Source organism: Talpa europaea, assembly GCF_964194135.1.
Source record: "Talpa europaea genome assembly, chromosome: 12".
NCBI classification, from domain to species: Eukaryota; Metazoa; Chordata; class Mammalia; order Eulipotyphla; family Talpidae; genus Talpa; species Talpa europaea.
In genome coordinates, this window is record NC_140079.1 from 86,500,768 (window position 1) to 86,570,385 (window position 69,618).

The following is a 69,618-nucleotide window of genomic DNA, read 5'->3' on the forward strand; positions in this document are numbered from 1 at the left end:
TGGGCTTATAAGGGCAGTGTCACGGGGATGCCAGCGGAAGAGCAGAACCATGAGAGCAGCAGAGAACAAGTCCACCAGAGAACAAGGCCACCAGAGAATGCTGGAGAGCCCAGGTAGAGTGAAGACTTGCTAGGGGCTGGGAGGCCTGCCTGCCCTGTACCTGGTAAATCTCAATAAAAGCCTGAAAAGCCATGGAGGGCTCCAGGACTCTCTCCTCCTTTACCCGTCTGCTCGGATCATAGAAATCCTGCTCTGTCTCTTCCTGCCACTACAGGATATTTCTCCTCTAACTTCCACCTGTCAGAATTTCATTGACTCCGCAGTGGCCCTCTCCTGAGCGAGGACTTTATACTCCACAGTTTCCCCTCCTCAACAGATTGGAAGCTCGCAATAACCTCATCAGCGAAATAGAGTCATCATTCCCATTTCATAGATACAGGAACTGAGTCTCAAAAGGAAAACGATGTGCTAGGAGTTACACAGCTGTTTCAAGGTGAGGCCAGAGCTGAAGGCCCTAGGCCAGGTTTGCTCAGAGACCCTCTCGCCAGAATTGTCCTCGGTTCCCCACAGGAAGCACTCTGTCCACGGCCTCTGCTCCTCTGCTGCTCTCTGGACGAGCTTAAAGCTATGCCCACATCTGCTTTCCCTTTGAGTGACAATGAAGTTGGGGTGGGAGGGTGTCGGTATCATCTTGCTGCTTCCATTTGAGCTGGGCCTGTTCTGTGTCAGGTGGACAGTTGTATTCTGTGGCTCATGGAAGCCCTCAGCAGGGCCTTGAGGGCCTGACCAACCAGCTCTGGGAAGGGTTCCCAATCACTGGGCCAGTTTTCCTACAACATCTATCACCTGTTCAGGTGAGTGTCAGGATGGGGATCAAGGAGGTGGAGCAGGAAGCCTGATATAGCTCTGACCTCTGACCTCTGACCTCCCTCCTGCCTCCATCCACCTCTTTGGTGCTGAGGACTTGCTGATGTTTGCTAAGAAGGCCTGGAATGCCTCACCTACTCTGAACAGGTGAGCAATTCCAGACTGGGAGGAATGGCCATGACTCCCGGGGGAATGTGTGGAGCTGGGGAGCAAGGACATTTCCTGAGTTCCATACTCTGGTTTGCCCCTTTCATCATGTCTCTTCTCTGCATCTTCTGACTTCCAGGCAACCAGACAAGAGCCTCAGCACCGGGGACACGCAGAGCCCCGGCTGCGGACTGTGGGGTGGCAGGCAGGGCAGTGAATGCGGAAGGGGTGGGCTCTCACCGAGGGAATCTGGCATCATTGGGCCTCAGGCCAACCTTCACTGCTGGGTCTGCTCTGTTTTCTGCTCCCTCGTCACTACTTTGTTCGCTCACTAGGGGCTGCACAGCCATTGATTTAGGGTGTGGAAACTCTCAAGCCAACGTACAGCATGGGACAACAGTTGATAACACTGACCATACAAATGAAATTTCCTGAGAAATTAAACATTTCCACCAAAAACAAAAACTAAAAGGCAAGTATGTGAGGCCATGGATGTGCTAATTAACTCGAATCCTTTCACAGCGTGCACATATCAGATCATCACACGGGGCACTTTAAATATCTTACCATTTTGTCAGTTGTACCTCATTAAAGCCCGAGGAGTGGGGGCAGAGGAGAGAGGAGTGTGGTTGAAATGCCCTCTGCCCTAAGCTCTAACTGCAGTCTGTTCTACCCCTTACCCTTTTCCTCCAGCTCCCCTTCGGGCTCTCTCTGCCTGTAGATGACCACGCCTGCCTTTATAAATGACAACTCACATTTCCTGAGTGTTTTCTTGTGGGTCAGGCCTTGTGCTACTATTTATATCTAAAAGACTCACCACAAGCCAGGTCCTGTTCTAAGCACTTTATAAACAATAGCCCATTGGGGCCTCTAAATAGTCCTGTGAGCTTGTATCAGTTTTCTCATGTTATAGATAATGAAACCAAAACACAGAGATGTTAAGTGAGTTGCCTAAGATCACACAGCTCTTCAGTGGCCGCAGTGTCATCATCCCTGCAGTTTCACGGGGCTGCTGTGAGTAGTGTCCCCACCTGGTAGCTGAGTCAAGCGAGAGGGGTTCTGTGCCCTGTCCGAGGTCACAGGGGGACGTGTAGGAGCTGTGAGAGGAGTGTAGGTTTGTCTGATGCCCCAGTGGGGTCCTGACCCAGACACCCTGTATACTCCTAAATTTACCTTCATGTCTAGGCTGATAGATGGGCCATGGGGAAACTGAAGCACAATGTTTGGGCATCTTGCTTAAGAGGGTACATGGGGAGAAAGGGCAGTGCAGAGCCGGGACTTGAACCGGGACTTTTCATGCCCAGGCTGGTGTTTTTCCTCTGCAGCCCTACCTCCTGGCTGCCAGCTCTTCCTTCCTGGTACTCGGCAGACTGACAAACCCAGCCTCCCAACCTCTACTCCCACCCTGCAGAGCTCAACCTCACTGCCCCTGCATTCGTGGGTCATTTACTTAGATCATCCAGTCATCAGCATCTCATCCATCAGAAACTGCCCCACCCCTTTCCCCTGGGGTCTCCCCAGGTGCCTGCCATGGCTGTGAAAATGTCCCCCTTAAAGGGAAAAAGGACCAACGGAGAGAAAACCCTTTCTTTTGCCAGGTTCTCCCTCCCAGTGTGGGCATCCCAGAGACACCACATTTAGGGGCAGCCCCCAAGGCAAATGGAGGGGGTTAGACACCCAAGTCGCTGGGTTGTTGCCATGGGCACATACTGCAGAATCAATCATGGTGGACCCTAATTTGGGGGGGGGTGAGGTACATGTGTACAACACAAGATCAGATTGGCCATCAGGGCCAGAACTCTGGGCTTCATTCACCTCCGCTCTCCTGGGAGGGGATGGAGTGTGCCAAGCCTCAGGGTCTCACTGCCTGCGTGCAGGGGACTCAGAGTGTGGCCTCCCTTCCTGCCTTCACCAAAACCCATCTTGGTTTCACTAAAAGTTTCAAGTCCTGGAGCTGACATCACGGAGCTCAGGGATTTCCCTCCCCAGCCGAGCTGAAAATGGTGGACTCAAGTTCCAGTCTTCATTCTGTCACTCATCGACTGTGTGACCTTGAATGAGACTTCCCCTCCCTGATTCCATCCTGATGTCACATCTGAAGTTTCTAACTTCTGCTTCCTGATCTCAGGATTCCCATGCAAGCTCATGGAGTGCCCCATGGTTAGAGACGTAATGGGCTGTGGAAAATAATCGAAAATTGATGGATGGCTCTTTTCCTCTTTTTTTTAATCATCTAGGTTTTAATTTCCCTACGTAATATAGCGGCAGTATATACTGCTGGGTTTTTCAATGAGGAAACTGAGGTCCAGGGCAGGTTTGTGACTCACCTGAGGTCACCAGAAGGACTAACTACACACCGGAGCACAGAAGCCAGGGTTCCTGGCTTCCTTTCCAGCACTTCTCATCCCTTACCACATCCCTTCCATTTCCTGTGGCCCCAGGCCCAACCTCAGCCCACCAACTAAGATCCACTTGCGGAAACAGGACCGGGCAAGCAGAGACTGGTCCAAGCCCATCCTCCAAGGACACAGAGGCTGGTGCTGCCCTCACTGACCATCTGGCATCTTGTCAAGAATCTGCTAAGCTCATCAACCCCGGGTCATGCCCAGCAGCCCAGGTACCCCTTTATATTCCTCTGCACCTGGGTGGGGCTCAGCTGGAGTGGAGAAGGCTGACTGTGAGACTTCAGGGTTAGGCTGGACCCAGGCTTGCTGCTCTACACAGGCAAATTCCAGCTCACTGGCCATGAGGAGCACCTATACTGGGCACTTGTGGCAGAAGACGGGTTTGTTCAATGATTCACTAGGAACCTACTTTCTTTAGCTACATCATTGAAACAAGAAGGCAAAAATTCCACCCTTGTGGGAGTCTAGTGCATGGGCACAGACAAAATAAATAGGGAAATGTTATTTATCTAAAACGCTATTCAGAAAAATAACGCAGGAAAGTAGACAGAGTTCAAGGGCAGTGTTGTGATTTGTAGTAGGGTGGACAGGAAAGACTCCATTTGCGAAGATGCTATTTGAGCAGAGAGCTTAAGGAGAGAGTGAGCTTTGCAGCTATCAGGAAGAAGAGTGTTCCAGGTGAAGGAACAGCCCGTGCAAAGGCCCTGAGGTAGGAGCATACCTGGCAGGTTCTAGGAGTAACGGGGCAGTATGGCGGGAGAGTTATCAGTGAAGATAGCGTGAGCAAGATAAACACAGGAGAAATGTCCATTGGAGAGAAGATTCATGGCAGGAAGGGATGAGGCAGTCAGGGAAGAAAGCCTATGACCAGGTACAGGGAAGGTTGAGGATGGGAACTCCAGCGAAAGCAGAGAGAACAGCATGTGCAAAGGTGAGGAAGCCTGAGATGGCTCATCACCTTCAAGCATGAGGCTCCAGCAGCTGGAGCAGGAATAGCACTGGAGCAAGGGGCAAGGCTGGAGGAGTCAGCTGCAGCCAGGTTGAAGAGGGCCGAGAGGCAGCAAGGGACAGGAGGTCTCCGCAAAGTCTAGGAGGAGGTTGGGAGGGCCAGAAGGATGAGGGCAGAGAGGGCAGAGGGGATTCAGTGTTGGGAGCTGCAGCAGGTCTAGGTGATGGCAGAGTCAGGAGTGGTTATGGTCAGGGGTGAGGGGGGGCGGCCAAGCCTCCAGGATGACAGCAGTGGGATTCGAGGAAAATCTCTGTCCTCATTATCAGTCTCAGAATGTCTGGGATCCCCCAGTGGGGAGCCCCGCTTGCATGGGACGGCAAGGAATGCGCTGCCACGGGTGGAGCGCACTGTGAGGGATCCCGTTTTGAGCGAGGCAGACCTCAGAGCTCATCCTTTTCCTGCTCCTGCAGCTCACCAGGGTAGCTGGCTGCTCTCCAGCACGTGATGGTACTTCCCTGGCAGTTGGTCCAGGCAACGCTGATGGGCAGTGCCCAGGCGGCCTGAGGAAGGGGTAGAGGAAGGGGAAGCCCCCTTGGTTTCTGTCTCACAGCAGGGACCTAACAGGGAAACCCCACAGGTCCCAAAAGGAAAGTGGCAGCAATGGCCTCGGGGAAGACCAAGAAACCCCATCTTCTCCCTGAAGATGGGAAATCCAGGGTGGGGCTGAAGGGTCGGCGGTGCTGGAAGGTAAGTCTGTGGCTGGTGCAGCTCAGCCCTGACAGCCATCTACACAGAAGAAACCAAAGTTATTCTGGGACCTGGCTGAGCGCGGATCCTGATCTCACCTAATCCCAGCCAGGCCACCGGCCGAGCCCTCACCCTGTTCAAGCGCTGAGCTTTACCCAGCCCAAGTCTGAGCCCTGACTTGAGTCACAGACTCGACCAGAACCTGCCCGTGCCTGATGAGGACTGAGCTCTGAGCCCGAGCCTGGCCGGTCCCAAGCGGAACTCCCAGCTCACTGACAGCTCTGACCCAAACACTAACAGAGAGGGACGTTTGCCCCAGATTAGCTCAGCCCTGGCCCTCGTCCTGGTTCTGCTTACAGACTGAGCTTTAATTCTACATCTGGATTATCTGGCCAAAACTGAGCCCGTGGCTCTGGACCGACCTGATTGCATCCATCCTGACCTGGCTATAGACTGAGCCCTGACTGCCCAGGATGAGACCTCATCGCCGCACACAAAGCCCCATCCCAGTCACCCCTGAGCCCTGACTTCCCTTGCACTGCGCCCCTCAGCCATGTGGTAAACCAGAGAATAAGGATGACTCAAACCCCAAGTCCCCTCTGGTGGGCAATCCCCTTACCTGACCATCTACCTTCTGAAGGACAGTGGACTGATGACAGTCCTGGGAGGATAATGACAGAGCAGAGAAACAGGAGGGGGGTCGAGTCCACTAGCAGATCAAGAGTGGGAAGTGAGGGGCGGGCTGGAGCTGGGAGCTCAGCCGGGGGTCAGCAGATTGGATTAACCGAAACCCCAGCTTCCCGCCACCCCCCTCCACCATACCTCCCACCCACTCTGGGAAGGGAAATTACATTTCCCCATTTTAGCAAGGGGTGGTCAGGAAAAAAAGACTGAGTGAATGCAAAGCTGAAAGTACAAGCAGACAGAAAGTGAAACCGGGCGCAGCCCCCAGTATAAGACTCCCCCTACTTGGGAGATGGCTGGCCAAAGAGGCTGGGCCCCTCCATGGGCCAGATGGCAGGCGACCTTGGCTGGCGTGAGTTTGAGGGCAGGGCTGGGGGCAGAGGGGTGGGAGGCTGGGCCGAGACTGGTCAGAGGATGGGAGCCAAGGGCAGAGGGGCGACCACTTGGCCAAGACTAAGATCCAGGAAAAAGCATGATGGAGAATGGGAATATGTGGGCATGAATGGGGGAGAGGGGCTAGGGTAGGATGGTGGTTTGCCAGGGGCTGGGCAGAGGACAGGCAGCCTTGACTGGCCTGGATAGGAAAGGTTGCCCGGGCACTTTGAGCTGGACCAGGACCTGCAGATAAATGAAGAGTTTGCCTGCAGAGAATGAGCAGGGGCCAGACAGCTTGGCTATGAGCAGGGGCCAGACAGCTTGGCTGAAAACTGGGGGCTGGCTATAGAAGGAGAAACAGGAGGCACTGGGGGGCCGATGCCAAGGAATCAGCAACCTAACTAGATCAAGAGCTTGTGGTTTGAAGCTTGGAAGGAGGTATAACCTGCAGTTGGTGATTGAAGACTCAGAGGCTGGAACCAGATCTTTAGGCAGAGAGCAGCCAGTAAGACCAGAGTAGGGGCCAGAGCCGGAGGATGGGCACAGAGCTTCAATGGCCAGGGCGCAGGACCCAGTACTGGCTGTGAAGGGAAGGGCCTGGGGGCTCCATAGCTCAGACAGCAATGGAGGGCCCATAGCAAGCGGCACAGCTCAATTCTAGGTGGGCAACAGCCTCCAGAGGCGGGGGATATCCTCTCTGCCCCAGCACAGAGCTAGGGCACTGCCTTATGCCTCCAGGATGCCAGAGCCCCCAAGCCAGGGACCCTAAACATTAGAGGTCACAGACACTGCCCCCACCTCTGGAATTCCACAGGGGAAGAGGGAGTACCCAGAAGCTCTCCTTAGTCTTTACTGAGAGGACATTTCATGGACTAGTGGATGGGTAGAGATCAATAACAGATAAGGAAGACGCCAGGAGGCGAGAGACGGAACAGACTTGGGCCAGTTTTGACTTGTGTTTCGAGGAGAATTGTGTAACTCCAGTGCCAGCTCGGTTTCCTCTCCTCGAGGGAGAAAACCGCCCCCCACCCCTTCCCGCTGCCCTCTTCCCAGAGCTCCAACCCCAGTGCCCCCCTTCCTGCTCTTTCCTATTTCTAGGAAACAAAGGACAGGAAACACTTTCAGAAACGGGCAATCTGACTTCCCCACTTTACAGATGGGGGCCTGAGGCACAGAGATAAGAGGTGAATTGCTCAAAAGGAGGTTAGAAGGAGAAACATTCTAGGGCCTCCCAATTGGCCATCCCGCTCCTCTGGGCACCTCAGTTTCCTCCCACACTGCAGAGTGACCTACCTGTCTTGGTGGTGGCTGCATCGAAGTGTCCTTCTGACTCACTGGCACAGTGTCTCCAGCACTGCCAGCCCACCTCTGGGGCCCAAGTTCAGGCCATCAGAGCTGCCTGGCTGAGCCCAAGGAATCTCTGGCAGAAGAGAATGTGCCCACTCCAGGGGCTGTGGCTGCCTCCTCTGAGTCCCTGGGAGAAGCAGCCACGCTCTGCATCTGCACGGATCTGGGATCCAGCACTAGCTCCCTCACCCTCTGTCACCTCAGGCAAGTCACCCTCGCTGAGTCCCACTGTCCTCAAGTGGAGAGAACAGTAGCACCCAGGAGGCCACACACAGCCGTGCAGTCTGTTCACTGAAAAAACACTTGGCCAAGGGTGTAGACCCAGCCAGAGATGGGCTTGCAAAGGTGGGCACTCTGCAGGGCTGTGTTTCCCGGGCGAAGGGGCACTTTCCTCTCATTCCTACAGAGATGCCATATGGTGTCCTCAGCAGCTTCCATCTCATTAGGAATTTTGATGATACGCTCTGTTTGCCCTTAGCACAGGCAGAAGACACACATTCCCTTCCTTCTCTTGAGCTCTCAAGCTCCCCCCATGTCTTACCCACCCACTCCCCATCTCTCCAGGGTTCAGCCTGTTGCTACTCTCCTTGCTCCTGGCTCGAGCTGGTGTCTGGGGATTCCCGAGGCCCCCAGGGAGGCCACCCCTGAGCCTGCAGGAGTTACGGAGGGAGTTCAAGGTCAGCCTGCATCTCGCCAGGAAGCTGCTCTCCGAGGTTCGAGCTCAGGCCCACAGCTTTGTGAGTCTCCCTAATGCCACCAGCTCTGGGCACGGGCAATCCCCAATCCCCTCTGGCCCCACTAAAAGGCCTTGCCCCACAGGCTGAATCTCATCTGCCAGGAGTGAACCTGGACCTTCTGCCTTTGGGAGAGCAGCTCCCCAATGTTTCCCTGACCTTCCACGCCTGGCGGGGCCTCTCTGTGAGTAGGGGTCTGGAGGGGGGGCAGGTGAGCTGGCAATAACACGGGGCTGGGTGGATGGACCTGAAGTCAGGAATTGAGCTAAAGAAGAATTAGGGGATCAATTTTGGGCTAGAATGTGGGTGAGGATGAGTATGTCATTTGGATGTAAAGACAAGTACGTAAGAATGAAGCTGGGAGGGCTTCCCCTGGTGGCACAGAGGTTGAGCGCTGGGCTGTGAAGCTGCCCGCAGCCCTTGCAGTGCTGGTTCATTCCCTGGCCACCTGCAAGGGTCCCACATGGCGTGACGACCTCTCCTGCCATGCCCGCTGCTCCCCTCAGCAGTGTATTTCATCAGTCTGCCTGTTCTGTTCCCCACTCTGGCTCTGGTGAATCCTCTCACCTTCCCGCGCTTCTGACTATACTCAGTGCTTGTATAAATAAATAAAAAATAAATCTTTAAAAAAAAAAATGAATGAAGCCGGGCATGTAGGTCGGAATGGGAATAGAATGGGGCTGGGGAAGGTTAGCCACAACAGTGACCGTCAAAGAGAGAATGAAGAGGGGACTTGCTGGTGAGGATGAGTGCCATGCGGTGGGGGTGAAGCCAGAGATGGGATGGAAAGATGTTGGAAAGGACATCGGTGGAGGGATAGAGTTGGGATTCAGAATGAAAATAAGGAAGGAAAGAGACTGGAGCCAATGAGAACCAGTGAGGTGCTGGGGATGGCGGAGAAAGAACAGGGCAGGGCTGAGGCTCAAGAGCGATGGGGTGGATCTGCGGGGACTAGAGATGAGTTCAGAACTGAAAAGGAGACAGGACAAAGGTCAGAGACAGTGGAGGTGGGACTAGGAATGAGCACAGAAAGCGTGTGGGGCTGGAATGAGGATTGGCGTTTGGTGATGGGACTCCGCTTTGGATGAAGTTGGATCTGCAGTGGGCCATCCTGGGCCTGTGGGCCTTTCCTAGCCAATGCCCTACATCCTGCAGGACCCAGAACGGCTCTGCTTCCTCTCCATGACCCTTCGCCCCTTCCATGCCCTGCTGGGCAGGCTGGGGAGCCAAGGAGACTGGACCAGCTCAGAGAGGACACAACTGTGGGCCATAGGGTTGGATCTCCGAGATCTGCAGAGGCATCTCCGCTTCCAGGTAGAGTGTCTACCCATCCCCCTTGCTTCCCAGAAACCAACACTCAAAATTGAGATTCAATGGATCCCTTTTTTAAAGCCACCCTATAGATGGGGTAAGTCTTGAAAGGAGAGGCAAAGAGAGAATGTAGCCACATTAGACCCAGGCCCCGATCCCCTGAATCTCCAGCTTTTTTGGGGTGTTGATCTTAAATAAGCGAACACCCAGCCCAGCATCTCGCATCAGCCAGTGGCAAAGTTGGTTTCCTTCTCCCTCTCATCCTCTGATGTCACTAGACCCTCCTAAACATTTCAGAGGGAAATTGGAATTTTACCCTTAATGAAAGGAGAATAGAAAATGCAAGCAGGGGCCTCCCTGGTGGCTCAAGTGGTTAAGCGCAGCACTATGAAGCTATCAGCAGTCACTGCAGCACGAGTTTGATCCCTGGCAGGCCAGGGAGCTGCCCACATGGCGCAGCAGACCTCTCCTGACTTGCCCGCTGCTTCCGTCAGCAGTGTACTTCAGTCAGTCTGCCTGTTCTGCTCCCCACTCTGTCTCTGGTGAATCCTCCCACCCCCGCATCTCTGGCCTATACCCCAGTTCTTGTATGCCTAATAAATAAATCTTAAGGAAAAAAAGAAAATGCAAGCAGTATAAAAACCAGCTTTATCACCTTTCTGCCCATTTATGATTCTAAGATCCTTAGATCTTAACAATCCTTAACAGCAGAGAACTTCCTAAACCCCTAATTCTCAGGGCACCCCTAGAGGAGTGACCCAGGTGCCACGAGTACCATCTCACTCTGTGACTTCTGTTTTCATGAACCAAAAAGTCAAGCAGGACTCATGAGATGATGACATCATAGAACATCTGGCATTGAGGTCGCCCAGGGAAATCATAACCTTGTGGTCTGTGAGGTCATTCTGCACCTCTGGGCACATAAGGGAAGGATGCGCGCAGGCTCTCAGCCTGGCTGTTCTCTCACCCGTGGGCCTCTTCTCACAGGTGCTGGCTGCAGGACTCAACCTCCCTGAGGAGGAGGAGCATGAGGAGAGGAGAGGGCTGCTCCCAGGGCCCCCAGGTGGCCCCTCGCCGAGGGCAGCCCAGCTGACCTGGCCCAAGCTCCTCTATGCCTACCAGTTGCTGCACGCCTTGGAACTTGTCTTGTCTCGGGCCGTGCGGGACTTGCTGCTGCTCTCCCAGGCTGGAAACACAGCCCAAGCCTTGGGGTACCCACACCTGGCTCCCAGACCTGATGGAGTCACACCTTAGGCCCTTCTCTTCACCCTTCAGGACTTCAGGACTGGTGTCTGGGACGGCGGGACAGCTTTCAGCTCAGAAAAAGCGGGACTTCCCCACCTCACACCCCAGGCCCTACCCAATAACTTAAGACCCCTCCGGTCCTTGCCAGATATTTATTTCTTGGATATTTATTTATTGTTGAGGAAAGTGATGGTTTATTTATTGTTCCAGGGCCCGCTGGTCGTCCTCGGGCTAGGCTGCCATGCTGGGTGCCCAATAAAACACTCTCATCGTTTCTCTGTCTCAGCTTCTTTTCAGAGAAGGGGGTGTCTTTACACAGAGCGAGAGGGCCTGGAATGGAGTCTGCAGCCTCTGGTGAACCTGAACCCCTCTCGGTTTCTAAATGTTGGAGGTTCTTGGCCCACCTTTCTCCCTCTGGCTTGCTCCACTGGTGGTTGCCATAGCAACCAGCAGATTTCTAAGGCTGAGATCCCATTTTGGAAATTTCAGGGCGCTGATGTGTTTCCTACCAACCTCTGATTACAAAGAGAGCTTCTTATACCCACCTGACCCCTTTTATCTGGACTGGCTTCAACCCCTGAGGTCTGCGTTACTCCTACACAGCTTAAGGCCTAGGGTGGGTAGTGGGGGCAGTCAGAGGGAAGGCTATGGAGAGAAGGGTCTTATTCCCTTATAGTCTTCCAGATAGCTAAGGCAGGTTGTGGAGGTTGTCCAGGCGGCTGTGAGAGGTGGTCCTGGGGGCCAGGTAGTCTGTCAGCCGCATGAGAAATCAGGCTCCTGAAGGTCATTGTTCTTGCAAATGTCTGGTTCCATCTGCTCCATGATTGACACACAGAGAAACTAAGGCCCAGAGGCTGGAAAGTGGCCTGGGAGTCAGTCTGAGCAGGGTTCACACAGGATCTCACTTGGGGCCTGGCTCCAGGGATCTCGGTTTCTCATCACTGGGGCTTTGGCCGGCCCAGCCTGGCTTGTAGTTCCTGCATCATGCCGGAGTGTGCAAGGCCAAACCTGGAGATGGAACACAGACCGTGGGGCTCGACTCCAGATGCCTGCGACCTCCTCCCTGCCCTGGCCCAGTCACCTCACCCTGTGCCTACCCGTGTCCCAGGGGCCTTCTCCTGGCTGGCAATGGGGTCTGTTCTGGCCTGGGGGGACTTGGCTCTCGGGGCTCCACGGGCTGAGGAAGCTGCTGCTCAGGGGCTGACAACCCTTCTTCTGATGGGGGGCTGGAATCTTGCTCCTGCTGCTCAGGGGCAGGGGTCCGACGCAAAGTGGGTCGGGAGCGACGCTGTGAAGAGCTGCGGAACAGGAGTACACGGCTCCGCGGGACAGAGACATCCAGACGAGAGCCAGGGAGCAGGGCCTGCAGGGGAGAGGCACAGAGCACTCAGGTTGGTTTCTAGCTCCTGTGCTGCACAGGTCTGGATCCCACCCTGAGTTCTCACCTCACACCAGCTGCCGTGAGCATCTCCTTCGGCACTTCCTTCGGCCTCCCCACGGAGCTCAGGCTCTACCTCTGCAAGGATCTGGACCATTGGTTGGCCCTCCGGGCCCTGGACATCCTCTAGGCCTTCCGGATCAATCTCTTCCACCTCTGCCTTCCAGTCTCCAGTCACCTTAACATCCTCCACCTCCAGGGACCTTCGTGCCTCCCTCTCAGGGGTGTGGTCCCCACACTGCCCCTCACTTCCTTGTCCCTGATCCCCCACTTGCCAATCCCCTGCCTCTTTCTCCAACAGCAACTGCCCTCCTTGGAGCCCCTCAACCTCTAATATGGTCACAGTCTCCTCGGTCCCTGTCCCCTGAGAGCCCAAGGTAAAGCCACCCACCCCACAGCTTCCTTCTGACAAGCCAGATTCCCCAGCGTCTATCCGCTCTCCCTCAGGCTCGCCTCCTCTGTCCTCAAGAGACTCTGCTTGGCCATTTCTACCTGTCAGCTCCTCCTCTGCTGAGCCCTCCAGGCCAAACTCCTGCTCACCAACATTCTCTCCCTCTGAAGTTTCCACAACCTCCTCGCCTCTGCCAGCTTCCTCTCTCCCCTCTGAGTCCCAGCTACTCCCAAGTGCCCCATCCTGACCATCCCCAGCCTCTCTTTCTGGGGCTTCCCCAACGTCATCTCCAACCTCAACGTCATCTCCAACCTCAACGTCATCTCCAACCTCAACGTCATCTCCAACCTCAACGTCATCTCCAACCTCAACGTCATCTTCAACCTCAATGTCATCTCCAACCTCAACGTCATCTTCGGCTGCCCTTCTCTCCAGAGCATCCTTATCCTCTACTATCTCAGCAACCAAAGAACTGGCTACTGTGTCCTGGAGGCTTAGGGCCTCCTCCAGGCTCCAGCCTCTCCCTGACATTCTGTCTGTTCCCCAGGGCATCACAGCTTCCACCTCCTCACCCTTAGTTTCTCTGGCATCAGATTCTCCCAGATCTGACTGATCTGTCCCTGAGTCTGCCCCATGCCTCCCACCCAACTCTTGGTTCTCTCCTCCAGAGGATTCTCCCTCCTCTGCTCCCTCTTCTGTCTCCTTTCCTGTCTTCTTCTCCCCATCTTCCTCCTCCGGAATTTCTGTCAGTGCCCACTCTCGGCCTCCTGTAGACACAGCTTCCAGCACTTGGCCTCTTGCACCTTCCTCCTCCCCCTCTTCAGCATTTTTTTCCTCCTGGGCATCGCCTCCCTCTGTGTCCCTTCTTTGCTCTGCCTCGGAGCTATCAGGCTTCACATGCCACAGAGTGTCAGGGTACTCCTCCAGCCCCCTTTCCAGGTCCTCTTTGCTCAGGGCTGGAATGCCCCAGAGCCCTTCCTTATACCCCTGTCCTCCCTCAGGTTCCTTTGTTGGAGTCTGGGGGCCTCCCAGCAGCTCAGGTTCCTGACTTTCAGTGGCTTCAGGCTTGGAGCCACCCAACTCCACTCCCAATGTCTCCTGATCTGACTGAACCTCCTCCTCACTCCTCTCCTCTGAGAACCCCCTAGGCCTGGCCTCTGGGGTTGCCTCCATGTCAGCTTCACCTTCAGTCTCCTTTGCCTCTTTGTTCTGGAGCAGCTCAGCCTCTGTGGCCCAGCATCTTTCTTTCTCTTCACTGGCCTCCTCTGCCTGTACCACCTCTTCCAGCCTGACTGGAGTAGTCATGATTTCTGCATTGTGCCTCCCCCTGGCTTCTTCCCCACCTTGATCTGCCTGGTCCTCCATTCCCTCCCCGACTTCCCCCTCTGACCTCTGACCTTCTGCCAGCTCCCTCCCTATCTGGTCCTTAGCTTCTTCTTCCACTCCCTCAGTTCCCAGCACCTGGGTCTGTTTGGGGAACAGGCTCACTTCAGCCTCGCTATTCTCATCCACCACCTCCTCCTGGTCTCCCCTGGAGTCCTCCTTTAGGACCCAGCCTCTCTCAGTACCCTCTGGGGTCCTTTCTCCTGAGACTGCCCCACATTCTGTCTTCCTGGCTCGTAGGAAGTCAGCCTCTTTCCTGTCTGAGGTGGTCCCGGCCTCATCCCTGCTTAATGTTGTCCATGACTCCTCCCTGCCTGAGGTTGGCCTGACCTCCTCCCTGCCTGAGGTGGTCCCGGCCTCATCCCGGCCTGATGTTATCCATGACTCCTCCCTGCCTGAGGTTGACCTGACCTCCTCCCTGACTGAGGTGGTCCCGGCCTCATCCCGGCCTGATGTTATCCATGACTCCTCCCTGCCAGAAGTTGTCCCATCCTCCTCCCTGCCTGGTGTTATCCATGCTTCCTCCCTGGCTGAGGTTGGCCCGACCTCCTCCCTGCCTGAGGTTGTCCCAGCCCCCTCTCTGCCTGATGTTATCCATGCCTCTTCCCTGCCTGAGGTTGTACTGGCCTTCTGTCTGCCCAAGGTTTCCCAGTTCTCAGATTCTTCTCCTGGCTCCCATGTCCCCTGTGCCTTTGTGCTTTGACCACCTCTCACTGTAACCACCACCTCTTCTTCCCTCCCAGCCGTTTTGACCCCCTGCCCCGAGATGTCCTCTGCAACTGTCTCCCTGATGGCCTGCTCTGTCTCCCTGATGTCACTGGCTACCTTTTGCCCATCAGCACTGGCTTTCTGCTCAGGTTCCCTGTGCCAGGTCCACTCTGACTCCGCCCCCCCAGTCACCCCTGGCTCTCTTTCACTGGCCTCCTCCTCCTCCTCTTCCTGTTCCCTGGTTCTCGGTGTCTCTCCTCTGTTCACTTCCTGTTCATCGGGCTCTTTACTCTCCTGGATTTGGTTGCTCCTATATCGATCAACTCCAGACCCTGCCTCAGACTCCTTGCCGATCTCCAAGGGGACACTTGGCTTCTGATACCTGGAGGTCTTGGCTGCCTCCCAGGTCCCAGTATCCTGCCCATCTGCTTGGGACCCATGGGAGCTGCCTTCTTCCCAACCCCAGGTCTGTTCTGAAGCTGAGCTTTCTTCCTGGCATCTTCCAGCCTCTTCGGGCCCTCTCAGCCTTCTGTCCTCCTTGTTTTGGTGGCCTCCAAGGCCCTCCAGGGCCTCATCGGCTTCCTCCTCAACAGGCTTCTCTTGCCTTCCTGCAGCCACCTCCCCCAGTTCTGCAGCTGCTTGCGCCTCCCTCCTCTCTACAGTAGGGACCTCATCTCCCATAAGGTAGGAGACAAAGGTATTCAAGGAATCCTAGAAGAAAAGAGGAAGGGGACAAAGGCATTAAGGGGAGATCTAGTTCTCTCTATGGAGAAGCTCAGGATAAGAGGGGTTCTGGAATCTGGGAAGAGAGGGAGAATAGGATCTGTGAAAAGAAAGGAAAGGGCCTAAGTTAGGGGTATATGGATGTGTTTGTGGAGGTGGAAGATTGAAATCCAGAAAAGATTGGGATAGAAGGCTGCATGAACTTGGGGAAGGAATTTCAAGTCTAAGAAGAGGCTCCCAAGGAGGAGGGAAGGTGAGGCCCCAGGGAGCAGAGTGAAAGTCTCCGGCATCTCTTTGCCCTTCTCACCAGTGCTCCCCTCAAGGCCTGATGCAGCCCAGGGAGATGTAGCCGGAGGAAATCCATCCTGTCTGTCTCTGTGTGTCCAGAAAGCTGACAATGACCGTCCCCACTCACCAAGCAAGCCAATCTTCCCCAAGACCCAAGACACTTCCTCTTCCCCTCTCTCCCTGACGCATACCCACCCCAAGCCCTGCCCACCCTTTGCAATGCCCACAGCAGCTTCCAGCCCAGTCCAGGAAATATGTGGGTGTCACAGAGAGGACTCAGGTGTGCATCAGAGCTAAAGGGCAAGGGATGGGACCAAACAGAAAAAGGTGGGAGCAGGAGACCTCAGAATGGGGGGTGGGGGAAGGGGCATGTGGCAACTGTGCTCAAGTGACTCAGGTCTTCTATTCACACCTCAGCCATTTCCGTCTCCCCCTAAGCCACAGCCACTCTATGAGAGGAAGCTGGGGTTTGTGGTTCCTGTTTTGCCTGGGGACAAGGGGCAGGAGTGAAGAGAGGGCTGGTGAGAGCTCTAGCTTCTTATTTCTGGGTCATTAATGTTTCCCCAAGGGGAAGAAGAGACTGGATTGGTGCCTCCAATGCCCATCCCCTCATCTGTGGTCATTCTTGCAAAACAAAACTTGGCTAAGTTTTGTATTGTGGTTTTTTTTCATATCTACCTCCCACCTTCCGGTGAGTTCCTTGAAGGCAGAGACCATGTATGATGCATTGCTGAATTTCTAGGACCCTACATGGGTGGTTGGACCCCATTTTTCATTGGCCAAGTGACCTAAGAAGCAAAAGGGGAATATTTCAAACAGTCTGAAGGCCTGTTGGCAGAGGTGGGTACTGGCTATTAGAAGCTTATAGAAGAAGCTAGCAGAGGAAGTACGGAAGAAAAATCAGGATGCTGCTTTACCACTTAGAGGAAGGTAAGAGAATCACTCCTTTTTTGGAACTACTTGATATTACCTTTATCCACATTTCTTCCCCGGGTCCCCACTTCCCTAATTTCCAATTAGAGGAACTAGCTGAGATCACAGAATCAGAACCTTTGGATCTTAGAATTTTCAAATCTAAGTACCCTTGATGCAGACAGGGTCCTGTAGCAGCCTGCCCAGTTGGCATCCCTGCTTTGGGGGCTCTAATTTTTATTGTTACAAGGCTCTCTAAGGTCACCTGTAGGTCTAACGTTGTAGGATCATGGGTAAATTTTCTTTTTCTTTTTTTTTTTTTTGTAGCTCGGTTTTGTCATCTGTAAAACCGAGCATTGGACTACTTTTTAGTTTAATATATTGGTGCAAAAAAAAAAATATATATATATATATATAGGTGTAATTCTTTGGTTCTAGGATAGCTGGGGGAAAGAGATCTATTAATGCCTTGGATGCTGCCAACAGACGATTCACTAAATCCTCTTATATGAGCATTATCATTATTTTAGGTTTCTAAGGAAATCTACGGGCAACGGACAGGAATAAGAATGACCTGAAGCCGTCTTTGTTCCCAGACAGGTACCGTCCGGTCTGTAACGAGAAGCCCGAGTAGCCATCTTTGTTTCTGGCAAGTGACGGCCACAAAAATGGCTGATGTCTTATAGCCTTGATTAGCGCTGGCAGGATACCCTCAGCAACTTGGCGCGGCACATCTAACGTCATGGCGCTTCTTGCTGACCTCACTCGCTCCGGAATTAAACCAGCGATTCCAGGGTTCTCCCGGCCTCTCCCTGTCCCACGCCTCGAAGCCGGGAAACCCTAAAGTGAAGACATAAAGGACCCGGAAGTAATGAGGACCGCCAAGCACGTGATGGGGGACGCGCCATTTCTGTCACGTGACCCGTCAACCTGGCGTCCCCTCGAACGGAACGCTCAGCTGCTCTTAAAGGTACAGGCTGCAGGGTCCCCCGCTTTAGAAGGGGCGGAGGCAGAGTCCGACGGGTGGGGCGTAGTGGGGCGTGCGAGGGCACGAGCTGGAGCCCAGGGTTAGCGGGGCGGATCCCCCGGCGCGTGTGCAGCAGAGAAGCCGGAGCTGGGACGGGCCATGGGGACGTTGATCCTTCTCACCAGTCGCAGACCCTCATCCACCCCGTCGGGGCCGATCTGAGCGCGCGCTGGCTTTGGACCCTGCGGGAGACCCGAAGTTGGGATCATGGAAGGCGGTAGGGGAGTGTGGCGGCGCCTTTCTGATTCAGAGGGTGAGTATTGCGGCCTGCGGTCCCGAGACAGGCTCGGGAGCTGAGTCGGTCCCGGGAGAACAACCGAGGGGGTCGTGCACCTGAGAGCAGAGCGGGGGTCATGCCCTCTTCTTCTCCCCGTCCCAGAAGAGGAGACTGCCTCGCAACCTCCGCCCCCTCTGCTGGACCGGCAGGGCACCCATTGGAGGAACGCAGTGGGTTTCTGGTGAGTGGCCTGAGAAGTTAAATAGAACGAAAAATGGGGCGGAAAGAGGGAGCTATAGAAGGAAAGGGGGAAGAAAAGTTGGGCTCCAGAAAAAGATGATTCCATCAATATTTGCTGAACCAATTGATCTTTATCCAAAGCCATGCGATAATTTCTCAAACCTGACTCACTTATTTACCACTTTCAGGTTTGAGCCAAATCCGAATACCTTCTACAGGATTATTTACTTAATGATTTCACTCCAACCAATCCAACCATTAAGATTGTAATTTCACATATTTTTAAAAGAAAAATTAAATCGCTAGCTGGAAAGCCAGTATTTTCCTCATGCACACTTAAATAACGGCATTACTACTTTTTAAAAGGTTGTTTGTCTACCTCAAAAGTCAATCAAATACTGAGCTTTTGGGGAATATTTCTAGCCTTAACCTAAACATTGAGGACTTGTGTGGCAGATTGTTTTAGAAGTGTTTTCTCATGTGATTCTGGAAGAATCATGTAACCTTTATGAGCCTCAGTTTCTTCAGCAGTGAAATGGGAACTACTCATAGGCTTGTGAGAAGGATACATGAAATCTCTAGTACTAGACCCACTTCCTTCCTGTCACTGACAAAGTTCTGGGAAATGAGAGTAAGTGAACAAGATTCTTTGTGGATCATCATGTGTTAGTCCCTCTGGCACTCTGTAAAGTAGTTAGGAGAGAAATGTGTATCCCCATTTTACACTTAAATCAACTAAGGTCACTCTGGTAGAACACAGCAGGCTTGGGATCTGAGTGTAGTCCTCTGGGTTTCAAGCCCCGGGATCTTTCTGCTGTATAGTGAACCAGAGACTGTGGATCTGTGGATAGAAAAGGTGGTGGGAGCTTGGAGGATGACTTCCTTCTCTCGGGAGAGGTCTTGGAGATTAGATGTGAACCCAAGTCTGTGACCTCAAAGCTCAAATTCCCTAACATTAAAAACAAACCTAACATTGATGGGATATGGTGATTGAGAAAAAAAGGAGCTGATTGAAGAGCACAGGTAAGGGCAAGGTTTGATGCTAGGACTGCAGAAAGATTAGAGGCCTGAAATGAGGTTAGATCTGGCCTTATGTGTCAGTTATAACTTGTTGAACTGGGGGTTGGGGGAAATCTGTCCTTTCTCCAGGCTCCTGGGCCTTTGCAACAACTTCTCTTATGTGGTGATGCTCAGCGCTGCCCATGACATCCTTAGCCACCACAGGTCACCTGGGAACCAGAGCCACGTAAGTAACCTTCTCTCCTGTCACGTTTAGGCTGTGGGATGCTGAGGGACTCACCTGCAGCAGTGACCCCTTGTAAAACTCTCTGAATGGGGTGGCCAAGGCGTGGGGCAAGAAGCCTAAAGGTGCCAGTTTCCCAGACTTTTAAGAATCAGTTGGTGCCAGTTTGTAAACTCAGTGTTGATTAGTAGGTCCTTGGTCTATGGCAGTATTCTTACCCGGAACTATTGACATTTGGGCTGAATAATACTTTCTGGTGGGGCTGTCCTGTGCATTATAAAATGTGTAGCATCCCTGGCTTCTACCTACTCAATGCCAATAGCAAATCCTCCACACTCCAGTTGTTACAACTAAGAATTTCTCCAGACAATGCCAGATGTCACCTGTGGAGTGTAATCACCCCTGGTTGGGAACCACTTGCTTATGATGAGATGAAGGGGGCACATGCTCCATCCAAGGTAGAGCAACTGCCACCTTAATTTGGTCCAAGACCAGACTTTCTGGAAACCCGACATTTTAATAGGAGTTTTCTAGAATGTATTACTCAAATATAGTTGACTTTTAGAGCCCTCTTTAGCCTGGACCATTAGTTTGAGACTGCTGGTAAAACCTGCCCCTACCTCACATGCATGTAGGAAAATTGAGATCCCAAGAGGCCAGGCCTAGCCCAAGGCCACCCTTCAAGTTAGAGCAGAGCTGGGCTGCAGCCAGCCCCTGGATGTCTACCCTTCTGCCTTCCTGGGTGAAAGACTCTTCTCTCCCATCAGGTGAACCCAACACCCACACCCCACAATAGCTCGTCTCGATTTGACTGCAACTCTGTCTCCACAGCTGTGAGTACCCTCTGGTCCTGCCCTGACCCAGGCCCTGTGGGTCTAGATCCCATTCTATCCGTCAGCACTAGCTGTCATTATAATTCAGACTTCCATTCACTGAGCCCTTTCTGTGTGCAGCGGCCATTAGTTCATTTAGTCTACACAACAGTGCTGTGAACTTAGCACTGTCATTGTCTCCCATTTTCCCAGATGAGGAAACTAAAGGCTTTCAGAGAATGTGAAAGCCTTGACACACAGCTGAGTGATGGCAGAACTGGATCCAGTTCTGTTTGGCTTCAGAGCTGGTGTTGGTGGCCGGCTCATTGATTCCTGTCTTTCCTCAGCCCCTTGGTGGTCCCTGGGAAGCCTGGAGTCTCACTCTGTTGTCCTTTTCCAGGCAGTGCTCCTGGCTGACATCCTCCCTACGCTTATCATCAAACTGCTGGCTCCTCTTGGTCTTCATCTGCTGCCCTACAGGTCTGGGTGGGGTGATGGGAGGAAGGGCAGGTGGGATCTGAGAGTGGGGAGGCCAGGAGGGCTGGGAAGCTGAGAGTAGAAGCTGACTTTCCCTCCCCTCTTTCCCTCTTAGCCCCCGGGTTCTTGTTAGTGGGATTTCTGCAGCCGGCAGCTTTGTCCTGGTTGCCTGGTCCCATTCTGTGACCATCAGTCTATGCGGTAAGTATGAGGCTTTGTGTTGAGGGGGAGGCCAAGAGAAGCCACAACAGAGCATTTGTGGAGATAGTCTCCCTGCTCCCCAAAGGAAAGGGATTCTTTCTGTAACCTTCAGAAGTCTGCTTAGTCTGTCATGGTAGGAGAGATGGGAGATGAGGTTGATTTGCAGCAGGAGGTGGGAGGAGATGGATGGATTAGATGGAGACTGAAATGAACTCACCAGGACTCCGTGATGGGAGCAGAGGGGATATTGAGGATGAGTTCATGCACCTCCGTCTGGGGTAGATGGAGACACCGTCGCCTGTGGGAGGACGTGAGGCGGAAGGGGATGGTTCTGCTTGAGATCTGGAGCCCAGCCTGCCTAGAGGGTCTGTTTTCAGTCCCTCTGATGCAGCGCAGACCTCAGCCAGATACCTCAGGGAATGGGGCTTTTGGGGAAGGCCTGCCATGCTTGTCACCTTCCAGGTGTGGTCCTAGCTAGCATCTCATCGGGCCTGGGAGAAGTCACCTTCCTGTCACTCACTGCCTTCTACCCCAGGTAAGTAGGCAGTGCAGGGACAGAGGGGCCGGTGACACCCCACTGCTAGCTTCAGGCATTTCTTTTTTTAAGTAACATTGCATTGTAACATGATATAAATTCCAGGGGTACATCATTTCAAGTCAGTGACTATACTGCATTAAGTTCACCAGTAAAAGTCCAAGTCTGTCCTTCACCGTAACATTTGTGCCCCTTTACCCAATTTCCCTTTCCTTTTCTCTTCTGGTAACCATTAGATTGGTCTTGGGGTCTAAAAATTTATTTTTGCTTTATTTAGTTGATTTGTTTTCTCTATATACCACATGAGTGAAATCACACTGTGTTTGTCTTATGCCATCTAACTTATTTCATTAAGCTTGACACCCATTTATGTTATTCAAGTGACAGGATTTCATCTTTTTTTATAGCTGAGTAGTATTCCATTGTGTGTATCTACCACACTCTGGGCCTTCTTAGTACTCCTATGTTCTCCTCCTCAGGGCTGTGATCTCCTGGTGGTCCTCGGGTACTGGGGGCGCAGGGCTGCTGGGGGCATTGTCCTACCTGGGCCTCACCCAGGTCGGCCTCTCTCCCCAGCACACCCTGTTGTCCATGCTGGGTATCCCTGCCCTGCTTCTGATCAGGTAAGCCACCCTGGGCTTGGAGGAAGGAGGGAAGACTGAATCTTTATTTTTTTAAGATTTATTTATTTATGCATACAAGATCTGGGGTACAGGCTTGAGATGCAGGTGGGCGAGAGGATTCACCAGAGACAGAGTGGGGAACAGAACAGGCAGATTGACTGAAATACATTGCTGAGAGGTGCAGCAGGCGAGGCAGGAGAGGTCTACTGCGCCATGTGGGTTGCTTCCTGGCCGGCCGGGGATAAGACTGCAGATTGCTTCATAGTGCTGTGTTTAACTCCTTGCGCCACCAGGGAGGCCTGGAAGACTGAATCTTGATCCCCCTCTGCAGAGCCCTACAGCCTTGTTATGAGGGAGTGGATGTTTTCCAAACTCTGATCAGCTGGGCGTGAGTTCCAGAGCTACCCCTGATTAGGTGCGGCCTGGGACAGGCTGCTTCACCTTCCTGACCCACAGTTTCCCTTGTTTCAAATGATGGTAGATCTTGAAGCATCCAGTATAGCGTTCCCACCATGGTTGCAGGGTGGACTTTATTTTGCTAACTTTTGTGTGTCCTTTCATATGTACTAAGAAAGTATCTTCACTAGTCCATCAAACTTGTGATTTCACAGATCACTGCTTAAAACAAGCTCCTGTAGAAAGAAAGGAAACAATTTAAAGGAAAAATATTAAGGAAAATCTATTGTGTATGGGAGGAATGTGGATATGGCAAATACCATACAGGGAAGACATAAGCAACTGGAGTTTGGGGGTTTCTGGCCTAACACAAGTGAGTCCATAGTACAGGGCAGCTAAGCAATCATTAGAACTGTAGTGATGAGAAAACAGAGCTGACTGGCTTGGTGTGAGCCAGCATGAAACCAGAGCCCAAGGGTCAGAGAAAAGAGGCGGATTTCAGATCTAGAGAAGAAAGCTTTTTTTCATATTTGGAGCTCTCTGACATGAATGGGGGGTTCCTAGAGAAATAGAAATCAGGGGACTGGGAGGGAAACTTCTTTCCAAGCTGACAGACTCTTCCACTTTGTCCCCATTCTGCCTGCTTCTAGCTATTTCTTGTTGCTCATATCTCCCGAGCCCCAGGACCCTGGAGGGGAAGATGAGGCAGAGACAGCCGCTCGGCAGCCCCTGATGAATGACGAGGCCCCAAAGTCAAAGCCAGGTAGGAGACAGGAGCTCCAGACCCTCAGGGAGGCCACTTTCTCTCTCTGGGTTTTGGTCTTTTCCTCCCTACAGTGGGCACAGCCAGGAGGGGACGTGGGTGGGTGTGCTGGCATGCTGAGAGCCAGCCACATCCATCTATTGGTATGCTTACTAGGTGCCAGGCATGCCAGTGCCTGGGTCTCAGCTAAGGAAATGAAGCAGATTCCAAAACAAATAACTGAATTGGAAGCGTGTCAGTTTCACATATTGAAAACAGCTGGATTATAAAACAGTGATGTGTCAGAAAATGACAACGGGGGAGAAATGGAGGGGGCTCTCCTGTAGCGAAGGTGGCGGGTGTGTTACTGCTTTTGAGGAGGTATCATTGGGCTAAAATTTGAATGACAAGGAGTCAGCCCTGTGGACATGGGGGTGGCTGGGTTTAGGCAGAGGGAACAGCAAGTGCTAAGGCTCGGTGGTGGAAATGAGCTTAATATTCAAGAAACAGGAAGAAGAGGACAGTGCGTGGGGTGGGAACACGGAGCCGTGAAGAGGTCTCAGCTGGTTCACACTGTTTCAATCCTGATAAAATATATATAACCTAAAGTTTACCAATTTGTCATAACAATTTAGCCATTTGTAATCTGTACACTTGGTGGCTTTCAGTGCGTTCACCCTATTGTGTCAGCGGGTTGATTCTGGCACAGGTGTGCCACCCTCACCTCCTCCCTCTCTCCCTCTCCCTGTAGGCCCCAGCTCAGACTTCTCCCCTCGGGAGAAGTGGACTGTGTTCAAGGTATGGACGGTAGCTGTGATGTGTCCCCAGGGCCAGTGCCATCGCCCGGCCTTCCACTTACGTCCTGACTCCTCCAGGGCCTGCTGCGGTATATTATCCCCTTGGTCCTGGTGTACTTTGCTGAGTATTTCATCAATCAGGGACTTGTAAGTGACGGCTGCTGGGAGGGGAGTGGAGGTAGTGTTCGAGGTGGAGACCCCATGTCCCGTCCATCTCTCCTGTCTGATCTTTGCTGTAGTTTGAGCTCCTCTTCTTCCGGAACACATCCCTGAATCATGCTCAGCAGTACCGCTGGTGAGAACAGTGAGGGTGGGAGGCGGTGAGCTGGGGGGCCCCCTGACAAAGGCGCTCAGGGTGGAGGGACTGCCCTGCCAAGTGGACACCTGGAAGGGCTACCTCCTCCCAGCTCTTTCCTATCGAAGGTACCAGATGCTGTACCAGGCTGGTGTCTTCGCCTCCCGCTCTTCTCTCCGCTGCTGTCACATCCGCCACACATGGGTGCTGGCTCTGCTGCAGGTACTGAGATCCTGGCCATCACCCTTCTCCCACTTTGGCTCCCCTCTACCTGGGGGCCTGCAGGCTCCCCCCCACTCCCAGCAAGAAGTGTTTATCACTCCCTGTCATGCAGAAAGCCCCCAGGGCTCTGTGTCCTCAGGAGCCAGGTAGACCTGAGTGCAAATCCCAGCTTCTGTACATAGTGGCTGTGTGACTCAGTACTCACCTCTCAACCAGTGTGAATCTCAGTTTCTCTATAAATTGGGCACTGCCAGCATCTACTTCGCAGAATAGTTGTAAGAGATAGACATGAGAAGAATGAAAGAACAAGATTTTGTATTGTGTTTTAATCTTATTCAGTAATTTATTTGCACAAGCCTCATGCAGAGACTGTTAATGTCTCTGGCAGTAAGGAAAGGTACAGTTCTTTTCTTCTGGCTGGTCAATCATAATAGAACTCGTGACATTATAGTTGATAGGTCATTCATCTTCAGGCTGGCGAGCAGAAGTCATTTCTAGCTTTGAGGGAACAAACACCTTGCCTTACAGCAGCCTAACAAAAGGCAGGCCCCGTCACCAGCAATCATTGTTCCAAGGTCACAAGTGTATAACCCCTGAAGGGACCTTAAGCTGAACCTTCACCTCTTCCAGAAAAGTCTTTTCTCCTTTTAAGAAACTTAATTCTGTGATAGCAGAACATAGAATAAGTGTAATTACTCTTGGATCTTATGACAGGGCATCAGTATGCTCTAACATCGTTCTTTACTGCCAATCCAGGGCTTGTGCCCCCAGTGCCAAATTGTTGTATGAACCTTTCTTAGCTCCTGGTTCTTTATTATCGTCACTGAAATGCACAACTTGGGATCTTAGCTATAATTTTCTCCAAGGCTGCTTTAGAGAATTAGGGGCTTATAATCATTTCATTGCATAACAGAAAGTGCCCAGGGTGATGCTGCAAGTGAAAGTGTCTGCAGTATTTCATTAGTCACATAAGTATTTCCTAAGAGTTCTTTGAAATGGAGAAACCAGAGCATACTCAGGCATGATGACCTCTGAGGACCAGACCTGTATGGATAAAGCACATTTTTAATCCATCAAGCCTGTGAGCCCTGAGGGGGCCTAACACTGAGGAGGCAACCCCTCCAGAGCAAGGACCTGCACCCTTGGGTGGGGCCCGGGAGACATACGGAAAGGGGTGGGAACATCTAAACCAGAGTTTCTCAGCCAGGACATGTTAATGCAGGGCCGTTCTGTGCAGCCTGGGTGTTGAGCAGCATCCTGGCCTCTACCCACTAGAACCCAGCAGCACCCCCTCCCAGTTGTGACCACCAGGCACATCTCTACCTGGTGCCAAAGATTCCCTGGGCATCACCCCACATTGAAAACCTTGAGTCTAAATATAGCCTTTGTTTGGCAAAAAGGGGGGCAAATGCTCTATTCACAGAGCCCTTTGGAAGAGTGAGGTCACAGGAGTGAATGACCCTGATCTTAGCTGAGCTGGGAATCATGGTCACTAGAAGATTCCAAGAGAAGGAAAGCATGACACCCTGGAGGGAGGAGTGATAAGAGCAAAATCAGGGAGGGGAAAGAGACCTATAAGGTCTGGGCACTGGGGGTGGGGGCGGGAGAATACCTGCCCCAGATCCCAGGGTCCGGAAGGCCTACTGGGTGTGGGGATTTGACCCAGGCCTGGCAGCCCTCTTCCAGATAAGCATTTCCCTGAACCAGGGGCCACTGGAAGGGACGGCAGCCTCCCTTCCTGCCAACTCTGGTCCCACAATCAGTCCTCCCCTTCACTTGCACCCACAGTGCCTCAACCTGGCCTTCCTGTTGGCAGACGTATGGTTGAGCTTCCTGCCAAGCATCTACCTCATCTTCCTGATCATTCTGTTTGAGGGGCTCCTAGGGGGTGCAGCCTACGTGAACACCTTCCACAACATTTCCCTAGAGGTCAGCACCTGCTGGGTGAGGGCTGAGGGAGGCCTTTCTGGGAGAGCCCAGGGAGGGGGCTTCTAGTACTAAAGCCTCACCGCAGCTCTCTGCTCTCTCCAGACTAGTTACAAGCACCGGGAATTCGCCATGGCAGCTGCCTGTATCTCTGACACCTTGGGAATCTCCCTATCAGGGATCCTGGCCCTGCCTCTGCACAACTTCCTCTGCCACCTCACCTGACACTCCAGATCCTTGGGGCACAGGACACACTGACCTGGGTAGATGGGCAGGCAAGTCATACACAGACACACAGCTCCAGCTGAGCCCGGACCTCCCTGGCCTGCTGCTGTGAGCCAAGGGCGGCTGTTGTCGCCCACTCCCGCTGGCCTCGGCGTGCAGGGTGGGAGGTCTTTCTTGGCATTATACCCTCAGAATAAATGCCTATTTTATCAATCATCTCTTGTGTCGCTTTTCTCTCTGAAAAAACTTTTTCTATTATTAAAGTAATATGTACCTACTTTGAAATGTATACAGGAGAATGTAAAGCATTTCAGATGATTCTGCCCAGTCTGAGTCTATATTTATTAGCTATTCACTCACTCGCTATATGGGACAGTCTATAGCCTTCCCTTCCCCTCCTCTCCTCCCTCCCCCATCCCCAGCATGTAAGTTTTCAAACAGAGAAGTTGGAAAAATTTGTACAAAATGCCCATGGGCACACTGAGTTCTGTAATGAGTATTTGCTGTCTTCGCTTTATCACATTTCCAAACCCCCATCCAAATTTATCATCGGTCCACCTCATTTTTGTCATGTTTCAAAGGAGGAGGTTCACTTAAATAATGCTGTTAAGAACACTTAAGCATACACTTAAGCATATATTAACTAGAATCCAGTATTTATAGTCCTTTTTTTTTTTTAAGATTTATTTTAGGGCCTCCCCTGGTGGCGCAGTGGTTTAGCGCTGGGCTGCAAAGCTGTCCGCAGCTTCTGCAGCGCCGGTTCGATCCCCAGCCGCCGGTGAGGGTCCCACATGGCGTGACAGACCTCTCCTGCCCCGCCCACTGCTCCCCTCAGCAGTGTACTTCGTCAGTCTGCCTGTTCTGTTCCCCACTCTGGCTCTGGTGAACTCTCTCGCACTCCTGCGCTTCTGACTGTACCCAGTGCTTGTATAAATAAATAAATAAATCTTTTTTTTAAATGATATTAAAAAAAGATTGATTTTATTTATACAAGAGCCAGGGTACAGTCCAGATGTGCGGGAGGGTGAGAGGATTCACCAGAGACAGAGCAGGGAACAGAACAGGCAGACTGACGAAATACCCTGCTGAGGGGAGCAGCGGGCGAGACAGGAGAGGTCTGTTCGCAAATGGGTTGCTCTGAGGCCGGCGGGGATTGAACCGGCACTGCAGAGGCTGCAGACAGCTTCATAGCACTGCGCTTAACCGCCTGTGCCACCAGGGAGGCCTTTATAGTCCTTTTTAAAGGTCCAATTTAAATACAGTAAAACGCACAAATCATATATTTAAGTAATAGGTTGGCTTAGCAATTTTTCTCATACTAGTTTTTATGACATTCCTTTTATTAATTTTTTCATTAACTATAAGTTCCTATTTAAACTAACTATAAGTTCCTATTTAAACAGTAACTTTATGGTACTATTGAAATCATGAGTTTGAAATGCCAGTTATATTCTTTTTTCTCCTATACTTGAAGTACATAACTTGGGAGTTCCAAAGAAACACACAAGTCCCCTGAGACCCTCATACAGAATGATTAGGAAAACAAGGTAGATGCTTGGCAGTAACTACCAGTCACTACCAGTGATGTTTGTGGCCCAGGCCCTGGGATAGACTGACCCTGGTTAACAATATGGGCTTTGGAGGCTTTTAGGTCCCAGCTCTGCCAGTCACTACTCTTGATCTTGGGCAAGTTTCTTTATTTCTCTTGCACCTCAGATTCCTGATCTGTGAAATGGGGATAACACAGAAAACCAACAAATCCTAAGGTGGCTATAGAAAGTACATGACATCAGAGAGACTAGCAATCAGTGTTAGCTTTGATCATGCTCTGCTTTAAATGCTGCCTTTACATTTTACACTGTGCCAAGAGGGCCTGTTAAATTGCTGGGTACACCTCAGGCACCCTGACTGAGCAAGTGTGGGTGGGGTGGGGACCAAAAATAGACATTTCTATTATCTACCCAGGTGATGCTGCTGTTCTCAGGACACTTTGAGAATTATGTCCCCCCCTTTTTAAAATATGTCTTTCTTATAAGCCTTCATTATAAACTTTTTTTTCAGTTCAACAAACATGAATATGTTTTTCAAGCCTGTAATTGTTTTGCTGTGGATAGAAAGTTAGATTTCATTTTTATGGGTGCATAATATTCCATCACAATGGAGTTCTACAACTGATGTAGTCATTCTATTAATGTTAGCCATTTAGCTTGTTTCCATGTGACTGCTGATACTGTTTTAGTAAAAAAAAAAAAAAAAAAAAAAAACAACCCTTTTTATAGTACGTATTTTCTATAAAATATTTCTTTTTTTTTAAAGATTTATTTATTCATGCATGTAAGAACCAGGATACAGGCCAGATGCGCAGGAGAGTAAGAGGATTCACCAGAGACAGAGCGGGGAACAGAACAGGCAGACTGACGAAATACACTGCTGAGGGGAGCAGCGGGCATGGCAGGAGAGGTCTGTGGCGCCATGTGGGATTCTTGCCGGTCAGCAGGGATCGAACCGGCTCTGCAGAGGCTACGGACAGCTTCACAGCGCTGCGCTCAACCGCCTGCGCCACCAGGGGAGGCTCTTCATAAAATATTTGTTTAGGACAGATGCTCAAAGTGAAATTTGAGGGATGAGTATTTTTTAGGTTGTTGATGCATCACCACATTATTTCCTGAGAAGTTTTGCTTCATTTGTTTTACTACTTTATAGGCATCAGTCATGTGGGCGTATTTCATAGCACCCTGCTCAGCACCAGGTAGAATCATTTTTAATTCATTGCCAAGTGAGTGAAAACACATTAAACCATGATTATCTAAAAAACCATTTTATTTTTTTTTTTTAAAGATTTATCTTTATTTATTTATTTATTTATTTATTCAAGCACTGGGTACAGTCAGAAGCGCGGGAGGGTGAGAGAATTCACCAGAGCCAGAGCGGGGAGCAGAGCAGGCAGAAGGACCGAAGTACACTGCTGAGGGGAGCAGCGGGTGACAGGAGAGGTCTGCGCGCCATGTGGGACCCTCCTCCGGTGGCCGGGGAGCAGCTGGGGATGGAACCGGCGCTGCAGAGGCTGCGGGCAGCTTCGCAACCCAGCGCTCAACAGCTGCGCCACCAGGGAGGCCCTCTAAAAAACCATTTTAATAGCTTTATTCAGACATACTGCACACACCACCCTATGGATGGTCTTCAGTAATCAAAGATGCGTGTGACCATCAACAATCAAATTTAGAATACCTGTATCATCTCAAAAAGAAACCCTCTTAGCTAACACCCCCCACCCTGCCCTTCCATTCCTCCCTGTACCCCAGCCTTCCCTTTCTCTGTCTATAGACTTCCCTACATCCTTACATCCTCTATCATGGACAGCCCTAAGACTGGCATCATCTAACATGCAGTCTTTTGTGACTGGCTGCTTTCGCTTCGTATAATGTCTTCAAGGTCCATTCGAGTTGTAGCATGTGTCAGGATTGTATTCCTTTTTTTTTTCTCTAGAAGAAACATTGTCTTATAGATTTATTTATTTATTATTTATACAAGAGCTGGGGTGTGGGACATCCTTTTCCCCCTAACAGGGGTACAGTCAGAAGTGCGAGAGGGTGAGAGAATCCACCAGAGCCAGAGCGGGGAACAGAACAGGCAGACTGACTGAAACGCACTGCTGAGGGGAGCAGCGGGCGGCAGGAGATGTCTGCCCACCATGTGGGACCGTCGCCGGTGGCCAGGGATATAGCCAAGGATCGAACTGGCACTGCAGAGGCTGCGGGCAGCTTCGAAGGCCAGCGCTCAACCGCTGCACCACGGGGAGGCCCAGAATTGTATTCCTTTCTATGGATGAATATTTTTCTATTGTATGGATATGCAACATTTTGTTTATTCATTCATCAGTTGATAGCCATTTGGGTGGTTTTGGTTTTTTTCAGCTATGAAGAACAACAACACTATAAACATTTGGGTCAAGTTTATGGGTGGACATAGGCTTTTGTTTCTCTTGGGCCTCCCTGGTGGTCTCAGTGCTACCACCACAATGGCCCTCCCTGGCCACACGGAGCAGCAGACCTCTCCTGTCTTGCCCGCTGCTCCCCATAGTAGTATATTTCAGTATACTACTGAAATACTACTAAGAGCTGCCTAGGTGTAGAATTCCTTTTGGTAACTCTGCTCAGTCTTTTGAGGATGTTTGTTTTCCAAAATAGCTATACCATTTTACAGTCCAACAGCAGTATATGAGGGTTCTGTTTCTCCACATCCCTACTCTTACTTGCTTTTCTCTTTTTTGTTTGTTAGTCAGTTGGAGTGCTTGTTTAGTGACTGTTTGTGCCTCATGCAGAGACTGACTTTTTGTTTTATTTATAGCCACCTAGTGGGTGTGAAGTGCTAAGTCATTGTGGTTTTGATTTGCATTTCCATATGGCTAATGCCTTTGGACATCTTTTCCTATGCCTGTTGACCATTTGTATATCTTTTTTGGAGAAAAGGTTTATTCAGATTCTTCGCCCATTTTTAAATTGGGTTGTTTTTGTATTTTTGAGTTGTAAGATTTCTTGGGCCTCCCCTGGTGGCACAGGTGGTTGAGTGCAGCGCTGTGAAGCTGTTCGCTGTCTCTGCAGTGCCAGTTGGATCCCGGACGGCTGGCCAGAATCCCACATGGCGCAGCAGACCTCTCCTGTCATGCCCGCTGCTCCCCTCAGCAGTGTATTTCAGTCAGTCTGCCTATTCTGTTTCCCACTCTGTCTCTGGTGAATCCTCTCACCCTCCCACGCACCCGGCCTATACCCCGGTTCTTATATGCATGAATAAATAAATCTTAAAAAAAGTTATTAAAAAATAATATATATTAAAAAAAGTTTTCTTTATGTATTCTACATACATGTCCCTTATCAGATAGATGATTTGCAGTATTTTCTCCCTCTTTGTGCTGTCTTTTTACTTTTTTGGTGGTGTCCTTGACACACAAGAGTTTTTAACTTTTTTTAAGATTTTATTTATTTATTTATTAAATATTTATTTATTTATACAAGCACTGGGTACAGTCAGAAGCATGGGAGGGTGAGAGAATTCACCAGAGCCACAGCGGGGAGCAGAACAAGCAGAAGGACCTAGGTACACTGCTGAGAGGAGCAGCAGGCACTGCAGGAGAGGTTTGCATGCCATGTGGGACCCTCGCCCAGCAGCCGGGGATCAATCCCGTGCTGCAGAGGCTGCGGGCAGCTTCGCAGCCCAGCGCTCAACTGCTGCTCCACCAGGGAGGCCCTTATTTATTTATTTTTGCATAGAAGAACCGGGTGTAGGTCACAGGTGCAAGGGATGAGAGGATTCACCAGAGAAACAGAGGGGAGCAGAACAGGTGGATATACTGAAATATACTACTATGGGGAGCAGAGGGCAAGACAGGAGAGGTCTGCTGCTCTGTGTGGCCGGGGATCAAACTCACGCCGCTGTGGAGGGAGGGCCATTGTGTTGGTAGCACTGAGACCACCAGGGAGGCCCAAGAGTTTTTGATTTTGATGAAGTCCAGTTTATCTATTTTCTCTTTGATTGTTGTGCTTTTGGTGACATATCTAAGACACCACTACCAAATCCAAGGTAATGAAATATCACTCTTATGTTTTCTTCTAAGAGTTTTATAGCTTAAGTTTTAATATTTAGCTCTTTGATCCATTTTGACGTTTGGTTTTGTTTTGCATCTGGTGTGAAGTAAGCGTCTGTGCAGAAGAATTAAGGTAGCAGACTCATACTGCTTACCTTATAGCCTGCTTGCAGAGTTGGTCCTGGTTGGACTTTGGTAACTTAGATTTCAAGAGGATTCCCACCAACTGATAAGAGTAGCTCCCCATGCCCAGCTAAGCAATGTGGCTTAGCTGAAGGCCTGCTTCATGGATTTTGGTGCATGCTAAGCAGAGTGCATGCTAAGCAGAGGCCTTCAGGCTTAGCTGAAGGCCTGCTTCATGGATTTTGGTGCATGCTAAGCAGGAAGAACCCTGGCACTGAGAGTCTAACAAGCTTCCCTAGTTGTCAGCCTCTCACAGGTCTTGTCATAACTCACTGCTGGGGAATTAAGTATATCCCAGGTGCCTCCCCTGAGAGAGGGCCCTTAGGCGCTTGAGTCTGGCTACCGTCAAACTTTGCCCTGTGCACTTTTTTAATTTCCTTTTCTGATTTTACTTTGTCTTCTTTCACTGCAAATGTATCATAGCCAGGAGTTTGACTACATGCTCAGTCCTCTAAATCCTCCTAGTGAATCATTTGAAACTGGGGGTGCTTTTGGGGATCCCCAGGACAGGACTAAGCGTCATTCTTTTGCAGGTGGTTGTTCAGTTGTCCCAGCACCATCTATTGAAAGGACTTTCCCTGTTGATTTGTTTGGGTACCTTCTGGAAAATCAGTTGACTGGAAATGTGGGGGACTATTTTTAGACTCTCAATTCTGTTGACTTGTATGTTTATTTATATGCCAGGACAATACCGTCTCGATTACTGTAGTTTTGTGGTGAGTTTTTTGGAATTGGGAAGTGTGAATCCTCCAAACTTGTTACTTTTCAAGATTGTTTTATGAAACAAACTCCTTAATTTCTACAAAGAAGCTAGCTGTGATTTTCGATAGGGATTTCATTGAATCTGTAGATCAATTAGGGAAGTATTGCCTTATTAACAATATCAAATCTTTTGATCTGTGAACATTGGAATGTCTTTTCACTTAATCTTTATTGTCTTTCAACAATGCTTTGTAGTTTTTAGAATATACATTTTGTATTTCTTTTGTTGAATTTATTCCTCATGTTGTTCTTTTCGGTGCTTTTGTAAATGGAATTGCTTTTTAAATTTTATAATTGCATTTTCATTACAAGTGTATAGAAATACAATCAATGTTTATGTATTGACCTTTTGCCCTCCAAACTTGCTGAATTCTTTATTAGTTTTAGTAGATTGCTGGCAGCTTTCTGAAGACTACTCGGTCATACACTGCATATTTAATTTTCTAGTATTTTTTGAACACTTTAATGTCAATAGTCATAAGCTATATTTCTCTGGTTTTTTCCTTGTATTTTTTAAAAATTAAAAAATTTTAATGAGGGCCTCCCCGGTGGTGCAGCGATTGAGCGCTGGGTTGCGAAGCTGCCTGCAGCCTCTGCAGCATTGGTTCGATCCCCGGCTGCTCCCTGGCCCCTGGAGGAGGGTCCCACATGGCGCACATACCTCTCTGCTGTGCCCGCTGCTCCCCTCAGCAGTGTACTTCGGTCCTTCTGCCTGCTCTGCTCCCCGCTCTGGCTCTGGTGAATTCTCTCACCCTCCTGCACTTCTGGCTGTACCCAGTGCTTGTATAAATAAATAAATAAATAAATAATAAATCTTTTTTTAAAAAAAATTTTAATGAAATACTTTTTATTTCCTGTGTAATTTTTGCCTGGTTTTGGTATCAGGGCAATACAAGCCTCATTGAATGAATTGGGAAGTGTTCCCACTCCATTTTTTGAGTGGGTTTGTGAAGAATTGGTGTTAATTCTTCTTTAAATTTTTATTGAATTAACCATTGAAACCAAATCTGGATCTGAGCTTTTCTCTGTGGGTAGTTTTTGCTACATGTGGTTTTCAAGTACTTGCAGTGTGGCTAGTATGCCTGAGAACATGAACTTTGAATTGTATTTAATAGCAATGAGTTAAGTTAAATAAAGCCACATATTTCTATTGTTCACAGTATCAAGTAAGTCTTGAAGTGTGGCTCTCTTAAGGTGATACTGCCCCCTGTGGTCATTTTGGGAGTTTTCGGGACAGGGGGTTGAACCTTGCAGTGAATGGGGCAGTTACTAGGTGAGGACCTAGCCGACCCAGCCCCCAAGTGCGCTATGGCCTTGTGTGAAGAGTAATTTTTACACCTGGCTGGCTTTTCAATGACCCCCTGCGCCCAGCATCTAACAACATGTGCCAAGAATCTGACTTCATTTTACCGAAAGCCCTAAGTATACCTTGCTTGGTTTTCATGTATGCAGAATTTTCCAGGATTTCCACTATCCTGTACGGTGAAGGAAGACTGTGTTTGTTTTTTTTGAATTGCTACCAAGAGCTATTTGCTGTGTCTGGAAAATCCCCTTTGCTGAGGGCAACACCTGGAGCAAAATCCTTTGTTTTCTGGCTGCACTGTAGCTGCTTCATTCGTTGTGATTTTAAGCATATATAAAAATACTAAGTATTTATACACATATTTTTTTCAAAGTGTCAACTATAAGGAAAAAAATTCCAAATTTGTTTCTACTATAATTGCCTTCTCATAAATCCAAACTATATCATTGCAGATAGGTGTAAATCTCTGTGTACTCTTTTCTCTCCCAGGCAAATCATGTCTCAACATTTACATATTTATATATTTTTATTTAAAATTTTTTAAAATATTTATTTATTTATGCATACAAGAGCTGGGGTACAGGCCAGAGATGCGGGGGGTAAGAGGATCCACCAGAGACAGAGTGGGGAACAGAACAGGCAGACTGACTGAAATACACTGCTGAGGGGAGCAGTGGGTGAGGCAGGAGAGGTCTGCCTCACCATGTGGGTTTCTCCCTGGCCAGCCAGGGATTGAACTTGTGCTGCAGAGGCGGCGGATTGCTTCATAGTGAGGTGCTTAACCCCTTGCGCCACCATGGAGGCCCTATATACCTTTTAAATTAAAAAAAAAAAAATTTTCTTCCTCCTTTATAAATATACTTAGCACCTGGCAGGTGTATATTAAAATTGAATATACATTTACTCTATAACCCAGCTATCCCATCCAAGAGGGTATTTATAGCCACAAAAAGATTATATTATCCCTGAATTTTATAAAATGTTTCAAGATATTTGTTTTATTTTTTTTTTTAAAGATTTATTTATTTATTTTATACAAGCATTGGGTACAGTCAGAAGCATGGGAACGTGAGAGAATTCACCAGAGTCAGAGCGGAGAGCAGAGCAGGCAGACTGACGAAGTACACTGCTGAGGGGAGCAGCGGGCGGCAGGAGAGGTCTGCGCGCCATGCGGGACCCTCCTCCGGTGGCCGGGAAGCAGCCGGGAATGGAACCGGCACCGCAGAGGCTGCGGGCAGCTTCGCAACCCAGCGCTCAACCGCAGCACCACCGGGGAGGCCCTCAAGATATTTGTTTTAAAAGTGTGGTGGGAGTCTGCCAAAGCTGAGCCTCAGTGCTAGAGCTGAGGAATAAGGGAGAGAATGGTACCTAGGGTTTGTTTGCATAGAGAAGGCCTATTACTATCCTCTCTTTCCCCATGCCCTGTCCTCTGCCTCCTCTCTGCCTACTCCCCTTGTACAATTATGGTATCTTCTGATAAGGCCAACATACGAAAATAAAACAATATATCCAGACAGTTTTCTGTGGTCTCTGAATTATTGATAGCAGACTTAGTTCAGGCCCTCCCTCTGTGTCTAGTTAGACATAATGAGCTCTATCAGGGTTTCAGTTTTCTCCTCTATAAAATGAGGTTAGTAATAGCTACTTTTCCTTCCTATTTGCAAGTGTCACAAGTTTCAAATGCCTTTATGCATTGCCAGTTATGACTATCACCTCTCCGTTTACTGGGTTTATTATTACAGGCACTCAGAGAGAAGCAATCTGCTAAGGGGAATGTGAACGCCCACATGAACCAGAGACACCAGATTAATCAAAGCTCCTCAGGTCTGTGCTTCCTGCTCTGAGACTGTGAAGGACTCCATTAAAACCTAGGTATTAACAAAGGTCACCCTTTAAAAATACCCAAGTTCTGCTTGGCTAGTTTTGTAGCCTAGTTATGCTCATAAAGTAAGAAATTTTGGGGCTTTTTTACTCATCCTATTTACGAGACCAAGTTATGTCAGTTCAAAAATTGTTAGGATTTAGCTTTAAAATAACAAAGTTGGGCCTCCCCTGGTGGCGCAGCGGTTGAGCGCTGGTCTGTGAAGCTGCCTGAAGCCTCTACAATGTGGGTTCTCTCCCCAGGGAGGGTCCCACATGGCGTGCAGACCTCTCCTGCCGCCCGCTGCTCCCCTCAGCAGTGTACTTCGGTCCTTCTGCCTGCTCTGCTCCCCGCTCTGGCTCTGGTGAATTCTCTCACCCTCCCGCGCTTCTGACTGTACCCAGTGCTTGAATAAATAAATAAATAAATCTTTAAAAAAAAAAAAAAGGAGCCCAAGGAAATGCATTTTATGGTTCATGATATAATGGTACAATAGGGCCTCCCTGGTGGCCTAGAGGTTAAGTCTCAGCACTATCACCACTATTGCAGGAGTTCGATCCCCAGTCAGGGAGCTGACCCACATATGGCACATTAGATCTCTCCTGTGTCCCCTTAGCAGTGTATTTCTGCTCCCCTTAGCAGAAATAGCTAGTATTTCTGTGTATTTCTGTAAATACAGTGTATTTCTGTATTTACAGTGTATTTCTGTAAATCCACCTGCTCTGCTCCCCACTCTGTCTCTGGTGAATCTTCTCATCTCCTGTGCCTCTGATCTACACCCCAAGTTCTTCTACACACACACACACACACACACACACACACACAATGCTACAAATTATGCTACGATAGTCTGATAGTCAAAAGTATGCCATAGTTGGCCTCCCTGGTGGCGCAAGGGGTTAAGCACAGCACTATGAAGCTATCTGCAGCCTCAGCAGCACAAGTTTGATTTCCTGGCTGGCCAGGTAGCTGACCCATATAGAGCAGCAGACCTCTCCTATCTCGCCCGCTGCTCCCCTCAGCAGTGTATTTTAGTAGATCTGCTTGTTCTGCTCCCCACTCTGTCTCTGGTGAATCCTCTCACATACACACACCCCACCCCGCACCTCTGGCCTACACCCCAGCTCTTGTATGCATAAATAAATAAAATAAATCTTTTTTTTTAAAAGAAAAAGTCTATTTCTTATCTCTATGTTTGAAATATTTTACAATAAAAAATATAATTTAAGAAACCTGCTGGGTTATGACTAAAGGGGATATGAGAAGGAAGCTTGGGGGGAGAAGGTAGGGTGATGTTCTTTTTCTTGATGCTTATACAGGTGTGTGCTTGTTTTCTGAAAACTCACCAAGCTGTGCATTTACAATCTGTCACTCATCTGAATCTAAGTTATACTTTAATAAAAACCTTACTAAAAAAATCCCCCTCCATTAAATTGGAAATTTTCATAATGACTTAGTAAAGAATTAGTGAAAAACAGAGTTTGGTATGATTTTTCCTTTGCACATGATCAGGGTCTTGGGAGTAACAGGAAACCATTCTAAAATTAGTACCTTTAGTATGAATTTGCATTTCTTCATCTTCAGTGACACTGTTCTTCATGTCACTCATCTCCTTCACTGTCTACCTCAGACTCCTTTGGCAATTTCAGTGCATTCCATTTCTGTTTGGGGAGGTAAAGAAGTTGATATCAGAATCAAGTGAATCAGTGGAGTAAGTTGAAGGGAAGATATGAGAGCTGAGAGGAAAAGGGGAAAGGGAGGAAGGAGAACAGGGGTAACAGACCACATTCTAACCCCAATATACCAGTCATTGGGTGTGCCCTCAGGGGCCTCCCTGGTGGCCTAAGGGATTAAACACAGCACTGTGAAGTTATCTGCAGCCTCTGCAGCATGAGTTCTATCTCCAGCTGTTCCCCACTGTTTCTGGTGAATCCTCTCACCTACCGCACATCTGGCCTGTACCCCAGTTCTTGTATGTATGTATAAATAAATAAGTCTTTAAAAAAGAAAGAAGGAAGGGAGGAAGAAAGGAAGGAAGGAAGGAAAGAAGGAAGGAAGGGAGGGAGGGAGGAAGGGAGGAAAATGAATGTGCCCTGAGTTTCCCTGTCTCCAGGATTTTGTTCATACTGCTTCTACCTAAAGTGACCCCTCTCTGCCCCCCTTAATCTGCTAATTTCCTCTTATTTTTTTTCCTCCAGGAATGTACTGTCTCCCCCATTGCTAAACACAGGCAGCAAATACTGCCTTTAAAAATGCAAAATAGACTTGTTTTGCTAAGCCCTACTGATGGTTTCTCCATAAACAGGCCTACAAGGGCCTGAACATCTAGTATTGTTTACTTTTATATTATCGTTTTGCTTACTTTGCTGATAGCACACTGGTCTTTTCTTTATTCCTAGAACCTGGCAAGGATTATTTCTGTCCCAGGGTCTTTGCATTTGCTGTTTCCCTTCCCTAGGAGATCTTCATGTTTTTTTCCTTCTGTCATTTGGCTCTCACTCAAATGTGACCTCCTTTCAGAGGCTCTGGTCTTCCTAGCCAAAATTATGTGCCCATGTAACCAGTCAATTTAATATATTTATGGTGCTTTTCACTATCTGGAATTATCTTGAAATCATTACTTGATAATTATGCCACTATTCTAAAATGAGTTCCTTGTGAAATCACAGATCTTTTCTGTTTTGTTCATTATATTATATCCAGTGTCCAGGACACCGCTGGTTCTTAATAAATGTTCAGTAAATAAGCATTTGTGGAATAATGAATGGATTCTAGCTAATATTTATTAGATGCTTATCTTGTACAAGCATTGTTCTAAATGTTTCACATATACTTATCACTTAATTCTCATAATGTCCATGAAGTAAATACTATTATTGTCATTTTTTTTTTCCCTAGCTCGGGGAGACACGTACAGAGAGTTTAGGTAATTTGATTAAATCTACAAAGTGGTATCAGCGTTGGGGTTTGAATTCAAAATCTGACTTGGTTTTCTTCAAACCTAGTTCCAAAACTTAGAAGCTCATCAGTATTACGTGTGCGCTTTAAAAAAGTAAATGGCCACGAGACTCTGATCCGCAGGGGAGGACTGGGGTTATGTAGCCACACATTTTAAACCAGGACAACAGGGCGCTACTTCTGGGAATCTCCAGGTACTGTCCCACCAACCATGCTTCCAGGCCTGTCTCCGCCCCCTGAGTGGCGCGAAGACCGCTGGGAGTTGTAGTCCAGTAAAGTTGTCAGCGCCTCCAGGAAGTGATGTAAGATCCCGCCTTCTTCTCTGCCGGCGTTTCCGCCTTCTGGCCTGCGCGTTGTGACTCGCGACCTCAGCTGGTGCGTATGTCTCGGGCCTCGTGCTAAGAGGAAGGGAACCCCGGTCGGGTGCGAGGGAGAACGCTGAGGGGTCGGGGGTCAGAAGGTGACGACGCGGGCCTTTGCTCTTGGCCCGTGACTCTACGGCTCTCCCGCAGGTCAGGCCGCGCCCGCCGCGGCCCCTCAGCGCCGCCGCCATGTCGAGGTTCTTTACCACCGGTTCAGACAGTGAGTCGGAGTCGTCCCTGTCTGGGGAGGAGCTCGTCACCAAACCTGTCGGGGGCAACTACGGCAAACAGTGAGTGCAGCGCCGGCGCCGGGGTGACTGCGCGGGGAGTGCGATGTTCAGGGGTCGGCAGGCTGTCCGTAGAGGCCATGGAGGTGGCGGTGAGGGTCTCAGGGATGTGGCAAGACGGTTTCTGAAGATGTTGAGCCTCTAAGCGACTGGAGCACTGTTGGGGGGAGGGGAGCAACCTTCACGCTCAGGGTGCTCTAAATTGGGCGAGTCACGGAAAAAGATTTCCCCCTGGCTGCGTCTGTTGCATCAGCTGGACTCCACTTCCCTGGACAACAAACTCCCAAAGCCATGGCTTTTCTTACCACCAAGAAATCCTGAAGGTTTCTCTCACTGCTCGCACAAAGAAACCCACAGTGCTATCTTGGGAGCTCCTTGATGTGGCTTTGAAGTCCAGCCACTTGATTTTCTTAGCAGGTGCTTTAAGCATCTGTTATTTTCCTGTCGTTTATCTTCCCTTACTTATCCTTCCTATAATACTGCAAATAAAAGTTCTTTCACTCTGTAGAACAATGGAATGTTTCTCAAACTTACACACTCTTTTGGTGTTTGTGCCATTGTTTGATAAAACTTTATATAGCTTTATGAATATGATTTCTTATTACTGTTACAAGTGGAGTGCCAACATCACTTGCCCTCAAAGTATTGAAGAATGCTACTATAATGGTGGTGTTAAAGCCTCTGAGATTTTCCTCTGGTCTCTCACACACTGAGAAATACTGCCCCCCCCCCTTTTAAGATAATCATTTATAATATTCTTTTTTTTTTAAGATTTATTTATTTATACAAGCACTGGGTACAGTCAGAAGCGCGGGAGGGTGAGAGAATTCACCGGAGCCAGAGCAGGGAGCAGAGCAGGCAGAAGGATGAAGTACACTGCTGAGGGGAGCAGCAGGCGGCAAGAGAGGTCTGCGCGCCATGTGGGACCCTCCTCCGGTGACTGGGGAACAGCCGGGAATTGAACTGGCGCTGCAGAGGGTGCGGGCAGCTTCGCAACCCAGCGCTCAACCGCTGCGCCACCGGGGAGGCCCAAGATAATCATTTAGAGCTAAAACTGTTAGTGATGTCTTCCCATTGGCATCCCATTATCCCCATGATGGGGTTTCTTCCTTGATGAGACTGTCTCCTGTATTCCTCTAGATGTTGTCTTTTTATTCTTTGTCATGAAAGCTCTATTCATCTGGGTTTCTGGTCTGCTGCTTTATAGATTAGTTCCTATTTAGGTGTAGATTTGTTGTGATTGTGGGAGGAGTTAAGTTCAAGTACTCCCTATATGGCCATAATGGGTCCCGCCTCCTGGGGAAACAAACATTGCTATTTTAGGACCTAATTCAGGTAAGGAAGCTACCACCTTCTAAGCCTTTTCCATTCATTCAAGCTCTTTCCCCCAGTTTCTTTTCAGTGCTTGTTAGTGAGCTGGTGTCACCTTATCTAAAACAGTTAATAAGCACCTTCATTTATTTTTGAGAGAATGAAGTGTTATCTTCATAGGCACTACAAAAGACTGTACCTGAAGTAAACTTGATAGATGAAGTTGTATGTGATGAGGCTCTGAAGAAGAAGAAACAAAGGAAAATGTGTGGTACAAATGGCCTGAGTTACTCATTTCTACCTTCCCCATCTGAGAAGAGAAATAGAAATCACTTGGAGAAAGGGGGGCTACAAAGAGAGGTTAATGGTCTTTGTTCCTCCTGAACAGGCCATTGTTGCTGAGTGAGGATGAAGAAGATACCAAGAGAGTTGTCCGAAGTGCCAAGGACAAGAGGTGAGGCCTTGGGGAGGCCAGATATTGGGGAGTCTCTGAGTAATGACAGTGATGGCAGGTATTTTCAATGTGTTGTTGGGTTCCCACCCCAGGTTTGAAGAGCTTACAAACCTTATCCGTACCATCCGTAATGCCATGAAGATTCGGGATGTCACCAAATGCCTGGAGGAATTTGAGCTCCTGGGGAAAGCATATGGCAAGGCTAAGAGCATTATAGACAAAGAAGGTGTCCCCCGGTTCTACATCCGCATCCTGGCTGACCTGGAGGACTATCTTAATGAGGTGAGGGGAAATACAGAAGGGGGTTGTGGACCTGGGGCCTGCTCCTAACTCATTTACAGGGATTGTGCCTCCTCTTGGTTGTTTGCCCAGAACACAAGAAATAGGGGCATGAAGCAAGGAGAAAGATTTTGGCCAATAATTTTAATTGCGTTTATTGTTATATTATCTTTTATTTGTGGTTTTGTACTTTTAGTAAAAAGTAAATTAGCAAGTAGTTCGGCTACCAGGACTCATAAAAGTAGTAAAGCTTAGGAAATTTAAGTTTAGGAAACACTACTTAATCTCAGATTTCTCTTCTCCCTTCTTTTACTTCTTTAGCTATGGGAAGATAAGGAAGGGAAGAAGAAGATGAACAAGAACAATGCCAAAGCCCTGAGCACCCTGCGCCAGAAGATCCGAAAATACAACCGAGATTTTGAGTCTCATATTACAAATTACAAGCAGGTGGGGATGCTGGAGGCAGACTTTTTGAACTTTCTGGGATAGTGCTTTCATGAGAGATAAAAGTCACTTGCAAATGGGAGGTATGACTGGAGAAGGAATAATGACAAAACTTTCCAGTATGGAGGGGTATGGTAGGATGGTAGTTGACTAGTACCCATAATAATTCTCATTTCCCTCTGTCCAGAACCCTGAACAGTCTGCAGATGAAGATGCTGAGAAGAATGAGGAGGATTCAGAAGGTGAGAAGAAAAGATCCTTCCTTTTGTGTAGATGCAGGGGAGTAAGAGGATTTACCAGAGACAGAGTGGGGAGCAGAAGAGGTGGATTTACTAAAATACACTAAGGGAAGCAGCGGGTGAGACAGGAGAGATCTGTAGCTTATGTGGCTTAGCAACCTGGCTGTGGGTTGAACTCTGGCCATTGTGGTAGCATTGAGACTTAACCCCTAGGCCACCAGGAAGGCCTGAAAAGATTCTTATTGCAAGGTCTCACCTCTTGTCCTTGGTGCTTTGGACAACTCTGTTGGTATCTTCTTCATCTTCACTCAGGAACAAGGGATCCCCTTGACCTGATTTCTTGGTTGCCCTTTAGTAGTTGTTCACCATTCTAGTTCTTTCCTTTTTCCACCAGGTTCTTCAGATGAGGATGAGGATGAGGATGGAGTCAGTGCTGCAGCTTTCCTGAAAAAGAAATCAGAAGCTCCCTCTGGGGACAGTCGCAAGTTCCTCAAAAAGATGGAGGTAAGAGCCACGTTAGACTGAGAGGTGATTTGCCTGCTATAGACCTTCCTTGGTCCCTGGGAAGAAGAGAAGGCTCACAGGGTGAGGCTTGGCAGTGTCCTGTTTGAGACTATGCTTTCTTTTGGATTAAAATATTGCTGCCGCTGGGGAGCTGTGTGTCTCTGGGGCAAGCCACCATTTCTCTCTGGGTCTTCTTAGTCTGACCCTGATTTTTGACTAGTCACTCTTATTCTGCTCCTGAAATCTAGGACGTGTCAGCAGGGAGAACAGAGACACCAGTCAGTTTCCCCTGTCTTTCTACTAATCCTCGGTTTTTTCCACTTTAAGGATGAAGATGAGGACTCAGACGATTCAGAGGATGATGAGGATTGGGACACAGGTTCCACGTCTTCTGATTCAGATTCAGAGGAGGAAGAAGGGAAACAGACTGTGCTGGCCTCCAGATTCCTTAAAAAGTACACAAAGTAGTGGTGAATTGGGTACAGTGGGAAGGGTAGGAAGCCCTTAATCGTTTTGAAGATTGTTATTTCTTCCTTGGATTCCTTGTAGGTCGTAGAGGCCAACAGAGGAATCTTAGAATCATGTATATTAGTTGACTAATCACAGGGCCAATGGAATGTGAAGGTTCCAGAGAGCAAATAGTTAACCACAGTATTTACTACATGTGGACTGGGTATAAATCTCATTGGCACAATTAGCTGTGTGATAGTGGACAAGTTAATTAACCTTTTCAAGCTTCAGGTTTATTATCTGTAGAATGGGGCACTGTTTGACTCTACTCCAAGGATCCCTGCAAGGGAGGTAATGTAAGGGAAAGACTCCGCTCAGGATTGATATGTGATAAGCCCATAGTGGTAGTTGCTATTCTTTGTGCTTTTTTTTGTTTTTACATTTTAAAAGGACAGTTTATGAGGAAAGGGAGAAAGAAAAAGACACCTGCATAGAAACAGGTTGGCAGTCTTGGGATGAGAGCTGCCCATAGTTGCTATTCTTGTCATTCTGTTAATATCTGAGAACTTTTTAGTGTAGTGTAGGCTGTCCTAAGCACTTCTGAACTTTACTGGAACAATCACATAATAGGAAGAATTCTGATTTGGATTTCAGTCCCAGCCCTTTTTCCTTCAGTAGCTGAACCTTCTTAGACCTCATGTGATACCTACTCCCTGTGTACTCACAGCAGTCAAATATCAAGCTCAGTGATAGCCAGTGCTTTTTTTTTTTCCCTGCCCTCCCCCTTCACCCCTTTTTTAATAGAAAACTGCTTGTCCTGCTTTTCCAAGTTGTGGTTACTTTGCTTCAGAAGGTAGTGAGTTATCTGACACTGGAGAGGTCTAGGCATAGGCATTTTGTTGAGCGGCATTTTTCCCTGTGTGTTCAGGACACACTGTGTTTAAGTCCAGGAAGCAATGTGTATCCGATTTGTTTTTCCTCATGACACTTCTGATAACACTACGTGTGTGTTTTTTTCCTCCACTCTCTGGACCAATTCTCCAACTCCCTGGACACCAGTTGGGTGTTCAATGCTCAGTTCAATTCTCACACTACCCAGAGTTAGTGCAGACCTCACAGGTTAAGGATTCAGTGCCACAAGCCTGTCCCTGCCACAGACACTATCCCCAGGTCCCAGGTTTGGTTTTTGTGCTTCTGACCCACTGGCTATAAACTTAGATCTTTCAGTGCCCTCCTTAGGATCAATAATTTGCCAGACTGACTCACAGAACTCGGGAAAGTACTTTACTGTTAACGGTTTAGGGTACAACTCAAACAGCCAAATGAGAGAGATACATGGGGCAGGATATGGGAGAAGAGGCATGCAGCTTCCATTGCTCTTTCTAGGTGCAAGTCCCTTGCGCCAGCTCAGTGTTGCTCGCCAACCCAGGAGCTATCCAGTTCATCATTTAGGGAATTTTGTGGAGGCTTTGCTAGATAGGCTTGATTAATTGTTGGTTAAGGTTATGGTTAGCTCTAGGCCATTCTTGTGGTGTGTTTACTTGGATCCAGGACTTGTTAGAGGAAATAGAAGTTCATGGGGAAAAGATACCTCAGAAGTGGAGGGGAACCTGACTTGGCTCTTCTGTGTCTCCTGGTAGGGCCCCTACCACAGAGGAGGACAAGAAGGCGGCAGAGAAGAAACGTGAGGACAAGGCCAAAAAGAAGCATGATCGGAAATCTAAGCGCCTGGATGAGGAGGAGGAAGACAATGAAGGCGGGGAATGGGAAAGGGTCCGGGGTGGAGTGCCCCTGGTTAAGGTGAGGCTTTCAGAATTAAAATGAATTGGGAGACAGTTCTCGTGGGCATATTGGAGCCTTTTGTTCAGGTTGCAGGGGGATGTTAGGGCAAGAATGGGTTCCTATTGGCCTGTACATGATAGGATGTGTGTTGCTTAGGAGAAGCCAAAAATGTTTGCCAAAGGAACTGAGATCACCCATGCTGTTGTCATCAAGAAACTGAATGAGATCCTACAGGCACGAGGCAAGAAAGGAACTGATCGGTAAGTTTTGTGGGCTATGGAATTACAAGGGGGGAGTTTGGTGGCAAAATTGTGCTACAATTTTCAAAAGATCTGTGTGTGGCTGTAGGAGAAAAATGGTGTATTTCCAACATGCCAACCCATTTTCTGCTGTTTACGCTCTCATTTTTTAAAAAAGATTTATTTATTTATGCATACAAGAGCTGGGGTTCAGGCCAGAGATGCAGGGGTGAGAGGATCCACCAGAGACACAGTGGGGAACAGAAAAGGCCAATTGACCAAAGTACACTGCTGAGGGGAGCAGCGGGTGAGTCAGGAGACGTCTGCTGTGCCATGTGGGTTGCTCCTTTGCAGTCCGGGGAATTGAACTCATGCTGCAGTGGCTGCGGATAACTTCATAGGTTGCATCTTAACCCCTTGTGCCACCAGGGAGGCTCCTGCACTTCAGTTCTTGTATGCATAAATAAATAAAAATAAATCTTAAAAAAAAAAAAAGGGAAACAAGTACAGAGTTGTTAAGGATTGGGGTATTGGGAACAAGCTTGCCTTGCTTGTCTTAAGACGGTTTGCATGCTGTATAATAGGATGAGCATAATTTGTCTCTAAAACCTCACCCAGTTCTGTATTCCTCCAGCTCAGCTCAGATTGAATTGCTGCAGCTGCTGGTTCAGATTGCTGCTGAAAACAACCTTGGGGAGGCTGTCATTGTCAAGATCAAGTTCAATATCATCGCCTCTCTCTATGACTACAACCCCAACCTGGCCACATACATGAAGGTGAGGGTAATGAAGAACATCATTCAGGGCTAAGCTGCTGAAAACTCAGTGGCTGTGGAAACAGTCTTGGAAGTTGAAGGCTCTATGGATTTCTTAAGTGGTTCTTGGGAAACATCTATGTATTCCATGTTCACTCCTGACTTTCTCTCTCTGTAGCCTGAGATGTGGCAGAAATGCCTGGACTGCATCAATGAGCTGATGGACATCCTGTTTGCAAACCCCAACATCTTTGTTGGAGAAAACATTCTGGAAGAAAGTGAAAACTTGCATGATGTTGACCAGGTAAAGAGACAAATTGGCAGATCTTTTTAGAGGTTTTGTTGTCTACTTTGTGAAGGCTTGATGAAGACAGAGGGGCTGAAATTTGAATTCTGGGCTAATTTTTTTCTTTTTTAAGATTTATTTATTCATATAAGAACTGAGGTACAGGACAGAGGTGTGGGGGGTGAGAGGATTCACCAGAGACAGAGTGGGGAACAGAACAGGCGGATTGACTGAAATACACTGCCGAGGAGAGCAGCAGGCGAGGCAGGAGAGGTCTGCTGTGCCATGTGGTTTGCTCCCTGGCTGGGGATCAAACTCATGCTGCAGTGGCTTCGGATAGATTTATAGGTTGCGTCTTAACCCCTTGCATCACCGGGGAGGCCCTCTGGGCTAATTTTATTTACTTTTTTGTCTTCCTGTTCAGCCTCTGCGTGTTCGTGGCTGTATCCTAACCCTGGTGGAAAGAATGGATGAAGAATTTACCAAAATAATGCAAAATACCGATCCTCATTCCCAAGGTGAGCCTTAGTGAGCATGGACATCAGAGAGAGGAAAAGTGCAGGAAATAATACTGAAGACATATGTGTTTGGAAAGCCAGATCATCCTTGGTCCGGCATTCACACCAGAGAACCCAATAAGATACTGGGCCCCCCTCTAATAGCTTTTGACTCAATAAGTTTGGGGGGGACCTTGAAGTCTTTATGTCTACCCTGTCCCCAGATGATGATACTTACTTAATACTATACTTTTTGTTTGCACTGGCAACTGAGATTGTCTCCTTTTATTGTTGACTTGGAAAATCCTTGGGAGTTAATGACCTTTCTCCAGAGTTGTGTCAGGGGGATGGGGCCCAAGACTGTTCTAGAAATAGCTTATAGAAACAGTGGTTTGACCAGGAGCTGCTGGCACATTCCGTGAAGAAAGGTGGTTTGGGGACTAAACTTTCAGAACTGTTAAGGTATGATCTTTGTCCACTTGGTTTATTTACGCATGGAGTAAAGGCACTGGGATAGGAAAACTAGAGGACACTCTCCCATGTTCCCTCCATGTTATGGATGCAGTGATGAACAAGGCAGCCGGAGGCCTCCATACTCAGGGCACTTACTTGGAGCTTACTGAACTACGGTGTTCAGTAAATAAGTGAGGTAATGTCAAATGTAAATCAGAAACTCAAATAGAGACCTGTGATAAAGTGCCTGGGAGGATGACTACTTTAGCTAATGGTTGAAGAAAGCGTTTGAGGTAAGATATGAATGATGAATTATTCCTCAATGGATGAGCACAAATGTTAGCGGAAGATAAGACATAAGAAAGTTTGGCCTCCTAGGAGAGAGGTTTTCAAGGCACGAGTAGAATTTCTCATGGGTGCAGAGTTAACTGTATTAATTGTGGGAAAGCTTCAGCACCTGGCTGAGATGAGGGTGGGCGCTCTCCCCACCAGAGTACGTGGAACACTTGAAGGATGAGGCCCAGGTGTGTGCCATCATTGAGCGTGTGCAACGCTACCTGGAGGAGAAGGGCACCAATGAGGAAATCTGTCGCGTCTACTTGAGGCGCATTCTCCACACCTACTACAAGTTTGATTATAAGGCCCATCAGCGGCAGCTTACCCCCCCTGAAGGCTCCTCAAAGGTGAGTGCTTTGGCAGCCATGTCAGGGGAAAGGGATTTGTCAATCTCTCCTGTGTCAAGACTTGATGGCAAATCTATTCCTGGGGACTTCCTGAGGTGGAGCAGGGAGGGAAATTGGGGGGACTAGAATGAAACTACATGGAGCTTCATCTTTGGTTGCTGAAACTGGAATCAGTAGATCCATTGTCTCCTCCAACAACACCCTCACCTTACTTCCCCATCCTTTATCTTCCCTCAGTCTGAGCAAGACCAAGCAGAAAATGAGGGCGAGGACTCGGCTGTATTGATGGAAAGACTGTGCAAGTACATCTATGCCAAAGACCGTACAGACCGTATCCGCACTTGCGCCATCCTCTGCCACATCTACCATCATGCTCTGCACTCCCGCTGGTATCAGGCCCGTGACCTCATGCTCATGAGCCACCTGCAAGACAACATTCAGCATGCTGACCCACCAGTACAGGTAGGTTGGGAAGGAGGCACCCTGGCCTTGGTGGCAAAAGGAAGCTGTGCACCTGTGCTCTGTTAGGGTAAAGTGGCTCAACCAGTTTAATCACCCATCTGGCTACCAGTTCAGATAAAAACAGATACTTGGTTGTTCCCAAATGTCAGTGTTCTTTGATTCTCCTGCGTATTAACTTACTTTGCACTGTTTCACACTACAGGGATAGAGATTTGGGTTCCACTAACAGTACATCTACATTAGATGGTCATCTTAACTTGAAAAGGTGAAAAAGACCCTTTAAGAAACTTTTGAACTAAGGGCAAAGACAGGAACACAAATGCAGTGTGATGTGTTGAGGTACAGTACCAGAACAACAAATTTTGTGTGTGGCAGTATTGTGAGGACAATTTTCATACATAGGACATATTTGAGCCATGTCTAAGTGCTGGTCCTATAAATGTGAGCCTGAACAATTTAGAAATACGTGTAGGATCATTGTTGAACCTTTCTCGTGGTGATTTTTTTTTTTTTTTTTTTTATGCTCGCCATCTCTTTTTCCTTTAACATTTATTTGTTTATTTATACAAGCACTGGGTACAGTCAGAAGCGCGGGAGGGTGAGAGAATTCACCAGAGCCAGAGCGAGGAGCAGAGCAGGCAGAAAGACCGAAGTACACTGTTGAGGGGAGCAGCGGGCGGCAGGAGAGGTCTGCGCGCCATGTGGGACACTCCTCCGGTGGCCGGGGAGCAGCCAGGGATCGAACTGGCGCTGCAGAGGCTGCGGGCAGCTTCGGAACCCAGCGCTCAACCGCTGCACCACCGGGGAGGCCCTCGTGGTGATTTTTATATGACATTCTTAATATATTTTTCTCCTGATAGATTTATGGTCTATTCCCAGTTTGGGGTTATTATAAATGAAGCTGTTATATATCAAATTGTGAATATATTTTAATTTCTCTTGAGTAAATACTTAAGAGTGGAAATACAGGATAGCAATTATAAGAAACTCTAAAGTGGTCATACCATTTTATACTCCTACCAATAATCTGTGAGTGTTCTTAATCAACATTCGGTGTCGGTCTTTTTAATTTTAGCCACATTGGTGTTGTGTAATGATAATCGCTGTAGGTTTTATTTCCCAGAGGACTTGAAATTGACCACTTTTTTTTTTGTTTGTTTATAAGCCCTTATGTATTTTATGAGCTGTTTGGTCAACTTTTGCCCTTTTTTTTTTTTTTTTTTTAAGATTTATTTTTACAAGCACTGGGTACAGTCAGAAGCACAGGAGGGTGAGAGAACTCACCAGAGCCAGAGCGGGGAGCAGAACAGGCAAACTTATGAAATATACTGCTGAGGGGAGCAGCGGGCGCAGCAGGAGAGGTCTGTGCGCCATGTGGGACCCTCACCAGCCAGCCAGGGATCGAACTGGCGCTGTAGAGGCTGCGGGCAGCTTTGCAGCCCAGCGCTCAACCGCTGTGCCACCGGGGAGGCCCTGCCCTTTTTTTTTTTTTTAAGATGGAATTGTTTATCTAATTATATATTCTTTATCAGATAAAATTTTTGCAAGTATTTTCTTCCAGCATTTTTTGGTAAAGATTTATTTATGCATACAAAAACTGGGGGTTATTTATGCATACAAGAACTGGGATACAGGCCAGAGATGTGGGAGGTGAGCGGATTCACTAGAGAGATTGGCAAGACAGGAGAGGTCTGCTGAGCCATGTGGTTGCTCCCTGGCTGAGGATCGAACTTGTGCTATAGTGGCTGGTGATAGTTTGATAGCACTGTCTTTAACCCCTGCACCACCAGGGAGGCCCCCAACTCTTTTTATATTTTTATTTATTTATTTTTTTTTTTAAGATTTATTTATGCATACAAGAGATGTGGAGAGGGGAGTGAGAGAATTTACCAAAGACACAGTGGAGAGAAGAACGGAAGGATTGTCTGAAATACACTGCTGAGGGGAGCAGCGGGCGAGGCAGGAGAGGTCTGCTGCGCCATGTGGGTCACCTCCCTGGCCAGGGATTGAACTCATGCTTCGGTGGCTGCAGATAGCTTCATAGTGCTGAGACTTAACCCCTTGCACCACCAGGGAGGCTTCCTTAGGGTTGTAACTTTTACGTTTATATATAGATCTGTGATTTTGGCATATGGGAAAAAGTCATGGTCAAAGGCATTCCTCCCCCCAATGTATTGCTTTAGTGCCTTTGTGGAAAACCACATGGTCCTATAAGTGTGAGTGTGTTTCTGAGCTGTGTTCTGTTCCATTTATTCATCTTTCTGTCTGCTATTATGCCAGTCTCACACTCTCATTGCTATCATTCTATAACCTTGAAGTCAGATAATACTAGTCTTCCAACTTTGTTCTATTTTGAAGCTTGCTTTGGGTATTCTGTGGTATTTGCATTTCCACATAAATTTTAGAATCAGCTTGTCAGTTTCTATAAAAATGCCTGTTGACGTTTTATTTAGTCTGTAATCTATCTTGGGAGAATTGACATCTTAACATTGCACTTTTCGTTCTCACGTGTTATCTTTTCATGTAACTTCTTTCATTTCTCTCTGAAATGTTTCATATCTTTTGCTGTGTAGGTATTAACCTGTGTTTCAAAAAATGTTTTCTTGCGCAGTTTATCCATATCCTAGAGCAGAATGCCCCAGTGCTGCTGTGATTTACTTGAAATCTTGATTGGCCCCATTTGGGTACTATGCCAAGTTTGTGCTGGTACTTCCAATTCCTGCTGATATTCCTACAGCTACTTAGAGCTTGAAAAAAATAGTAGTGCTACAACTGGTAGCTTCAAACAGCTGCCGATGAAGGAAGCCCTACTGAATGGCTTGGTGACCACTGGGGTGTGGGTGCGGTTTCTTGTGAGATCATAAGCGTGGCATCATTGTAATGTTTGAAGACCAGGCTTTAACACATGATTATGTGGTTTGATATTTGAGTGTTCTTGGACATGTGTGATGACTCTGGCATTTGAGTAAAACAAGATAATGTGTCAACATCAAAGTTTCTCTATCAAACACTACATAGAAGGTCACAGTTTTTCTTAATACCAAGTTTTATTTTTTTTTGCTTTACTAAAGCTCTCAATGCATGTCTTTGTTTAGCCTGAATATCCTTTCTAGTAGAAAGAGACCTTGAGAAAGTATATACTCTGTGACATCTTTAATACTATGTCAGACTGAATGAGAGCCATGAGCTAAATCTTTTTTTTTTGTGATGAATTAAATCTTTAATTGAATTTTGATATGTTTTTAGGACCTTTTTTTTTTTTTTTTAAAGATTTATTTATTTATTTATACAAGCACTGGGTACAGTCAGAAGAGTGGGAGGGTGAGAGAATTCACCAGAGCCACAGTGGGGAGCAGAACAGGCAGAGGGACCAAAGACACTGCTGAGGGGAGCAGCAGGCGCGGCAGGAGAGGTCTGCGCGCCATATGGGACCCTCACCAGCGGCCGGGGATCGAACCAGCGCTGCAGAGGCTGCGGGCAGCTTCGCAGCCCAGCGCTCAACCACTTTGCCACTGGGGAGGCCCAGGACTTTTTCTTTTTTTTTTTTTTTAAGATTTATTTATGCATATAAGAACTGGGGGGTAGACCAGAGGGGTGGGGGGGTGAGAGGTTTTATCAGAGAGTGGGGAGCAGATCAGGCAGATCTACTGAAGTACACAGCTGAGGGGAGCAGTGCATAAGACAGAAGACATCTGCTGCCCCATGTGGGTTGCTCCCTGGCCAGCTGGGGATTGAATTCGTGCTGCAGTGGCTGGCGATAGCTTGAAAGTGCTATGTCTTTAATCCCTGCGCCACCAGGGAGGCCCCTGGTTTTAGAACTTTTAGCACCTTTCTTTGCAAAACAAAAATATTCTATAGGTATTAAAAAAGGATTAGACCTTAATATTATCCCCAAATCTAAAATAGTATATTATCTCCTGAAATAAACAAAAGTGACTATCCAACTGAAAAAAAATTATTCCTGAGGGCCCGCCTGGTGGCGCAAGGGGTTAAGACGCAACCTATGAAGCTGTCTGCAGCCTCTGCAGCATGAGTTCAATCCCCGGGCAGGGAAATAACCCATATGGCGCAGCAGACCTCTCCTGTCTCTCCCGCTGCTCCCCTCAGCAGTGTATTTCAGTCAGTCTGCCTGTTCTGTTCCCCACTCTGTCTCTGGTGAATTCTCTCACCCCCACACTTCTGGCCTGTACTGCAGTTCTTATATGCATAAATTAATCTTTAAAAAAATTATTCCTGAATATTGTACAAATATTAATGCTATTGTAAATGTAATTGTGTTTTGAATTTCATTTCTTTTTTAATATTTATTTATTTGTGCATACAAGAGCTGGGGTACAGGTCAGCGATGTGGGGGCTGAGAGGATTCACCAGAGACAGAGTGGGGAACAGAATAGGCAGATTGACCAAAATACACTGCTGAGAGGAGCAGCAGGCGAGACAGGAGGCTTCGCCGTGTGGTTTCTCCCTGGCCAGCCAGGGATCGAACTTGTGCTGCAGAGGCTGCGGATTGTTTCATAGTGCGGTGCTTAACCCCTTGCACCACCAAGGAGGCCTTTTTTTTTTTTTTTTTTTTTTAAGATTTATTTATGTGTATAAGAACTGGGGTGTAAGCCAGAGGTGGGGGGGGTTAAGAGGATTCACCAGAGACAGAATGGGGAACAGAACAGGCAGACTGACTGAAATACACTGCTGAGGGGAGCAGCGGGCGAGTCAGGAGAGGTCTGCTGCACCATGTGGATTGCTCCCTGGCCAGCTGGGGATCGAACTCGTGCTGCAGAGGCTGCAGATTGCTTCATAGTGCGGTGCTTAACCCCTTGAGCCACCTGAGAGGCCCAGTCATTAAGAGTTTTCAATCAAATCGTCATATTCTCTGATTATACAGTTTTATTATTACATCAGTTTAATGACTTGCTTCTTTTTTGTTGTCATGTTACAGTAACTTAATTCTCAATACAGTAGAAGCAATAAGAGTAGCTACCTTGCATTGTTTCCAGAGAAGCAGTCAATATTTCAACCTTAAGTAGCTGTAGTATTTTTGTAGATAAGCTCAGATTGTTCTGATTCTGGTTGACTGAGAATTTTTGTCATAGATGCTGAATTTCTTCAAAAGCTTTTTCTGTGTCTGTTGAAATGATGCATGGTAATTACTCATCTGTTCATGTGGTGAATTACCATGATTTTAAATTTTTTTAAGGATTTATTTATTTATGCATATAAGAACTGGGATGTAAGCCAGAATGCAGGGGGTGAGAAGATTCACCAGTGACAGAGTGGGGAGCAGAATAGGTGAATCTACTGAAATACACTGCTGAGGGGAACAGCAGGCGAAACAGAAGAGGTCTACTGCGCCATAGGTGGGTCAGCTCCCTGGCCGGGGATCAAACTTAGGTTGCAGTGGCTTCTGAGAGCTTAGATAGCTTCATAGTGCTGAGACTTAACCCCTTACGCCACCAGGGAGGCCCCCTGATTTTAAATTTTTATGCCAGCCTTTTATTCTGAGATATATTCTGCTTGGTCATGATAGATTAATTATAGATTGTCTCATATATATTGTTGGATTCTGTTTGCTGATTTTAAGATTTATTTATTTATGCGTGCAAGAGTTGAGGTACAGGCCAGAGATGCGGGGGGTGAGAGGGTCCACCAGAGACAGAGTGGGGAGCAGAACAGGCAGATTGACTGAAGTACACTGCTGCGGGGAGCCGCTTTTTTTTTTTTTTTTTTTTAAGATTTATTTATTTATATAAGAACCGGGGTACAGGCAAGATTCACAGGAGGGTGAGAGGATTCCCCAGAGACAGAGTGGGGAACAGAACAGGTAGACTGACAAAATACACTGCTGAGGGGAGCAGCGGGCAAGACAGGAGAGGTCTGCCACGCCATGTGGGACCCTCGCTGGCCGGCCGGGATCAAACCAGTGCTGCAGAGGCTGTGGACAGCTTCACAGTGCAGCGTTCAACCGCCTGCACCACCGGGGAGGCCCCCTCCCCCTGCTAATATTTTTTAAGACTCTTTACATCTCTTTTCATGACTCACGCTAGACTTTTATCTTGGTTATTGTCAATAAAGACTTAGTCCCCACTTAAGCCCTGCCCCAAAGCTTTACTACCTACCCCCTCAATGCCAAGTCCATCTTTTCAGTTGCTGAGGCCAGAAACCTTGGAGTTATACTTGATTCTTGTCTTTTCTCTCTCACCACATCTGATTCCCAAGCTGTTTCTGTTAAAATCCTCATCACCTATTTAATATCATTTCCATTTCTACCCTCTCTTCTAAAGCCACTGTCATATTTCTGTTCTCTCTCTCTCTGCCCTGTATCCATTCAGTCTGTTCTTACTACAGCAGCCACAGTAACCACGTTAAATTAAGTCATATCATATCACATTTGTTCAAGATCTTCCATGGTTTCCCATCTTAAAATCCTTAACATGAAAGCAGATTTTGATCACATCTTTGACCAGCTCTAGACATAGTGTACTCCTTCTTCCTAGACTACATTCAGTATAATTCTTGCACAAGATCTTTGCGTTGACTTCCTTTTTTTTTTTTTTTTTTTAACCTAGAATGCTTCCCATAGATATCTGTATGTATTACTCCCTCTTTTTCTACTAGGTTTTTTTTTTTTTTTTTAATAGAGCCATGTTTTTATTTATTTATTTGTTTGTTTGTTTGTTTTGTTTATACATGCACTGGGTACAGTCAGAAGCGCGGGAGGGTGAGAGAATTCACCAGAGCCAGAGCGGGGAGCAGAACAGGCAGAAGGACCGAAGTACACTGCTGAGGGGAGCAGCGGGCGGCAGGAGAGGTCTGCGCGCCATGTGGGACCCTCCTCGGGTGGCCGGGGAGCAGCCGGGGATTGAACCGGCGCCGCAGAGGCCGCGGGTAGCTTTGCAACCCAGCGCTCTACCGCTGCGCCACCGGGGAGGCCCTCTACTAGGTTTTTACTTTAACATTTCATTCAAAATGAGGCATTTCTAGTTAACCTGTATAAAAATGCAAGCTCCCACCTCTACCAGCACAGTATAAACTCCCTCCACTGCTTAATTTTTTTTTTTCTAGCATGAGTCATCATCTTTGTATTATAAATATTTTATCTTCCATACCCTTGCCCCTAGAGTGTAAGCTGCATAGAGGGGCAGGGACTTGTCTGTTTTGTCTCTGTTGTCACCTACAGTCCAGTGCTTATTATTATTAGCACATAGCTGTTTGATGTGTATTTGTTGAATAAACAACTTGCCAGTGACAGTCACTTCTGAGTATTGTACCCTCTGCTCCCAGATCCTGTACAACCGCACCATGGTACAGCTAGGCATCTGTGCCTTCCGCCAAGGCCTGACCAAGGATGCTCACAATGCTCTTCTGGACATCCAGTCGAGTGGCCGGGCCAAGGAGCTTCTGGGCCAGGGTCTTCTGCTCCGCAGCCTGCAGGAGCGCAATCAGGAGCAGGAGAAGGTAGAGCGGCGCCGGCAGGTGCCCTTCCACCTGCACATCAACCTGGAGCTACTGGAGTGTGTTTATCTGGTGTCTGCCATGCTCCTAGAGATCCCCTACATGGCAGCCCATGAGAGTGATGCCCGCCGACGCATGATCAGCAAGCAGTTCCATCACCAACTGCGGGTGGGCGAGCGCCAGCCTCTGCTGGGTGAGTGAGACTCCAGTGCAGCAAACTTGCTTGTTTGTTCCTTGATTGTTTTTAATTGTAAAGGGAAGCTAAAGGGAGTAACTTTCCCATAAAATGATTCCAATTGATTTAATGACAGCTCCGTGTGTAAACAGATACTCCTTTTTTCAATAGTCTCTGCCTTAGAATACGTTGTCTTAGCCCACAAATTAAGCTCCCTGCTTATTATCCTTTTCCTCTTCAGTCTGTATTTCTTGGCATTATCTTCCTACCCTATGATAGTCTTCCCCCAACTAAGTTAGAGTCCACAACTCCTTAGCCACTCAGTTAAATGCTTCGTGGCCTGACTCAGCATTTTTTATTTATTATGAACTTACATGGTTGTTTTTTCACTTGGTACTGTTTTAAGTTTTATGAATGGTTCATTTAATATTTATTAGTAATAATTCTAAGATGTAGCTACTTTTATTAGACTCAAAAAAGTGACTTGCCCAAGTTGAACACAGCTAATATGTGCCTCTCTGACCTTTTTTCCTCTTTGGAATTCAAGAATCTAACATTAGTTCCAAAGATCAATCTATCAATCCAGGGGTTAAGTGAGTTGTTATTTCACACACAGTTTGAATTGTGCCCTTCCTGTGGAGTGGGTTCTGGAAGGACTTACTGTCCACAGCCCCATGCCTGCTGGTTGTGTGTGTCCCTTAGATAAATTTTGTTTGGCTTATATAAGTGACACTTTGTTTTGTTTTAATTGGAAACCTTCAGTGAAAATCTGTACTTCAGCACCTCATAGGACTCTGATTTACCATAGTCCCTGTTCCTTTCTATCGCCACCTGCAATAGGGCCAACAGCTACTTTTCTACTTTAACTCTGCACTACTTTTTGGCGTGTAGATAAATAGTCTTTGAACCTCTAACTTTGCCTCTTTCAAAAGTGATGGCATGAAAGCTGATGCCAAAGGGTCATGTTCTTTACTTTCTGTGTGGCCTTATTCATACATTTCTGTTTGGACCTGAAGCTTGCATACATACGAACTTGCTATCCTTATTTTAGCTCCGCCATATTAGTGTTTCTTTTCATCTGCTACCCATTTCCAGTCTTAAAGCTTTCACACTTTATTGTCTACCCTGAGTTCCATTTATTCTTATTTGTCATGTCTGTCTTCTTTCTAGTTTGTCACAGGATGGTACTTGGAGGCCCAAACCCATAGTCAGGACATCAAACCTGTGATTTCACAGAAATAAAATGAGGCTAAACTTATTAAGGAAAAGAAGTAAGCCACTTTAAAGAAAAATAAGATGATAGCAATGTAAGTTATATATAGATACAGCAAAATTTATAGCAGTAGTATAAGAACAAATGAAGTTGGGAGAATACTGTTTGCGTTGAAGTGGTAGGTTTGTTTTTTTGGGAGTTTTTTTTTGGTCAAGGAACTTTCGAAGACTTTGATGAAAGCTATGGTCCCTGTCCAGGGGGTGTACATAACAATACACACAGCTGTTTGTGAACATTCTCAAGGGGCTTTTCAGTTCCCTGAACAGAAGCACATCTGTTGACTAGATTAGTCTAAGTAAATTTATGCAGATTTTAAGGGACCTGTGCATTCACATCACTATTGGTAGATAGCAGGGAGAGTCTTCAGACCAGGTGTTTGCTCTCCTTGAACAGTGCATGTGGGGGCAAGAACCCTGGTGCCAAGTTTTCTTAGACCCTGTCTCATTCCTGTCCTTTCAGGGCCCCCTGAGTCAATGAGGGAACATGTGGTCGCTGCTTCCAAGGCCATGAAGATGGGTGACTGGAAGACCTGCCACAGTTTTATCATCAATGAGAAGATGAATGGCAAAGTGTGGGACCTTTTCCCTGAGGCTGACAAAGTCCGAACCATGTTGGTTAGGTAAGCAGAGAAGAGAGCCATGGTGGATGTGGAGGGGAACAGACTGCTGTTTTCCTTTCCTAATATTCGCCCTCTTTTTGCCACAGGAAAATCCAGGAAGAGTCACTGCGGACCTATCTCTTCACCTACAGCAGTGTCTATGACTCCATTAGGTAGGATGGGGTCTGAGGAGGCACAGGGACCCTAATTTTGTGATTGAGGGTCCTAACTGCTCCGTTTTCTACCTTTTTCTCCCCAGCATGGAGACATTATCTGACATGTTTGAACTGGACCTTCCCACCGTGCACTCTATCATCAGCAAGATGATCATTAACGAGGAGCTAATGGTAAGGGTCAGGTGTGGTAAAATGGGCAGGTAGAATGATGGGGAATTTGGAGTGAAGGGGTCTGATTTGTGTTGTGTCCCTTCCTGCCTCGCTCTGATCAGGCCTCCCTGGACCAACCAACACAGACAGTGGTGATGCACCGCACTGAGCCCACTGCCCAGCAGAATCTGGCTCTGCAGCTGGCCGAAAAGCTGGGGATCCTGGTGGAGAATAACGAGAGGGTGTTTGACCACAAGCAGGGTACCTACGGTGGTTATTTCCGAGGTGAGTGGTTCCAGCCCCTCTGCTCTCCCAGGGCCGGGCCTACTTTCCACCTCACCCCTAACATTCACTCCCTCCCCTTCTCATCTCCTACAGACCAGAAGGATGGCTACCGCAAAAATGAGGGCTACATGCGCCGGGGTGGCTATCGCCAGCAGCAGTCTCAGACGGCCTACTGATGGTTCTGCTTCTGCCCCTCACCTAGACCATTCATCTTTTAAGTTCTGAACCACACCCCAGTCATTAAAGGTCTATTTAGGATTATAACAGTTCCTGGTTGTCTGCATGTCGCCACAGAGGTGTGTGGGGGACACATTTCATTTACTAATTATATTTCTGGACTTCCACTGCATGATGAGCACAAGGCTTAGAATGCAGAGGTTACTATACTTATCCCTGCCTACAAAGAACTTGCTGCTCTTTGATATTTAGCAGAAAACTGTAATTACTTGATAAGTTAAAATAGGGGTATGAAAAAGATAGTGAACAGGGTGTAACTATACGTATTAGGGAAAACATACGTATTAGGGAAAGCATCATGGAGGTAGTTGTGATGGTTGGACCTTGCGGGGGGTGAGTTGGGGTTCACCAGACAGTGAGAGAAGAGTTTAGTCTATACCTGTGTGAAGCGTGGTCCGTGGATCCATAAATAAGAGTAAGTGCTGAGGAACTACTATCCCCATAGCGTCTAAGCTCATTTTTTATATTGTGTATTTTGTGTTTATATTTTTAAAAGTACCGATCCAAAACAGATTGGAACTTAGTTGTTTTTAATGAACCTCAACATTTTGAGAAGCACTGATGAAATAAAGCAAAGGAAAAAGAGCAACTGCAGAAGCTTAGAGGAGCAAAAGAACAATGTGGTTGTTATATCCACTGTGTGTGTGTGCCGACTAGGGACTTAATCTGGGGCCATCTTGAGGATTTTCAATGCTTTGACCTTTTGTAAAAAGAACACACAAATGGATCTGGTTTTAAGAAAGATAATGGGACAGTGTGTTAAGGGTATAGATATGGAGGTAGAAAGCTATCCAGAAAGTGAAAGGCATTGGAAGCCAGGGTAGTTAGAATCAGGTGTTAGGGAGGGATGGAAGGAGGGATGTGTGTAAACGCTGTTTTTGTGACCAGTTGAATCTGAGAATAGTAGGTGTCAAAAATCACAGATTCCAACCAGAAATAAATAATAGGGTTGTTAAATCAAAAATTAGCTGGAATATTCTTTTGTGTTCAGGAATACAAGAATAGCAGATACACAGAGTAGGCTGATAATAAGGTTGGCTTTTGAAATGTTGAGTTTGGGGTGCCTTTGGGACATAAGACATACAGCTGAGTTGCTATAGCACAGGGGCTCTCAAGTCATATAAACACTTTATTCTTCGTGTGACAGCCCAGAGGTAGGTAAGTGGTCTGGGCTTGGGGTTAAGCGACTATGTTCCACAGAGTCTTATAGGGACCAAGGTCCTGTTGTCTTTTTTTTTTTTTCCCGAAGATTTATTTATTTATGCATAATAGATCTGGGGTACAGGCCAGAGATACGGGAGGGTGAGAGGATTCACCAGAGACACAGTGGGGAACAGAACAGGCAGACTGACTGAAATACACTGCAGAGGGGAGCAGCGGGCGAGACAGGAGAGGTCTGCTTTGCCATGTGGGGTGCTCTCTAGCTGGCCAGGTATCGAACTCGTGCTGCAGAGGCTGCGGATTGCTTCATAGTGCGATGCTTAACCCCTTGTGCCACCAGGAAGGCCCTGAGTCCTGTTGTCTTACATTCCATCATTCCCTCAGTGGTGGTTCTCATCTGTATGGGTAACGCTTCTCACCAGCCCCACCTCTTTGTTCAGGCCCCTAGGAAAGAAGTAGAGGGCTTGGAAATTACACCAATCCCATTGTCCAGAACTTAGTCTCATATTCTTATCACTCTGTGGTGAAGACTAAAACACCTCTAACTGGAAGGTTGTAGATTCCTTTAAACTTGTTGCGTTCTGTTACTAAAAGAAGGGGAAAGCAGGCACTGGGGGACAACTATCAGTCTGTCACAGAAAGGGAAGCACAAAAGATTTCCAAGTGAGCTGGGTACTTTACATACCTTGCCTCAGTCCTCTTAAAATAATCTTATTATCTCTGTTTACAGAGGGGAAAGCTGTAGCTTAAAGATTAAGTGATTTGCATAAAATCATGGAACTAGGAAGTGAGGGAGATAGAGGTATATGCTAAGACAGCCTGACTCTATCATCCTAGTTCTTAATCGTTGCACTTAGTGCTGATTGTGTCTCTGTAATGGGCAATATAGAAGAGAAGAAGGCTAAGGACTGAACTATTAACATATGAGGGGTGAAAGGGAAGCCAGAGAGCAGTGGCAAGAGGAGGAACAGAACCAGGGCACAGAGGCAGCAGGTGATGGAAACTGGAAGAAACAGAATCTCTGGGCTGGGCTGCCTTGTAGAGTTGGGTGTAGCTTTTGGTAGACCGCATTCACTGTTGCCCAAGTCCAGGGAGTGCCTTTCATTGTCTAGTCTGTGCATGGTGACCATCAACAGGTTTGTCAGAACTCTTTCTGTCCAGGGCTAGATAGTAAATATTTGAAACTTGGTGGGCCCCATATGATCTGTGACTTTTTTTTTTTTTTAACAACTTACTGAAAATGTAAAATCCCTTATTAAAAAACTGAGCATACAAAACAGACCTACTCTCTGCCCTAGATACAAAGCAGGTGGTGCCCCTTGAAACTGGATGACGTGGTACAGAGGCCTAGAATAAGTTGTGCTTGCCTTCCCCACAGTTCTGACCTGGAGGAGGCAAAAGAAACTTTCCCAATGCATATGCTTCAGTTTTAATGAAAAGTTCAAATTCAGTTTTTCTTAAAAGGTAAATTTCGGGCCTCCCTGGTGGCCTAAGGGGTTGAGACGCAAACTATGAAGCTCTCCTCGGCCACTGCAGCACGGGTTCAATCCCCGGCCAGCCAGGGAGCAACCCACATGGCGAGGCAAACCTCTTCTGGTTCACCCGCTGATCCCCTCAGCAGTGTATTTCAGTGGATCTGCCTGTTCTGTTCCCCGCTCTGTCTCTGGTGGGTCCTCTCGCCCCCAACGCCTTTGGCCTGTATCCCAGTTCTTGTATGCATGAATAAATGAAAATTTTTTTTAAAAAAGGTAAATTTCAGGGCTTCCTCTGGTGGCACAGTGGTTGTGCGCTGAACTGCGAGGCTGCCCACAGCCTCTGCAGCGCCGTTCCTTCCCTGGCCGCCTGCGAGGGTCCCACAAAAAAAAAAAGTAAATTTCAAAGTGATTTCAGAAAATAACTGAAACAGTAACTTTGTAAATAAAAGACTCACAAATAGTTTTTTTTTTTTAAGAAATAATCCCTTTATCACAATTTTTTTTTTTTTGATGTTTATTTATACAAGCACTGAGTACAGTCAGAAGCGCGGGAGGGTGAGAGAACTCATCAGAGCCAGAGCAGGGAACAGAACAGGCAGACTGACGAAATACACTGCTGAGGGGAGCAGCGGGCATGGCAGGAGAGGTCCGCGTGCCCTGTGGGACCCTCGCTGGTGGCTGGGGATTGAACTGGCGCTACAGAGGCTGCAGGCAGCTTCGCAGCCCAGTGCTCAACTGCTGCGCCACTAGGGGAGGCCCTACAAATAGTTTTATTTTATTTTATTTTATTTTTTTTTAAGATTTATTTATACAAACACTGGGTACAGTCAGAAGCACGGGAGGGTGAGAGAATTCACCAGAGCCAGAGCAGGGAGCAGAGCAGGCAGAAGGACTGAAGTACACTGCTGAAGGGAGCAGTGGGTGGCAGGAGAGGTCTGCGCGCCATGTGGGACCCTCCTCTGGTGGCCGGGGAGCAGCCGGGGATCAAACCGGCGCTGCAGAGGCCGCGGGCAGCTTCGCAATCCAGCGCTCAACCGCTGCACCACTCGGGAGGCCCTCTACAAATAGTTTTAAAAAGAAAATTTGGGGCTTCCCTGGTGGCGCAGGGGTTAGACAGCACGGTGAGGCTGTCACCAGCCACTGCAGCACGAGTTCGATCCCTGGCCAGGGAGGTGACCCACATGATGCAGCAGATCTCTCCTGTCTCGCCTGCTGTTCCCCTCAGCAGTGTGTTTCAGTAGATCTGCCTGTTCTGCTGTCTGCTCTCCCTGGTGAATCCTCTCATCACACCCCCCACTCCCGCATCTCTGGCTTGAAATTTTTTTTTTTTTTAAAGATTTATTTATTTGTGCATATAAGAACTACGGTACAGGCCAGAAGTGTGGAGGTGAGAGAATTCACCAGAGACAGAGTGGGGAGCAGAACAGGTAGATAGACTGAAATACATTGCTGAGGGGAGCAGTGGGTGAGACAGGAGAGGTCTGCTGTGCCACGTGGGTAGCTCCCTGGCAGGCCAGGGATCAAACTTGTGCTGTAGGGGCTGCAGATTGCTTCACAGTGCGGTGCTTAACCCCTCCCCACCAGGGAGGACCTGTAAGGCGATTTTAACAATCTAGTCTAATAATATTAAAATGTCCAGGAAATGATCCAGATTTACTGTGGCACAAGGAGTTAAGACACAGCCTATGAAGCTATCCGCAACTTCTTCAGCACGAGTTCGATCCCCAGCCGGCCAGGGAGCAACCCACATGACGTGGCAGACCTCTCCTTACTTGCCTGCTGCTCCCCTCAGCAGTGTATTTCAGTCAGTCTGCCCGTTCTGTTGCCCACTCTGTCTCTGGTGAATCCTCTCACCCTCCCCCCAACACCTCTGGCCTGTACCCCAGCTCTTGTATGTGTAAATAAATAAATCTTAAAAAAAAAAAAATTCAGTGTGTTTTCATGATAAGACACTAGAAAACCAGGAATAGAAGGAAACAATGTGGTAATAGAAAAACTGACAACAAACTTACTCAGTGGCTAAAACACTGAAAGCTCCCCTCTTCCCCAAGATCAGGAACAAGACAAGGATGCCCATATTTACTGTGATTCAGCATCTTAGAAATTTGAACCAGAGTAACTAGAAAAAAAAGGTAAAAGCGAGGCCTTCCTGGTGGTGCAAAGGGTTAAGATGCACCATTATGAAACCATTCGCAGCCACGGCAGCACGGGTTTGATCCCTGTCCAGGGAGGTGACCCACATGGTGCAGCAGACCTCTCCTGCCTTGCTGCTCCCTCAGCAGTGTATTTCAGTAGATCTGCCTGTTCTGCTCCTCACTCTGTCTCTGGTGAATCCTCTCACCACCTTGCACCTCTGGCCTTCACTCCAGCTCTTATATGCTTAATAAACCTTTTTAAAGCATAAATAAACATATGCTTTTTAAGCATAAATAAACATATGCTTTTTAAGCATAAATAAGCATATGCTTAAATAAACCTTTTTTAAAAAAAGTCAGTTCAGCTTACCATTACATCTCACAAGACTTCACACGCACAGCCCCATAGGTTATCCTTGAGATAACAACTGTAGTTCACTATGTAAGATAAGTACTTTTCTGCACTTCCCATTTTGATACACAGAATATTAAAAGATATGTATTAGATTGAGATTTAATAAAATTGATTATTTTTACTGCTTCAACAAAAACATGCTTAAGTGGAATTGGCTTTTTTTCCCCCCCTCAGTGCAAACTGATAAAATACAGTGACTACTAGTACAGGGTGTCAGTTACCAATTCCAAATCCATTCATTGCTCTGCTTGCTGCTATGGAACTGGTAAAACATTTCTTTGCCACTAGGTGGCGCTGACGGGACACTGGAAAGAAAGGGCATCTCTTGGTTTCTCTGGGGAGTTTTCCCTGCTGATGGCAGGTAGTTCTCCATAGGACACCCAGTGCATTCAACTTCCAGCTTGCCAGTCTCAATCTGTGGTTATTTAATCTTTAAGTATTGATAAGTCATCAAGTTCATGATAATAGATACAAATTTTTGGGATTTTATTTTTCTTCTGCATCATAGCGCAGTGATTGAGCGCTGGGCTGCGAGGCTGCCCGAAGCCTCTGCAGCGCCGGTTCGTTCCCCGGCCGCCAGCGAGATCCCACCAAAAAAAAAAAAAAAAGATTGATTTATTGAGCTTCCTTGCCCCTCTATGGCCTGATTCCCCGGCCAGCGTGGGAGTCCCGCTTTATTTCTGTTCCTTTTCTCATCAATAAACTTTTAGTTTCTCTGAACCAAAAAAAAAAAAAAGATTGATTTATGCATAAAAGAGCTGGGGTGTAGGCCAGAGGTGTGGAGGTGATGAGAGGATTAGGATTCACCAGAGACAGAGTGGGGAACAGGACAGACAGACAGACTGAAATACATTTCTGAGACGAGCAGCGTGCAAGACAGGAGAGGTTTGTTGCGCCATGTGAGTCAGCTTCCAGGCCAGGGATCGAACTTGTGCTGCAGTGGCTGTGGAGCGCTTCATAGTGCTGTGTCTTAACCCCTTGCACCACCAGGGAGGCCCACAAAGTTTTGAAAATTCTAATTTTCACTTAAAAAGTAGAATTTTGTCATTGGTAACAAGCACTGTCAGTTTTTTGCCCTTGGTATGGCAGGCTTAATTAGTTCATTTTTAAAAAATTATCTACCAGATACCCAACTTGAAAAATGATAATTTTTTCTTCATTTTGAATGCTGCATTTGATTAATACCAGAAATGATGAGTATAAGGAGTGTGATGTGGGGTGGATTATTCTAAATGCACTGGATCGCTTAGAAATTACAAGCTCAGCTCTCAGGCTCACTCATGATGTCAGAACCAGAATGCTTTCTTACACCTCTAAAACTATTATTTCTTATAGCCACAATGTTGATTTTGCTTAGAATAAAAAATAAAAATTTGGAGGAATTCTGTTCTCAGTCAAGATAGAATGACAGGAATCAGATTTGTCCTATTAGGAAGAAATAATTTTTTCCCCACAGACTACATGTAAAATCCATGGAATCCACAAAAATGCTATTAGAACTAGCAGTTAAATTTGGCAAGTTTGTAGAATACAATATCAAGGTACAAAAATCAATTGAAATTGAAATATATTTACAATAGTATCAAAAATATGAAATACTTATGTATAAATCTAACAATAGTTGTGAGAGACATATACACTGAAAACTATAAAATGTGCCTGAGAGAAAGTAAAAGGAAATAATGTCAACAAATTAAGAGTTATGCTAGGAGAGTTATACTTTGTTCATCTATTGGAAGACTCAATATTGTTTGTTTGTTTGTTTTTTTATTTACACAAGCACTGGGTACAGTCAGAAATGTGGGAGGGTGAGAGAATTCACCAGAGCCAGAGCGGGGAGCAGAACAGGCAGAAGGACCAAAGTACACTGCTGAGGGGAGCAGCGGGCGGCAGGAGAGGTCTGCGTGCCATGTGGGACTCTCGCCGGTGGCCAGGGATCGAACCAGCGCTGCAGAGGTTGCAGGCAGCTTCGCAGCCCAGCACTCTACTGCTGCGCCACTGGGGAGGCCCCGACTCAATATTGTTATAATAACAATTCTCAATTAGTCTACAGACCAATGTAACACCAAACTAAATCCCAGCAGACTGCTTGGTAGAAATCGACGTTATTTTAAAAATGTCTGTGGAAAGGATAAGTACCTAGAGTAGCCACACAACTGTGAAAAAGAACAAAGTAGAGGGCAACAGGGCCTTCCTGGTGGTGCAAAGGGTTAAGACACAACCTATGAAGCTATCCGCAGGCACTGCAGCATGAGTTCGATCCCCAGCCAGGGAGCTACCCACATGGCGCAGCAGACCTCTCCTGTCTCACCCGCTGCTCCCCTCAACAGTGTATTTCTATCAGTCTGCCTTTTCTGCTCCCCACTCTGTCTCTGGTGAATCCTCTCACCCCCACCCCCACACCTTTGGCCTTACCCCAGCTCTTGTATGCATAAATAAATAAATCTTTAAAAAAAAAAAAAAACATAGAGGGCAACAACTAGATAATTTCAAATATTATAAAGCTACAGTAATCAAAGCAACACAGTCATAATGTTACGATAGCCAGACTGGTCAGTTAAACAGATTAGGGAATTCAGAAACAAATCCACACCTATTTGGAAACTGACTTGTGACAAAGGCACTAATACAGTGCAATAGAGACACAATAGCCTTTTCAACAAATGGTGCTTCAAAAGATCTCCATCTCTCCACCTTCTGAGACTCCAATCCTTACTTCATTCCATATGCACAAAGTAACTCAAAATGGATCACAGACCAATATGTAAAATCTAAGACTGTTACACTTCCAGAAGAAAGCACAATGAGAAACTATGCCAAATTTAAAGATTGCACTTAAAAACATTGACAAGGAAGTAAAGCATCTCAAACTCTCACATGTGGTCAGTAGAAAGAGTTTTGCAGTTTCTTGAAAAGTTAGACTACTCCTACCCTGTGATCCAGCTATTCTAAATTTAGTATTTATTGAAAAGAAAGTGAAATACATGTTGTTAAAAGTCTTGTTTGGCAATGTTCATAAAAATGTTAACATAGGGCCTCCCCAGTGGCGCAGTGGGTTGAGTGCAGCGCTGTGAAGCTGTCCACAGCCTCTGCAGTGTGGGTTCAATTCCCGGCCGGCTAGGGAGATACCCACATGGCGCAGCAGACCTCTCCTGTCTCGCCCACTGCTCCCCTCAGCAGTGCTTTCAGTCTGTCTGCCTGTTCTGCTCTCTACTCTGTCTCTGGTGAATCCTCTCACCCTCCCACGCCTTTGGCCTGTATCCCATCTATTGTATCAATAAAATAAATCTTTAAAAAAAATGTTTCTTATAGCAGCAAAAAACTGAAAACTCAAATTCCCATCAATAGGTGAGTGAATAAACAAATTGTGAAATACTTATAAGATGGAATATTACTCCACAATAAGAAGGACAAATTATTGATACCTTGGATTAATCTCAAAACATTAGTTCCAAGTGAAAGAAGCTAGACAAAAAAAAAAAAAAAAGAATGCATATTGTTGATTTTATTTACATAAAACTTGAGAACATTATATGTGAATTTTACCATGAAAGGAAAAAAAACTATCAAATAAACATTGAACTTTACATAAACATATACATGCTGACATATTTAGGGTGAAATGTACTGAGTTTACTCAGTTAACTTTGACAAGCGTAAATGGAATAGATGGATAACTATGTGATAAGAGAAGTATAGCAAAATGTTATTGAGCAAATCTTGCTTGTGGGTATTCAGTTGTACACCAAATTTTTCCTTCAACTATTTTGTACTTTTAAAGTTTTTCATTACAAAATTTTGATAAAAACATAACCAAGACTAATTGGTTTCTTTTTTATATACCCATAGGATGCAAATAGACATGTCAAAAAGGCAGTTGCATATGTAAGCATGGAGTTCAGAGTACAAATTATGACTTGAGATATGCATTTGTGACTCATCTATGCTTAGATCAGAGGTTGGCAAACTAGAGCCCGCAGGCTAAATCTAGCCTACTACCTGTTTCTGTGTGGCTGAGAACAAAGAATGATTTTTACAATTTTGGTTAGTTGGAAAAAAAAGATATGAAAATTATATTAAATTCAAATTTCAGTGTCTACAAAGTTTTGCCAAAACAGACAAACCTAGTCGTTTACTTATCGTCTATCACTGCTGTTGAGCTGTATTAGCAAAACTAAGCGGTTTGGCTAGAGTGTGTGGGCTGGCCTCTCATCAACTATGGGGACACTGCAAATCACAAGGGCAGTTTATTGACTGGGACAGTGTTTTCATGCATGTTATACTGTGACTTAATTAAAAAAAGACCAGTTTTTTTTTCCAAAATAAGAAGGGTAAAGTGTGACTCAAGTGTAGATTATTTTGTTATTGAACTTGATGGCAAAATGTTTGTATTTACTAATGCTAGAGGGGTGCTAGAAAAATACAATTTATGTTGATTTTACCAGATCAAGTATCATCATAATCTTACCTCACAGGAAAGCAACAGTCAAAAAAAAAAAAAAAAAAGAATATAGACAATTTCACCACTGCAGAATTTCTTCATTAAAAAATGAAAAAGATGGGCCTCCCCTGGTGGCGCAGCGGTTGAGCTGCCCGCAGCCTCTGCAGCGCTGGTTCAATCCCCAGCTGCTCCCCGGCCACCAGAGGAGGGTCCCACATGGCGCGCAGACCTCTCCTGCCGCCCGCTGCTCCCCTCAGCAGTGTACTTCGGTCCTCCTGCCTGCTCTGATCCCCACTCTGGCTCTGGTGAATTCTCTCACCCTCCTGCGCTTCTGCCTGTACCCAGTACTTGTATAAATAAATAAATAAATAAATCTTTTTTTAAAAAAAAATGAAAAAGATGGCCCTCCTCGGTGGTACAGCGGATTGAGCACAGCGCTGTGAAGCTGTCCGCAACCTCGGCAGTGCGGGTTCAATTCCTGCCTGGCCAGGAAGATTCCCACATGGTGCTGCAGACCTCTTCTGTTGCTCCTGCTGCTCCCCTCAGCAGTGCTTTCTGTCCATCTGCCTTTTTTTTTTTTTTTAAGATTGATTTATTTATGCATACAAGAGCTGGGGTACAGGCCAGAGGTGCAGGGAGTGAGAAGATTCACCAGAGACAGAGTGGGGAACAGAACAGGCAGATTGAACAAAGTACACTGCTGAGGGGAGCAGCGGGCAGGCAGGAGAGGTCTGCTGTGCCATGTGGGTAGCTCCCTGGCCAGTCAGGGATTGATTGAACTCCTGCTGCAGTGCTGGGAACAGCTTCATAGTGCTGTGCTTAACCGCTTGTGCACCAGGGAGGCCCCTTATTAGCAAGTTTGGATTTTGTGTGTTGGCTTAT

At 47.4% G+C, this 69,618-nt stretch overlaps 4 protein-coding genes across 7 annotated transcripts; 3 read left to right on the forward strand and 1 right to left on the reverse strand.

Annotated features, from left to right (window-relative positions):
- Positions 1 to 6,120: 6,120 nt before the first annotated feature.
- Positions 6,121 to 10,860, forward strand: IL27 (interleukin 27; the record flags this gene model as incomplete). Its single annotated transcript, XM_084250902.1, has 5 exons — positions 6,121 to 6,151; positions 8,086 to 8,258; positions 8,341 to 8,439; positions 9,411 to 9,569; positions 10,554 to 10,860. 5 exons carry the CDS (start codon positions 6,121 to 6,123, stop codon positions 10,818 to 10,820), a joined length of 729 nt encoding a protein of 242 aa, XP_084107028.1. The 3' UTR covers positions 10,821 to 10,860.
- Positions 10,861 to 11,749: 889 nt separating this feature from the next.
- On the reverse strand, positions 11,750 to 15,833 carry APOBR (apolipoprotein B receptor; the record flags this gene model as incomplete). Its single annotated transcript, XM_084250206.1, has 4 exons — positions 15,762 to 15,833; positions 12,257 to 15,442; positions 11,909 to 12,174; positions 11,750 to 11,819 (listed from the first exon to the last, which is right to left on the reverse strand). The coding sequence occupies exons 1-4, from the start codon at positions 15,816 to 15,818 to the stop codon at positions 11,750 to 11,752; spliced, it is 3,579 nt and encodes a 1,192-aa protein (XP_084106332.1). The 5' UTR covers positions 15,819 to 15,833.
- Positions 15,834 to 19,294: 3,461 nt separating this feature from the next.
- On the forward strand, positions 19,295 to 26,711 carry CLN3 (CLN3 lysosomal/endosomal transmembrane protein, battenin). Of its 3 annotated transcripts, none has more exons than XM_084251567.1 (13): positions 19,295 to 19,384; positions 20,131 to 20,214; positions 20,594 to 20,673; positions 20,786 to 20,871; positions 21,334 to 21,406; positions 21,886 to 22,029; positions 23,076 to 23,188; positions 23,919 to 23,965; positions 24,043 to 24,111; positions 24,204 to 24,259; positions 24,388 to 24,481; positions 26,270 to 26,410; positions 26,513 to 26,711. In XM_084251567.1, exons 1-13 carry the CDS (start codon positions 19,325 to 19,327, stop codon positions 26,630 to 26,632), a joined length of 1,167 nt encoding a protein of 388 aa, XP_084107693.1. In that variant the 5' UTR covers positions 19,295 to 19,324; the 3' UTR covers positions 26,633 to 26,711. The 3 variants fall into 3 exon arrangements, with proteins under 3 accessions (XP_084107693.1, XP_084107692.1, XP_084107694.1); XM_084251566.1 differs by having other exon boundaries at positions 19,310 to 19,384; positions 20,149 to 20,214; XM_084251568.1 differs by lacking the exon at positions 20,131 to 20,214 and having other exon boundaries at positions 19,310 to 19,384.
- Positions 26,712 to 39,707: 12,996 nt separating this feature from the next.
- Positions 39,708 to 59,048, forward strand: LOC311181277 (eukaryotic translation initiation factor 3 subunit C; the record flags this gene model as incomplete). Of its 2 annotated transcripts, none has more annotated exons than XM_084249620.1 (20): positions 39,708 to 39,932; positions 41,629 to 41,694; positions 41,787 to 41,976; positions 42,295 to 42,420; positions 42,605 to 42,659; positions 43,051 to 43,160; positions 43,488 to 43,615; positions 45,251 to 45,410; positions 45,549 to 45,652; positions 46,266 to 46,407; positions 46,564 to 46,689; positions 47,096 to 47,189; positions 48,114 to 48,304; positions 48,542 to 48,766; positions 56,045 to 56,408; positions 58,123 to 58,282; positions 58,369 to 58,434; positions 58,521 to 58,608; positions 58,710 to 58,872; positions 58,966 to 59,048. In XM_084249620.1, exons 1-20 carry the CDS (start codon positions 39,832 to 39,834, stop codon positions 59,046 to 59,048), a joined length of 2,742 nt encoding a protein of 913 aa, XP_084105746.1. In that variant the 5' UTR covers positions 39,708 to 39,831. The 2 variants fall into 2 exon arrangements, with proteins under 2 accessions (XP_084105746.1, XP_084105747.1); XM_084249621.1 differs by having other exon boundaries at positions 42,325 to 42,420.
- Positions 59,049 to 69,618: the final 10,570 nt, after the last annotated feature.

Excerpts from the sequence above, each read along its gene's own strand:
- CLN3 (XM_084251567.1), top strand. The coding sequence starts at position 19,325 with ATGCTCAGCGCTGCCCATGACATCCTTAGCCACCACAGGTCACCTGGG. Across the intron at positions 20,674-20,785 it reads CTTCATCTGCTGCCCTACAG|CCCCCGGGTTCTTGTTAGTG; the intron begins GTCTGGGTGGGG and ends TTTCCCTCTTAG. Across the intron at positions 20,872-21,333 it reads TGTGACCATCAGTCTATGCG|GTGTGGTCCTAGCTAGCATC; the intron begins GTAAGTATGAGG and ends GTCACCTTCCAG.